Below are 72,089 nucleotides of genomic sequence, written 5' to 3'. Positions count from 1 at the left end.
TTGCAATAATTCCAAAATGACATATAAAAGGTATAAGAATTTATACACTACAAATAAATCATTGACAAGTGCAAAAATACATATATATGCAACAAAAAAGTGCACTAATGCTCCCAAAAACTCTAAACAAATAAAAGCGTATTCCAAGTCATCAGTGCTTTCAAGATTTAGCAGTAAGGAATTCTAGTTTGCCCAAAAAGACATCCCAATCCAGCAGCTGTATGCACTCAGCCCCCACTCACACCTGCATGCCCTCCCCCCACACCTATACGCACTCAGCCCCTGCTCACTCCTGTACGCACTCAGCCCCCGCTCACCCCTGTACACACTCAGCCCCCGCTCACACCTGTACGCACTCAGCCCCCGACTCACACCTGTATGCACTCAGCCCCCGCTCACACCTGTACACACTCAGCCCCCACTCACACCTGTACGCACTCAGCCCCCACTCACACCTGTACGCACTCAGCCCCCGCTCACACCTGTACACACTCAGCCCCCACTCACACCTGTACACACTCAGCCCCACTCACACCTGTATGCACTCAGCCCGGCTCACACCTGTACACACTCCGCCCCACTCACACCTGTACGCACTCAACCCCCGCTCACACCTGTACACACTCAGCCCCACTCACACCTGTATGCACTCAGCCCGGCTCACACCTGTACGCACTCAGCCCCCACTCACACCTGTACACACTCAGCCCCTGCTCACACCTGTACACACTCAGCCCCCGCTCACACCTGTACACACTCAGCCCCCACTCACACCTGTACGCACTCAGCCCCCGCTCACACCTGTACGCACTCAGCCCCTGCTCACACCTGTACGCACTCAGCCCCCGCTCACACCTGTACGCACTCAGCCCCCACTCACACCTGCACACACTCAGCCCCCCCCTCACACCTGTACGCACTCAGCCCCCGCTCACACCTGTACGCACTCAGCCCCCACTCACACCTGTACGCACTCAGCCCCCCCTCAAACCTGTACGCACTCAGCCCCCACTCACACCTGTATGCACTCAGCCCCCACTCACACCTGTACACACTCAGCCCCCCTCACACCTGTACGCACTCAGCCCCCCTCACACCTGTACGCACTCAGCCCCCACTCACACCTGTATGCACTCAGCCCCCCCTCAAACCTGTATGCAGTCAGCCCCCACTGTACGCAGCCCCCCCACCTGTACGCAGTCAGCTCCCACTCACACCTGTATGCACCCCCCCTCACAACTGTAAGCACTCAGCCCCCACTCACACCTGTATGCACTCAGCCCCCACTTACACCTGTACACACTCAGCTCCCGCTCACACCTGTACGCACTCAGCCCTCCCTCACACCTGTACGCACTCAGCCCCCACTCACACCTGTATGCACTCAGCCTCCCCTCAAACCTGTACGCAGTCAGCCCCCGTTTACACCTGTACGCACTCAGCCCCCCCTCACACCTGTATGCACTCAGCCCCCCCTCAAACCTGTACGCAGTCAGCCCCCACTGTACGCAGCCCCCCCAGCTGTACACAGTCAGCCCCTACTCACACCTGTATGCACCCCCCCCCACACACCTGTAAGCACTCAGCCCCCACTCACACCAGTACGCACTCCGCCCCCTCACACCAGTACGCACTCAGTCCCCCTCACACCTGTACGCAGTCAGCCCCCCCTCACACCTGTACGCACTCAGCCCCCCTCACACCTGTACGCTCTCAGCCCCCCCTCACACCTGTATGCACTCAGCCCCCCCTCACACCTGTACGCACTCAGCCCCCCTCACACCTGTATGCACTCAGCCCCCCCTCAAACCTGTACGCAGTTGTGGAATTTTTCCTCAGGTACAAAATACCTGTTACCTGTTAGTCAGTGATACCAAATCAGACAATATATAGCTATATATATAATGAGATCAGACAAGACTCAAGATGGCTGGATCATAGTGACCTGATTTATTACAACATTGCTGGAGTTTATATATACTCAAATATGGGTTTGTCATTACAATCTGACGTACAGAAATGGGTTGTTATTAACATCTTTTATCCAATCAAAGTTAACAACTAATTATAGTAAGCATTATGTCAATCTAGATCGTGATTCTCTGTCATAAAGGGAAATTTCTTGGTGACACACAATAAAAGTTCCAAAGGGGCTTTTTAGAAGATATTATTGGCTTTGTGGTCAGCTGTCCAGACAGAGTTGATATTCTGAGAGATAGGGAATTTCCACTGTTTCGTTCATCTGATATATTCTTAGCCTTTGCAAGCTCAGTGACACATGTAAAGAAATCAAAGTAAAATGAGATTAACTCGAAAGACATTTTGTTTAAGATAACTATTCTAAATGCCAGTCAAGGCATCCTGTAAAGGCCAATAAGGTATCCAGAAAATGCGAGATAGGTATGCCACGACATCTCCCCCCTCTTGAGAATTTATTGATCACTAACTACCTATTCCGCTTATCAGATCCCTCCAAGGGAGCAGCCCCTTACGCTTGGAACACTGGCCCAGAGGGCAAACCTCAGTGGGGGGTGTCCGAGTCTTGGTAAGGTTCTGAGGCGGAGATTACTTCATACATGGGGGTTTGAGGTGACAGATTTCTCATTACAGCATCCTCAGCATCATCAATCACTTCTCATTTCCGTATAGAGTTGAAATAGGTTGTCTCCTTGGCCTTGGTAACCTTATCAACCAAGCACATAATTATTTTAATTCAACAGATAACTAGAGATCATAATTATCATAAACATCAATATAAATACACCACTTTCATTATTTTAGGAGATAAAGCAAAACCTCCAAAAGACTGTGTTCATTAAGATGGGCGGACACTATTGGAAATAAAGAGGTTGTGGTACCTGTTCCTGTGACACACTGAGAAAGTAAACTATGGGCCTTATTGCCCCAGACACAATAGATTCCCAACCCTGAATGTGACCACCCTGGGGTGAAAATGGGTATTAATAACTTTTCTGCATAATACCCCAGTTTCTGTCTGAACAACAGAAACCTGAGGGCTTCTCCTAGGTGAGAAATGTCCATATTGTCATTCAATATGGCTCATATTTTGTTTAACAGTTTCATTTCTGTAATGCATGCAAGTTTCATTTCATGGGCTGTTCACAGTCAGCTGCAGGCAGGATATGTTTATCAGTGCTTGTGAACAGTCCACCCTCCCTACATCAGTTTTATTTCCATAGAACTCTATACACACTGTAGGATTCTTGAAACCTGCGACTTTTGGGGGAATTAACATGTCCTTTTGTGCACTGGTAATGTTTCTATAGGATTTTGAAAACTCTGTCTGATTTAGATCCTCTAATGCAAGTGGGTTTACTAGCACAGGTATAGTCTGGGACTCTGGGTGTAATTGTGGACATATCTAGCACCCTGAGTACCCTGACTTCCTGGCTACCTGGTATTTAAACTTAACAGTACATTGGGCCTTAGGTTGTCTGTCTCTTTTATTGTCCTGCCCCTTCATTATACCCAACATTTCCATACATATCAAAAATTTAAAGAAAATCATTGTACCACCTTTTTTCAATGACTGGCGTGAATCCATGTATCCCTTCTACCTTGAGGGATGTTGGTGTAACCAATCGCACTCTTAGTAGCCTTACTTTATGACTTAGTATCCTCATTTGGATCTGGTAGGAATGAAAACACACTATTATGCATTTTTGTCAATTGCTTTTAAAGCGCTGCAACACATCTAGTGAGATCTGAGTGTGCAGCTTGCAATTTCTGTGGTAAATAGAGACCTGCTTCAGGTACCCACACCTCTCTTGGGAGTGTTCCTGACAAAGGAAAAAAAACGTAAAACAATCTACCTGTTTCTGCTATTATTTTACTCAACTTGTTTTTTTTTTACCATACAACCTTTTGTACCTTTCCGCTACTCTGTGAGTGATATGGAGTGTAAAAGGCTTTCTCTATATTTAGTGTGGGTAGGATCTCTTGTAGAACCCTTTCTTTAAAGTGAGTACCCCTGTCACTTTCCATAGTTTCTGGGATTCTATACCTGCACATTACCTGGGGCAAAAGCCTTTTTCCTGTGGTTTGTACTTTACCCCTAGAGACTGGCCAGGCCTTAGGCCATCCTGAAAAATGTCTATACAAAACTAAAACATGTGCATAGGGACCAGACTGTGGGAAATCAATGTAATCTATTTGAACTCCTTGGAAAGGACAGTCTGACTTAGGTGGTGCTTTTATGGGGTGCTTACAGCCCTACCAACATTGTACCTAGCACAGGTAAGACAAGAAGCAGTATATTTTGCAGCTACTCCAGGAAAACCTGGTGCTAACCAGTGTTGTATTACCAAGGTGGTCATTAGAGTCTTTGAGATATGACACGATCCGTGAGCTGCGGCTGCCACCCTCGGGTATGGGGCCTGAGATCAGACAGAAATGCTCCTCCATCCTCCAGCAACCAGTTACATCCTGTGTTGCACCTTTCTTCCGCCACTTCTCACGCTCCAGTGAGGGGGCTTTTTCTGCAATGATATCAAGATTGCCATACTTACAGGAGTTGGTTGCTTTCCTAGGAGTGTCAGTACCCGGATAGGGACCTGTTCCAGTGCAGCCTTCTTCGCTGCTCTGTCGGCCCTTGCGTTTCCTGCAGCTTCTTCTGTGTCCTCTCTTGCATGTGCCTTGGTTTTTTAATAAATGGCCACCTTGGTGAAACACTGGAAGACTAAGAACAGTCTCTATTATATGTGCATGCTTTTTCTTGGCTTATCAGCTGAGGTCAAAAAGCTACAAGCTTTCAAAAATATGACCAAAATCATGTCAATGTGAATGTTAACTCTTTAAAATTCACAGGCCTTTGCCAAAACCATCAGCTGCTTGTGCTTAGAACTTTAGATTTAATGCCTCTGCATTCTTTTTGTTTATTTATTGCTGTTACTACTGCATACCCAGTTACAGGCTTACCCTCCTCTGTTTACAAACATGATACATCTACATAAAGGGTCTCATCAGGGCTCCAGAGAAGAGCCTTTTTGGCAGGGCTCAACAATTCAGATTCTGCCATCATCAGCTCAAAAACAGTCATGGGGGGATATTTAACAAACATTTTTTCCCCTCCCCCTCTAATGCCTGCTCCTGTACTGGAAGTAAACTGGCTTAAAAACATTGCACCTGTTTTATCCAGAAGCTCTTTTGCAGGCTGTGGCCCGCACACAGCTTGAGGATCCTTTTATCACTGGGTCAAGCTGGCAAGAGACATATGCTACATACTGGATTAATGGGCACTTCATCTGAAACTGAACACTGAAATTTTAACTCAACACAAACATTACTTTTTTTTTTTTTTTTTTTAAATGACTTCCCCTTTTCCTTTGAAGCCAGGCAGGAAACCGCTCTCACCCCTGTTACTGTTATTCAGCAAACCTTTGGGACTGCTTCTGATGGGACATGCGGACACAGGTTAGCTGTATACCTTATTTCCTGTCTATCTTCTGGGGGAGAGGGGTTGGCTGCAATTCTTTGCTCTAATGTCCTGTCTTTACACTATTTGTAGTAGGTCACTTTTTATACACCCATAATGACAGGAAGTAATGTACTTTTATCTTTCAAACAAATATCCTCTTAAACTTTGTCCCAAATTTCAAAAATCTTATCAGAGGTTCCCCTTTGGTTACGGAGGATGCCCCTGAAATACCACTTAATATACCATAATAATTTAAAACGTTATTCTATTTTAAAACTTTTGGCTCAGTGCCAATAGGGTTCAATGGTCATGTTAATTGCGGTAACCCTTAATGTCTAAACAAAGATTCCTGGTTTAAAGGGCAACATATTATTTTTCATCTTAGTTTAATTTAATACAGAATAACCCCAAAAATATCATATGCCGTTCATTTATCATATAAAGAAACAATCTTTTCCTCCGTGCTACAAACTCCCAGCTTATAAACTACTTCTAAACTACTAAACTTTCAGAATTAAAGGGCAATGAGCATCCTTACATTCTACTATTGAATACAAGATTGCTGTGCTTTCTCATGAAACAATTCAACACATTATTGTTTATACTTGTTTCAACTCATTTATCATAATACTCATTCAACTTCATACTCTCCTGCTTCTATATTTCTGCAACTGATTTTAAGTTTGTTCTTGCCAAATCTGTTTCATACACTTTACAAAAATCTGTCATATCCTATCTTATCTTATCCTACAACTAGGATTATTAGCTGTCCAACTACAGAACACTTTAATTGGCTGTGTAGCCCAAAGACTATGCTCCCAGAGCATTTAATCTTAGAATGCAAACTCCCTCGTCTGCCCCATTTATCTGGTAACCCTGTTACCCATACACTCTAAGGCCATGGTCCTAATGACCTTTCCCATCGACCCCTGGTCGGTATCTACGGAAACCCAGTTTCCCATTTCACTGTTATCCAAGAAATAGAATAACTACCTATAACTCCCAAGTACCCTGACCTGGACTTCGGCCCTCTTAGCCGATGCACAATATCAGGTTAACTCCCAACTACCCTGACCTGGACTTCGACCCTTAGCCGATACACAATATCAGGTTAACTTCTAACTACCCTGACCTGGACTTCGGCCCTTAGCCGATACACAATATCAGGTTAACTCCCAACTACCCTGACCTGGACTTCGGCCCTTAGCCGATACACAATATCAGGTTAACTTCTAACTACCCTGACCTGGACTTCGGCCCTTAGCCGATACACAATATCAGGTTAACTTCTAACTACCCTGACCTGGACTTCGGCCCTTAGCCGATACACAATATCAGGTTAACTCCCAACTACCCTGACCTGGACTTCGGCCCTTAGCCGATACACAATATCAGGTTAACTCCCAACTACCCTGACCTGGACTTCGGCCCTTAGCCGATACACAATATCAGGATAACTTCTAACTACCCTGACCTGGACTTCGGCCCTTAGCCGATACACAATATCAGGTTAACTTCTAACTACCCTGACCTGGACTTCGGCCCTTAGCCGATACACAATATCAGGTTAACTCCCAACTACCCTGTCCTGGACTTCGGCCCTTAGCCGATACACAATATCAGGATAACTTCTAACTTAAAATCAGCCTATTACCATATGCATATGTTTACATATATACTATAACATAGAGATAGAAACCTTTACATGTATATGAAATGTCAGGCTAAAACAGTCATATACATTCAATGCTTGCTACGTCTCAAATGGACACTCCGAAATGAGACCGCTTTACCAGAACACAACTGGGGGTCACGTTCCTGCGTGTCCAAGACACCCACAGCGGTGAGGGTTGACCCAACCTCACCTTTCGCAACAAATGTTAGTAGCAATATACACCGACTAAGAGTTTAGGTTCTTTAAGAGGGTATTACGTCAAAAATAAAACAGAGTTACCTGGACGTCATTGGATGGACTGAAAAATATTGTAAGCAGACAATGGGCTTACCTGGCCAGATATTTTCAGTGTATCCAATGCAGTCCAGATGTCTCACTCCGTCCGCAGATGACGTCACCTCTCCTGGCTGGCTCGCCAAATTGTTGTGGAATTTTTCCTCAGGTACAAAATACCTGTTACCTGTTAGTCAGTGATACCAAATCAGACAATATATAGCTATATATATAATGAGATCAGACAAGACTCAAGATGGCTGAATCATAGTGACCTGATTTATTACAACATTGCTGGAGTTTATATATACTCAAATATGGGTTTGTCATTACAATCTGACGTACAGAAATGGGTTGTTATTAACATCTTTTATCCAATCAAAGTTAACAACTAATTATAGTAAGCATTATGTCAATCTAGATCGTGATTCTCTGTCATAAAGGGAAATTTCTTGGTGACACACAATAAAAGTTCCAAAGGGGCTTTTTAGAAGATATTATTGGCTTTGTGGTCAGCTGTCCAGACAGAGTTGATATTCTGAGAGATAGGGAATTTCCACTGTTTCGTTCATCTGATATATTCTTAGCCTTTGCAAGCTCAGTGACACATGTAAAGAAATCAAAGTAAAATGAGATTAACTCGAAAGACATTTTGTTTAAGATAACCATTCTAAATGCCAGTCAAGGCATCCTGTAAAGGCCAATAAGGTATCCAGAAAATGCGAGATAGGTATGCCACGACAGCCCCCACTATACGCAGCCCCCCCACCTGTACGCAGTCAGCTCCCACTCACACCTGTATGCACCCCCCTCACAACTGTAAGCACTCAGCCCCCACTCACACCTGTATGCACTCAGCCCCCACTCACACCTGTACACACTCAGCTCCCGCTCACACCTGTACGCACTCAGCCCCCCCTCACACCTGTACGCACTCAGCCCCCACTCACACCTGTATGCACTCAGCCCCCCTCAAACCTGTACGCAGTCAGCCCCCACTGTACGCAGCCCCCCCACCTGTACGCAGTCAGCTCCCACTCACACCTGTATGCACCCCCCCTCACAAACCTGTACGCAGTCAGCCCCCACTCACACCTGTATGCACTCCCCCCCCACACACCTGTAAGCACTCAGCCCCCACTCACACCAGTACGCACTCCGCCCCCTCACACCAGTACGCACTCAGTCCCCCTCACACCTGTACGCACTCAGCCCCCCCTCACACCTGTACGCACTCAGCCCCCCTCACACCTGTACGCTCTCAGCCCCCCCTCACACCTGTACGCAGTCAGCCCCCCCTCAAACCTGTACGCAGTCAGCCCCCGCTCACACCTGTACGCACTCAGCCCCCCTCACACCTGTACGCACTCAGCCCCCCTCACACCTGTACGCACTCAGCCCCCCCTCAAACCTGTACGCAGTCAGCCCCCGCTCACACCTGTACGCACTCAGCCCCCCCCCCTCACACCTGTATGCACTCAGCCCCCCCCAAACCTGTACGCAGTCAGCCCCCACTCACACCTGTATGCACTCAGCCCCCCCTCAAACCTGTACGCAGTCAGCCCCCACTGTACGCAGCCCCCCCACCTGTATGCAGTCAGCCCCCACACACCTGTAAGCACTCAGCCCCCACTCACACCAGTACGCACTCCGCCCCCTCACACCAGTACGCACTCAGTCCCCCTCACACCTGTACGCACTCAGCCCCCCCTCACACCTGTACGCACTCAGCCCACCTCACACCTGTACGCTCTCAGCCCCCCCTCACACCTGTACGCACTCAGCCCCCCCTCAAACCTGTACGCAGTCAGCCCCCGCTCACACCTGTACGCACTCAGCCCCCCTCACACCTGTACGCACTCAGCCCCCCCTCACACCTGTACGCAGTCAGCCCCCCCTCAAACCTGTACGCAGTCAGCCCCCGCTCACACCTGTACGCACTCAGCCCCCCCCCCCTCACACCTGTATGCACTCAGCCCCCCCCAAACCTGTACGCAGTCAGCCCCCACTCACACCTGTATGCACTCAGCCCCCCCTCAAACCTGTACGCAGTCAGCCCCCACTGTACGCAGCCCCCCCACCTGTACGCAGTCAGCCCCCACACACCTGTAAGCACTCAGCCCCCACTCACACCAGTACGCACTCCGCCCCCTCACACCAGTACGCACTCAGTCCCCCTCACACCTGTACGCAGTCAGCCCCCCCTCACACCTGTACGCACTCAGCCCCCCTCACACCTGTATGCTCTCAGCTCCCCCTCACACCTGTACGCACTCAGCCCCCCCTCACACCTGTACGCACTCAGTCCCCCTCACACCTGTATGCACTCAGCCCCCCCTCAAACCTGTACGCAGTCAGCCCCCGTTCACACCTGTACGCAGTCAGCCCCCACTCACACCTGTATGCACTCAGCCCCCCCTCAAACCTGTACGCAGTCAGCCCCCACTGTACGCAGCCCCCCCACCTGTACGCAGTCAGCCCCCACACACCTGTAAGCACTCAGCCCCCACTCACACCAGTACGCACTCCGCCCCCTCACACCAGTATGCACTCAGTCCCCCTCACACCTGTACGCAGTCAGCCCCCCCTCACACCTGTACGCACTCAGCCCCCTTCACACCTGTATGCTCTCAGCTCCCCCTCACACCTGTACACACTCAGCCCCCCCTCACACCTGTACGCACTCAGTCCCCCTCACACCTGTATGCACTCAGCCCCCCCCCAAACCTGTACGCAGTCAGCCCACTGTACGCAGCCCCCCCACCTGTACGCAGTCAGCCCCCACTCACACCTGTATGCACTCCCCCCCCACACACCTGTAAGCACTCAGCCCCCACTCACACCAGTACGCACTCCGCCCCCTCACACCAGTATGCACTCAGTCCCCCTCACACCTGTACGCACTCAGCCCCCCCTCACACCTGTACGCACTCAGCCCCCCTCACACCTGTACGCTCTCAGCCCCCCCTCACACCTGTATGCACTCAGCCCCCCCTCAAACCTGTACGCAGTCAGCCCCCGCTCACACCTGTACGCACTCAGCCCCCCTCACACCTGTACGCACTCAGCCCCCCCTCACACCTGTAGGCACTCAGCCCCCCCTCAAACCTGTACGCAGTCAGCCCCCGCTCACACCTGTACGCACTCAGCCCCCCCTCACACCTGTATGCACTCAGCCCCCCCCAAACCTGTACGCAGTTAGCCCCCACTCACACCTGTATGCACTCCCCCCCCCACACACCTGTAAGCACTCAGCCCCCACTCACACCAGTACGCACTCCGCCCCCTCACACCAGTACGCACTCAGTCCCCCTCACACCTGTACGCACTCAGCCCCCCCTCACACCTGTACGCACTCAGCCCCCCTCACACCTGTACGCTCTCAGCCCCCCCTCACACCTGTACGCACTCAGCCCCCCTCAAACCTGTACGCAGTCAGCCCCCGCTCACACCTGTACGCTCTCAGCCCCCCTCACACCTGTACGCACTCAGCCCCCCCTCACACCTGTACGCACTCAGCCCCCCCTCAAACCTGTACGCAGTCAGCCCCCGCTCACACCTTTACGCACTCAGCCCCCCCCTCACACCTGTATGCACTCAGCCCCCCCCAAACCTGTACGCAGTCAGCCCCCACTCACACCTGTATGCACTCAGCCCCCCCTCAAACCTGTACGCAGTCAGCCCCCACTGTACGCAGCCCCCCCACCTGTACGCAGTCAGCCCCCCCACACACCTGTATGCACTCCCCCCCCACACACCTGTAAGCACTCAGCCCCCACTCACACCAGTACGCACTCCGCCCCCTCACACCAGTATGCACTCAGTACCCCTCACACCTGTACGCACTCAGCCCCCCCTCACACCTGTATGCACCCCCCCTCACAACTGTAAGCACTCAGCCCCCACTCACACCTGTATGCACTCAGCCCCCACTCACACCTGTACACAATCAGCTCCCGCTCACACCTGTACGCACTCAGCCCTCCCTCACACCTGTATGCACTCAGCCCCCACTCACACCTGTATGCACTCAGCCCCCCCTCAAACCTGTACGCAGTCAGCCCCCGCTCACACCTGTACGCACTCAGCCCCCCCTCACACCTGAATGCACTCAGCCCCCCCCAAACCTGTACGCAGTCAGCCCCCACTCACACCTGTATGCACTCAGCCCCCCCTCAAACCTGTACGCAGTCAGCCCCCACTGTACGCAGCCCCCCCCCCCCCACCTGTACGCAGTCAGCCCCCACTCACACCTGTATGCACTCCCCCCCCCACACACCTGTAAGCACTCAGCCCCCACTCACACCAGTACGCACTCCGCCCCCTCACACCAGTACGCACTTAGTCCCCCCTCACACCTGTACGCTCTCAGCCCCCCCTCACACCTGTGCGCACTCAGCCCCCCCTCACACCTGTACGCACTCAGCCCCCCTCACACCTGTATGCACTCAGCCCCCCCTCAAACCTGTATGCAGTCAGCCCCCACTGTACGCAGTCCCCCCACCTGTACGCAGTCAGCTCCCACTCACACCTGTATGCACCCCCCCTCACAACTGTAAGCACTCAGCCCCCACTCACACCTGTATGCACTCAGCCCCCACTCACACCTGTATGCACTCAGCCCCCCTCACACCTGTACACACTCAGCTCCTGCTCACACTTGTACGCACTCAGCCCCCCCTCACACCTGTACGCACTCAGCCCCCACTCACACCTGTATGCACTCAGCCCCCCCTCAAACCTGTACGCAGTCAGCCCCCACTGTACGCAGCCCCCCCACCTGTACGCAGTCAGCTCCCACTCACACCTGTATGCACCCCCCCTCACAACTGTAAGAACTCAGCCCCCACTCACACCTGTATGCACTCAGCTCCCGCTCACACCTGTACGCACTCAGCCCTCCCTCACACCTGTACGCACTCAGCCCCCACTCACACCTGTATGCACTCAGCCCCCCCTCAAACCTGTACGCAGTCAGCCCCCGCTCACACCTGTACGCACTCAGCCCCCCTCACACCTGTATGCACTCAGCCCCCCCCCAAACCTGTACGCAGTCAGCCCCCCCTCACACCTGTATGCACTCAGCCCCCCCTCAAACCCGTACGCAGTCAGCCCCCACTGTACGTAGCCCCCCCACCTGTACGCAGTCAGCCCCCACACACCTGTAAGCACTCAGCCCCCACTCACACCAGTACGCACTCCGCCCCCTCACACCAGTACGCACTCAGTCCCCCTCACACCTGTACGCAGTCAGCCCCCCCTCACACCTGTACGCACTCAGCCCCCCTCACACCTGTACGCTCTCAGCTCCCCCTCACACCTGTACGCACTCAGCCCCCCCTCACACCTGTACGCACTCAGTCCCCCTCACACCTGTATGCACTCAGCCCCCCCTCAAACCTGTATGCAGTCAGCCCCCGTTCACACCTGTACGCACTCAGCCCCCCCTCACACCTGTATGCACTCAGCCCCCCCAAACCTGTACGCAGTCAGCCCCCACTGTACGCAGCCCCCCCACCTGTACGCAGTCAGCCCCCACTCACACCTGTATGCACTCCCCCCCCACACACCTGTAAGCACTCAGCCCCCACTCACACCAGTACGCACTCTGCCCCCTCACACCAGTACGCACTCAGTCCCCCTCACACCTGTACGCACTCAGCCCCCCCTCACACCTGTACGCACTCAGCCCCCCTCACACCTGTACGCTCTCAGCCCCCCCTCACACCTGTATGCACTCAGCCCCCCCTCAAACCTGTACGCAGTCAGCCCCCGCTCACACCTGTACGCACTCAGCCCCCCTCACACCTGTATGCACTCAGCCCCCCCTCACACCTGTAGGCACTCAGCCCCCCCTCAAACCTGTACGCAGTCAGCCCCCGCTCACACCTGTACGCACTCAGCCCCCCCTCACACCTGTATGCACTCAGCCCCCCCCAAACCTGTACGCAGTCAGCCCCCACTCACACCTGTATACACTCCCCCCCCCACACACCTGTAAGCACTCAGCCCCCACTCACACCAGTACGCACTCCGCCCCCTCACACCAGTACGCACTCAGTCCCCCTCACACCTGTACGCACTCAGCCCCCCTCACACCTGTACGCTCTCAGCCCCCCCTCACACCTGTACGCACTCAGCCCCCCCTCAAACCTGTACGCAGTCAGCCCCCGCTCACACCTGTACGCACTCAGCCCCCCTCACACCTGTACGCACTCAGCCCCCCTCACACCTGTACGCACTCAGCCCCCCCTCAAACCTGTACGCAGTCAGCCCCCGCTCACACCTGTACGCACTCAGCCCCCCCTCACACCTGTATGCACTCAGCCCCCCCCCAAACCTGTACGCAGTCAGCCCCCACTCACACCTGTATGCACTCAGCCCCCCCTCAAACCTGTACGCAGTCAGCCCCCACTGTACGCAGCCCCCCCACCTGTACGCAGTCAGCCCCCCCACACACCTGTATGCACTCCCCCCCCCCACACACCTGTAAGCACTCAGCCCCCACTCACACCAGTACGCACTCAGCCCCCCTCACACCTGTACGCACTCAGCCCCCGCTTACACCTGTACGCACTCAGCCCCCCCTCACACCTGTACGCACTCAGCCCCCCTCACACCTGTACGCTCTCAGCCCCCCCTCACACCTGTACGCACTCAGCCCCCCCTCAAACCTGTACGCAGTCAGCCCCCGCTCACACCTGTACGCACTCAGCCCCCCTCACACCTGTACGCACTCAGCCCCCCTCACACCTGTACGCACTCAGCCCCCCCTCAAACCTGTACGCAGTCAGCCCCCGCTCACACCTGTACGCACTCAGCCCCCCCCCTCACACCTGTATGCACTCAGCCCCCCCCAAACCTGTACGCAGTCAGCCCCCACTCACACCTGTATGCACTCAGCCCCCCCTCAAACCTGTACGCAGTCAGCCCCCACTGTACGCAGCCCCCCCACCTGTACGCAGTCAGCCCCCCCACACACCTGTATGCACTCCCCCCCCCCACACACCTGTAAGCACTCAGCCCCCACTCACACCAGTACGCACTCCGCCCCCTCACACCAGTATGCACTCAGTACCCCTCACACCTGTACGCACTCAGCCCCCCCTCACACCTGTACGCACTCAGCCCCCCCTCACACCTGTACGCACTCAGCCCCCCTCACACCTGTACGCACTCAGCCCCCGCTTACACCTGTACGCACTCAGCCCCCACTCACACCTGTACACACTCAGCCCTCGCTCACACCTGTACACACTCAGCCCTCGCTCACACCTGTACACACTCAGCCCCTGCCCACACCTGTACGCACTTAGCCCCCCCTCACACCTGTACGCACTCAGCCCCCACTCACACCTGTATGCACTCAGCCCCCCCTCAAACCTGTACGCAGTCAGACCCCTCTCACACCTGTACACACTCGGCCCCCCCTCACACCTGTATGCACTTAGCCCCCCCTCAAACCTGTACGCAGTCAGCCCCCACTCACACCTGTATGCACTCAGCCCCCCCTCAAACCTGTACGCAGTCAGCCCCCACTGTACGCAGCCCCCCCACCTGTACGCAGACAGCCCCCACTCACACCTGTATGCACTCCCCCCACACACACCTGTAAGCACTCAGCCCCCACTCACACCTGTACGCACTAAGCCCCCCTCACACCAGTACGCACTCAGTCCCCCTCACACCTGTACGCACTCAGCCCCCCCTCACACCTGTACGCACTCAGCCCCCCTCACACCTGTACGCTCTCAGCCCCCCCTCACACCTGTACGCACTCAGCCCCCCCTCACACCTGTACGCACTCAGCCCCCCTCACACCTGTATGCACTCAGCCCCCCTCACACCTGTACGCACTCAGCCCCCACTTACACCTGTACGCACTCAGCCCCCACTCACACCTGTAAACACTCAGCCCTCGCTAACACCTGTACACACTCAGCCGTTTCTTCAGAGAAACCTATCTGGCATCTACCTAACAACTGTACTTTTATTTTCTCCATCAGCCCATCCACCACAGTTATTACCTGTTGTATCTCTTGACCCTTGCCTCTTAGATTGTAAGCTCTAACGAGGGCCCTTTGATTTCTACTGTATAAAAGTGTATTGTATTTGTACTGTCTACCTTCAAGTTGTAAAGTGCTGTGTAAACTGTTGAGGCACTATATAAATCCTATATAATAATAATAATATTTCTTACCCCATTAAGAAATGTATAACCTGCTGCTCCACTCTTGTAACTTATCTACTTTCATGCCCCTGTGGGCTCCAATATGTGGGACGGACCACAAGGGAGCTGAAGGTTAGATTAAGGGAGCACATGAATAATATTAAAAAAAGGATATCGATACCACAGTCTGCCCAACCACTTCAGACTGTGTCACAATAGGGATGGGAGTGTTTTGACGTTCTGTGGTATCGATAAAGTACAGGCCCATTGGGGAGGCAGCAATTTAAAGAAAATGGTTTCTCAAAATGAAACCCAGTTGCTCTATCGGTCGAGTACTCTCAATCCGTCAGGGTTGAATATTGATTTGGACCTAAATTGTTTTTTATCTAATTGGTAATTGTTTTTATTTATATTCCACATTTTTCATCTTGCATTTTTGCTATTATTTTTTTGCTAATATTTTTTATTTTTTTACACTTCGGTACCCACTTTTCACCCTGGTGTTCCACTATTGTTTCTGTCAGCCACTCATTTGTACATGGGCTTACCCCCTTTATATTCCATTCTGGCCTTTTTGCATACGGGTATACACACTCAAACGTCTATCTCACTTATAGGTGATTTACACGTTTTCTATCCTTCCATTCATCTCTTTGGGGTTATCCACTCCCTATGAGGTGTTCCTATGATATGCTCAGTACTATTTAACTTCTTTGGATTGGTATCTTTGTGACCTCACCCTAAGCTCACCCTTGTAGCATTCTACCAATATCTCACTAATTTATATACTTACTATATTTACCTATATAGTTTCTGCCATTTTTTTAGATACTTACTCTTAGTGAGTGAAGGGTTGAGATCCTTTATTGAAGAGCCATTTTGTGCACTTTTGATTCTACATGCCTGTTTGATCCATGCGGGCTTCTCTCCCTCAGCTCCCGGGTTGGACATATCCCCGGGTTGGATGACCTGTTACCCTTGACACTGTATATAACTGACATATTACTGTAAGTCATATTCTGATTAGTTTGAGATCTTGTACCTATCAGTTATATACTGTTGTTCATGTATGTACATTTTTTCTAGATGCCTAAATTGTGCCTACTCCTGATGAAGTGAAAGTTGTTCACGATACGCGTTGAGTTCAATACAGGCAATTTTACTATATATGCAACCAACTGCTTCACGACCGTATTAACATAATATTACCTTACCATGATAATATTGTATTACTGTTCCTTACATTATATCTGTATGATCCATGCTCATGTTTACCCCCATGTTATGGGTTGCAGATTTAATAATATTGGCTATATATTTGCGAGTCCGTGGACTCTTACCTTTGGTCCACGGACTTTAAATAAATCCATTATTTTACCATACATTTGTTTCTTTATCTTTTTGTTATATCATCATACATTTGCTAGTCACACCTCACACAAAGTCCCAATTTTATGTGTGTCTTCTCATTTTATTTTTATACTTTCCTATCTGTTTACTAATTCTAGTGGCATGAGGATTAGAAATAAATTCAATGTTGATTGGAAGAGTGAAGTTCCACTTTAAAAAGTACAAATGACTGGTAGACAGGAGACATCTTTGACCTAACCATTAGTCGGGAAAGGAGTAGATCTAGGAGACAGGGACCACGATCGACAACATGTTCAAATGGTGATAGAACCCCTAGTGACATAGATGAAGAGATGAGCTAGAAATCCATGACTTTGTTAGAACAAGAGGGGCCTGGACGTATGTTAGAGAGTTCCAAGAATCTACAGTAGCAACGACAGCACAGGAAAAAGGAAAGGGAAAAATAAAGAACAACGGAACTATAGACAGAAAAACAAGAGCAGGGAATCAGAAGTAAACATAGAGAACGTAGATGAAACCTTGGCCTTAGACAGGAAAGTTATAAACCTATCTGACTTTTCATTGGCCCCCAGACATATCCAATTACTTCAAAGAGGGATGTCCTTCTCCCTGACAAGTAATATGGACGAATTTACTGCCTATAAGGACATAACCCTCGTTCTGTTGAAAGTTTTTTTTTTAAGATCATAATATGATCAAATTGATATACCCCAATTAGAAGACCCAAAGGTAGGGGACGAAGATAGAGTAGCATTGGAAGCTTTGGTTTCTCATCTAGAAGAAAATGAAGGAACAGAGGAACAAAACACCATCTCCAGAAGAAAGGCTGACCTAAAGATTAAATCAATAAAGATGCCACCACTTCGAAAGATTAAATGGTTAAGCCTGTTTCTTGACATGGTTCAAATATTTTTAAAACTATAGACTGGACTTTAAAGGACCAAGATAACCTCCCTCATGAAGAACGGCAAGCCCTACAAGAGCTTAGAAAAGCAAAAAATATAATTAAGAGGCGTGATAAAGGAGGAAACATTGTACTCATAAATGAAACAACCTAGAAAAATGAAGTGAAACGACAACTGAGCAATAGCACCACTTATAGACAACTAGATCAAGGCTTGAGAAGAGCATGCATGCCCCTATGTGGTATAGCGCATTCTCCGAAACGCATTGCATTCTGGTTCTGAGCCCTGCCCAATGTCATCCCACTCCTGGCCGCCCACGACGCTGCGTTCCACCTGCTTCAGGAAGGACTTTGGCCGGCTTTCTCCTTCACATGGGGACTCCTGTCACATTCCAACTGGCGGTACAGCAGCTCCTGCGGGCTGCTCCAAATCACTTCCTGGATTTACACTTATTAATGTGCCTGTTTTGTTTACCTATTTATTGTAAGTAGCCCTGTTGTTGGGTTTGTTAAAAATACATCATCTTACTGCACTTAGAGGTGCTTCTCTGCTCTTGTTTTTGTCTGTGTATATCCAGAGTCTACTAAACTCCACCAAGAAGCCTGCCCTAGTGCCTTGGACATTTTTGGACTCACTATGGACTTTTACCTTATAACTAAACTTCTTGTATATTAGGTAATATGACCTAGTCTCTGTGTCTATAACCTTTCCTTGATGGTAATTTAACTAAAATCCTATGGATGGGACATTTGAGAAGTCTTATCAAAAATTGACAACCTGAAAATAGAGGGTGGCCTGTGGTTGGTTGGAATTGATGTAGAATCCCTCTACACTTCGATTTCATACCACTGTGGATTACAAGCAGTCAAATTCATTCTGGACTATCATTATCCAGATATGGGCCCACAAAATTAGCTAATATTTTCAAGCAAATACTATCAGCAAATTAGAGGTACTTCCATGGGTGCACCGTGGGCTCCAGCCTACGTGTGCCTCCATCTTGGATTGTGGGGATGCAGTTGACGTCTACACCTTACCAATGTACCTTGGCCATGTTCATACCTGGCGAAGGTACATTGATAACATCTTCCTACTGTGGAAAGGTGATATAGATAGACTACATCTCTTCATAGAACATCTAAACCTAAATGATCATAATATTCGCCTCACAAATTTCTTCGATAAAAAAACACAGATCACTTTTTTGGATCTATTGAGCTCTATTGAGGATGGCTCCTTAGTAACGCAAACTTTTCATTAAAAAAAACTGCGGCAAATACCCTACTCTAGGCTGATAGCCACCATCCAGAATGGCTTAAGAATGGAATCAGTGGGCCAATTCCTCCGCATTAAGCAGAACTATGTTAAACAGAGTGACTATAGGAAAGAAGAAAAATAACTTTATTCTAGATTTTGAGAATGCAGGTATTCACACAGGCAACTAGGTCGGGCTAAACATAGAGCAGCAAACTGTGATAGGGAGGGATCTCCTCCAAAAAAGAGATCTGAAAAAGGGAACTGATACCCCTGGTCTAGTCAGATTGATCACCTCCTTTGGGACCCAATGGGGAAAAAATGAGAGACATACTTTAAAAGCACTGTCCTCATGAATAGCCCAGGATTAGCTAGACAGGTTGGAGAGACTCTACGCGTCCCTTAATTAGGGATAGACCGATTATCGGCAAGGCCGATTTATTGGGGGCCGATATGCACTTTCCCCGATATATCGGTATCGGCCCCGGAACTGGCCGATATTGCCAATATTTTTGTGACGTCATTCTGCCTTCTTAGGCCTTCTTCGCCTTGGACAGCCTCGTCTAGAGTCGGGAATAGTCTCGCGGGAGTGTATCACAGCCATACACCCACCCACAGCAGCCTGGGGCCAGCCAGCCACCCACATCCACAGGCCCTGTACCAGCCAGCCAGCCTCAGGCACTGTACCAGCGAGCCAGCCAGCTACCCATAGGCCCTGTACCAGCCAGCCACCCACAGGCCCTGTACCAGCCAGCCATCAACCCACCCACCCACAGGCCCTGTACCAGCCAGCCACCCACAGCCCCTGTGCCAGCCACCCACCCACCACAGGGTGCCAGCCAGCCACCCACCCACCAACAGACAGTGTGCCAGACAGCCAGCCACCCACTGTCCCTGTACCATCCAGCCACAGGCACTGTACCAGCCAGCCGCCCACAGGCCCTGTACCTGCCATCCAGCCACCCACAGGCCCTGTGCCAGCCACCCACCTACCACAGGGTGCCAGCCAGCCACCCACCACAGGGTGCCAGCCAGCCATCCACCACAGGGTGCCAGCCAGCCAGCCATCCACCACAGGGTGCCAGACACCCAGCCACCCACCACAGGGTGCCAACCAGCCAGCCACCCACCACAGGGTGCCAACAAGCCAGCCATTAAGCATTAAACAAAAATGAACATGTTCAGTACCAGATTTGTGTCAAAAATTGTCTTTATTTTTCAAAACTTTAAATGTACAAAATATCGGCCCATATCAGCCGATACTGATACGTTGTGACCAAAATATCGGTATCGGCCCTGAAAAAATCATATCGGTTTATCCCTACTCTTGATACATTCCAAATTCACAAGGACATCTAATAATGATTGGCTATCAAAAAGCTCAAGGAGAAAAGGGATGTTCCCCTGTGGGAAGTGCCAAATGTGTCCATATGTTAACCGGACAAATGTATTTATGAACTCCAAAAATAAAAAAAATGTATAAAAGACCTAATTTATTGCTCTACCTCCCAGGTGATATACTGTACATGCTCTTGTGTCCGTGTGAAAAAAATGTATATTGGAAAACAAAAAGACAGCTTAGAATCTGGGTGAGTGAGCATATGAGGGAAACTAAAGAAAAGAACCCTGAAAAGCCCTTAGCTAAACACTTTCGAATGGTTCATGGGGGCAAGTTGGATAATATGAAAATTAAAGGCATTTTTGTCCTCAAACTATCACCTAGTAGGGGAAACTTTAATATGGTATTGCTCAGAAAAGAGAAATGGTGGATATACAAATTGAAGTCACTTGTCCTCTAGGGGCTGAACACCGAGATGAACCTTCAGGTGTTTCTAGAGGAACAAGGCAATATATGGTATTATGTGGTCTCTTACAGGCTGTCTCACATCCTGGTCTTGATAGAGGCAGGGCATCAGGTAATTGGAACTATTAATGTGAATCAAGCAAAACATATTTATCATTAGAATGTTCCATCAGGTTGGAAAATGTTTCCTCTATTATTTAAATAGTCAGGTAGGGACTATGGAGTCCAATTGTGGTCTCTTAAATACAATGAATGGGGATATTTTGTGTCTATGATTTTTATATTGAGACAGACGGTGTCACTTTAAGATAATATGGTAATAGACATCTCTGTTTGCTGAACCTACACAATATAAGGAGGTCAACAGACAGATGCATGTTGTCCTGACGAAGCTATGCTTTGACGTTGCATAATATGCGCCATGTGGCGTCCTGGATCTATGCCCCCTGATCCCTAATCCAGTGGTGGAATTACACATATGTAACGGATGGCAGTTACTGAAACCTGGTGACATAGTAGATCCGGAGCTAGAGATCACTGAGTGCAATGAGCTGAGAGCTGAACAATTACAGAATCGGGAACATTGATCTACGGGTGCGGTAAGACCTGCCTACAGCATATGGACTACTACTAAACTAATGATTAGTGAGGTATGCTAGCCCTCTCCCCATGTGGACTTCAGACATTGGGCTGGGGTGGTTATAGGATGCAGTGACATCTTGCCACAGGACATCACTGGTGTGTGTATGATCAGTCGGTAAATTACCGAATTGTACGTCTGAGCTTGAAATCTGCTAAACACTTGCCATTGACCTACCACACACCTTCGTTCGCTATTGGCTCCCTCCCCTGTGTGACAGCACATCGGTGGCCTGTCCAGCAGGCTACCGTTACATCTTATTTGATGTATATATTAAGGGTGCAATAATGGACATCCTGTACCACAGCAATTGAACCACCTTATATTTCATAAGACTTGGTTCACACCTATATGTTTTTTTCATTTTGCAAAAATGCACTACAGTCCATTTAACCTAGTTTCCTATTGGACATGTTCACATCTATGCTTTTTTCAGCTGCTGTTTTTGGAAAGGAAAATGGACTTTTTTAAACTCAAAATTATGTTTTTTTCAATAGACTTGAATTGAGAAACTGCAGAAAAGCATGTAGTGAGTTTTTTGCCACGATTTTGCAGCGATTTGCAATTTTTAATCTGCCCAGCAAAAAATTGGCCAAAAAAACCCCAAAAAAAACAAAAGCATAAAATATGCAAAATGCATAAAAAAATGTGAGAAAAATGCATGTGCAAAAAAACGTACCACAAAAAGGCGGAAACGGATCAAAAGCAAGCTGCATAGGTGTGAACCGAGCCTTAATGGAAGCCATTAATGAATGACTGCAATAGCTGGCTCGCACATACAGTATCTCACAAAAGTGAGTACACCCCTCACATTTTTGTATATATTACATTACAATGTAAAGTAGTGAGTGTACAGCTTGTATAACAGTGTACATATGCTGTCCCCTCAAAATAACTCAACACACAGCCATTAATGTCTAAACCGCTGGCAACAAAAGTGAGTACACCCCTAAGTTAAAATGACCAAATTGGGCCCAATTAGCCTTTTTCCCTCCCCGGTGTCATGTGACTTGTTAGTGTTAGGTCTCAGGTGTGAATGGGGAGCAGGTGTGTTAAATTTGGTTTTATCATTCTCACTGGTCACTGGAAGTTCAACATGGCACCTCATGGCAAAGAACTCTCTGAGGATCTAACAAACAGAATTGTTGCTTTACATAAAGATGGCCTAGGCTAAAAGAAGTTTGCCTAGACCCTGAAACTGAGCTGCAGCACCGTGGCCAAGACCATACAGCAGTTTAACAGGACAGGTTCCACTCAGCATACATGAGGAAATTGGTCGCACACCACCAGGAGAGTCTGTGAAGAAGTCCTTTATTGTACATACAGAGGTACAAGGTAACGCAGGATGGATATGGTAGACGAGTTTCACACGAATTCCACGTGCTTGTTCACTACTACTGGTCGTGAACAAGCGCATGGAATTCGTGTGAAACGCGTCTACCATATCCATCCTGCTGTACCTTGTACCTCTGTATGTACAATAAAGAACTTCTTCACTGAATTTTCTGGTGGTGTGCAACCAATTTCTTCATGTATGCTGTTTGCGGTGGCAAGCCCAGGTTCAGCACCCCCCTTGGATTTAAGATACAGGCTTCCCTGAGCGGTGTTATTCCTCTCTACATTTCAGGTTCCACTCAAAACAGGCTCGCCATGGTCGACCAAAGAAGTTTAGTGCACATGCTCAGAGTCATATCCAGAGGTTGTCTTTTGGAAATAGACGTTTGAGTGCTGCCAGGATTGCTGCAGAGGTTTAAGGAGTGGGGGGGTCAGCCTGTCAGTGCTCAGACCAAACGCCGCAAACTGCATCAAATTGGTCTGCATGGCTGTCATCCCAGAAGGAAGCCTCTTCTAAGCAAAAATGCACAGAAAAACCCGAAAACAGTTTGCTGAAGACAAGCAGACTAAAGCTGGATACACACTATCCAACTTTTGTGGTTAGATTTACCTTTTCTATGTAGTGCAAGGGCCTGCCAGATTGCATACAAATTGAAATTGTTTAGGTTTGACCTCATATTATATGTTTTTGGTAAGTCTAAAGGAAAAAGTCTTCAGAAAATCTTATAGTGTGTATGGCCCATAAGGACATGGATTACTGGAACCATGTCCTGTGGTCTGATGAGACCGAGATAAATGTATTTGGTTCAGATGTAGGATTGATGGGCCTTTCAGTGTACATAATGAAGATCAGATTATTTGTGCTTTCTTTTAAGTTCACCCAACAAGTGGCTGCACTGTTGCATTGTGAGCAGGAAGTTGCCCGCTTAGCGAGGGCTTTGCATTCAGTGAGGAAATAGGACGTGTCGAGCCAGCGATCTCCTGAACTCACAGTGCAGCTGGGCAGTCGCTCGGCCCAGGACTCAGCAGCTAGAGGAGATCATTGTACTACCCGTGCCTGCTACCATAATTTTCAGCTTCCATGGGGGATCCTACAGTTATGGCACATACATGCTTTGCCTGGAATATATGGAACTTATCATTAGGACAATCATGAGAATTCATAAAGACTGGCACAGGTGGATTTTGCAAAAATGTCTCTCATGCAAGTGGTGAAGAATGCATCGAATTCATGGACCTGTCTAGAACTTGTATTTGAATCTGTCTCATTGGCTCCCATGCACAGCTGCACCAGATTTTGCACTCTCCAGTTTTAGTAAATCAACTCCATAGTAAAAGTGACCTGTTATAATGCTTTTGGCACCGCTCAAAGTAGAGGTGAAAGTATATCCCTGTGTCCCAGAGCATGGGGTGCAGGCTTATCCTGATACCAATCCAGAGGGCAAGTGCTGTAAATGTAAAAAGGAAAGGATTGCCGATACTCCCAACCATACATCCTGATGCATTTTGCACCTTCCACCGGGGCTTAGTCATAGGGGACCCGCTCCTTATCAATTATTCACCTGGGCTGGTCGGGAATAGCAGCAAACCTTTCCCCTTTACAATGTAAAAGGGACGCATTCTAGAACTACCTGAATTTGGTGCACAAGTCGATGTCGTAACCAAAAGTGTCGCACATGCTTCATGAATGTGGCGCATGACATTAACAGGAGGGATTGACGCCAGAAAAGCGGTGCAGCAGCTTTATTGAATTCCCCCAATATGTCTTCAGTAAATGTGGAAATATGAAAGTAAAGTTAAGGCCCGTCCGATCGGCCGATTATCGGCTTGTTCGTATGATGCTTTCGACAACCGACTGCGACTTTTCGGCCGAACAAAATCTGGTGTGCAGGCTATAAAATTTTTGTTGGCCAATAACAGAACGGCCGATTGTTCGTCAGTCAGTACAGATTTCGGCAGACAAAAATGTGATGATCAAGACTGGGCATGCTCAGTGAAGAAAAAACACACGAAAAGTAGACCAGAACATGACATCACTTCTGAAGTTGGTTGTTGTTGGCCGACAAAATTCGTGTGCAGTCTAGAGCACATTTCAACCAACACAACAACACTGGACAAAAGACGGCCGATCGGTCAGCCAACAATCGGTGCGTGTGTACGGGCCTTTGGTTCAGAGGAATTATTTTCCTTGTAAAACTTCTAGTGAAACATACAGTAAATTGCCATTGGTTTATGAGTAATAATTACTGAGATACAGAATAATTATGGAATGAAGTGACCATTTTATAATCAATCAAGCAGTGAAAATTATAGGATTACAAGGGGGTGGGGAGGGTGCATGTAATGATATATAGTACCAAATACTACACAACTTATTGGAGCAAGAAGTCACATTTCCAGGGACTCAACCCCTTCTTTATCTTGCTCCCCTACAATTTTTAAATCTATAGGCTCGATGTATAGATTTGTATAAATCAACGTAATGTTAAGTTACCAAAAATGTAGAACAGAGCAAAAAAAAGAAGCCAAACCAGGCCTGTCTTAATTGAACCCTAAGCCGCTCGCTCTAATCTCTGGGATGTGGTCAAAACTTGAATTGTTACTTTAAACACGTTGTGAGCCGGCTTCGGCAGACTTTGCACACATTTTAAAGTAATGTGGAAGCTTGGGGAATCCTGCTCACACCTTGCTTTAAGTAACAGTCAGCACCATTATGGTATATGTGAACAGCTCCAAACTGGAGCGAAGTGCCTAAAAAAAAAAAAAAAAAAAAAAAAAAAAAAAAACCCGACTTGAAGTTTTATGAAAGCTATTAGAATTCTTACTGTACTTACTGCACTTATACACACTGAAGCCCGTGCACAGAGGACTATTAGTGTGCTGTGCAGAAAATCAGCAGCCCAGGTGCTAATCCAATGCTGCTCCTTAAGGGCCGGGCCTCATCTATCTGCAATTTCGGCACTTGCTGGACCTGCTGTCAGAGCTACTTTAAATTGGTGCTGTGACTGACAGGTGTCTACAGTGTCTTTTTAGTATAGTACCTTGTCTTAAGGGATTAACGTTTTAACCTGCGAAACATGATTATTGCAGGCAGCACAAATTTTTTCAGTACGTTTTAAAAATGTTTTATTGCACTATCCCTCTGTTATTCACGTATGTTGACCCTCATGGCTAAATGAATGATATTTTGATGGCATATGTATTTTTTTACTGTTTAAAATGAAGGAGGTGTGCAAGGTTATGCTTTTTTTGATATTATGACCATGCAGAGTAGATGCACATGGAAGCTTAAAGGCTGTGTTCATCTTTAAAAAGAAAAAAATAAATGAATGCACATATTTTTGTAGTTAAGCAATGCCCATTTATTTATTTATTTTTTTTACTGTGGCACCTGCAATGCATAGCACTTGCGATTAGTAGATCGTGGGTGCAATGCCAGGCTCCTGCAGACTCCTAATCAGCTTTCTCCCTTTACCTCCCGTATGGGCAGACAGTAAAGCCCCGTACACAGAGGCTAAATGTTGGGAGACTTTTGGCTCCTGTATACCAGCCGCTCCGTCAGAAGCTGCCCGTATGGCCAGCTTCTGTCAGACGAGCGTGCTGGAAAACCAGCAGCCGGCTGGCTCCTGATCAGCGCTCTCAGCCAATGGCTGAGAGTGCTGACCCGAGGGTTCTGATGGGGGGGGCTGCCTCTTTGCCAGAACAAAACAGCTCAGCGGGGGAGATCACTGTACTAATGTCTGACCGTTAGTACAGTGGCTCAGACCGGAGCTGTGAGTTTTTTTTTTCGTTCAACCCACTGGGGTGTACCAGGTGGTGTGGTGTTTACCAGGCTTTGCTGAAGAGCAAGAAGATTAATGAACTATGAGAACGCTCACCAGTGCTCTCGCAGTTTGTTGAGAGCTACAAAAGGTCTGCTGCAATGGAAGGCAGTAGTTGTAGTTTTTTTATTCACGGAACTCTGAATGAATGACACGGCAGCGTGGGCAGTGACCTGTGCAGCCATGTTCTTTTTTAATTGCAACAGCGGGTGTGGGAAGAAAATTCTCCACTGGCTGTCACAGCGGGGAATCGGAGGGGCACAGGCAAGTGATAACATATCTATCATTGTAACTTTTTTTTTAAGTTCTGTAGTACTTTGTTCCATGTTGCGAAGTGTTTTCTAACCTTATTTATGAAGGCCCCTTGACCCCATCATCTAGGGAAAGGGAGCCTTGACTGCTGGAAGCTTGGAAGCTATGCGGGCGTCGTGATAAACGGGGAGTTTAGGTGGATTTGACAGGATTTGCCACTAAGACACGAGGTGATGGGGTGGAGCCTGAACTCTAGAAAAGGGGCTACGCAAGGGCACGTCCCACCACTCTAAGGAGTTTCTGACGTCACAAGAGTTGCCCACCCACCCGCCCGTTGAGAAGTTGTCACAGCTTTATTGGCGGTTTTACCTTGCCAGCGATGGATATTGTTACAGTTGATAAGTTCAATAAAGCTGTGGCCTTGCCCTAATTCCAACTTAAACAAGTCTGTGTGTCTTTTCTGGGGGGCAAGGTCTTGTGTTGGTAATACCTGGTCAGAATATGCCTAAGCTTATCAGCAGTCATGAGCTCTGACCTGCTCCCTTCCTGTCATGGTCGTTCTGACAATAGCTCTAAGGGTCCTTTCACACGGGGCGGTCCGTATGTCCGTTTTTCATCCCATCCGATTGCGGATGAAAAACGGACATAATGCATGTCAATGGGATGGCGGATGTCCGCTGATGACCATCCGCTGACATCCGATTTGCGTCCTTTCCGATCAGTTCCATTTTTTGGAACGGAAGAGAACCCTATTTTTATAGGAACGGACGCAAAAACGGATGTCAGCGGTGTCATCCGCTGACATCTGCAATCTCATTGACATACATTATCTCAGTTTATCATCCGCAAACGGATGGGATGATAAACGGACATACGGAACAGACACTCCAGAGTGTCATCCGTGTCAGTGTAAAAAAAAAAAAAAAGGGCCTGAGCTGAGAAAAATACGGTCTGCCCCGTGTGAAAGGAGACAATCGATTCATAAATGCAGCTTGTCTCGGCTGTGATCACTTTACAGAGATAAGCAATGGCAAGAAGAATGCAGAGGCTGGTGGCACATCCCCCTTCCTTCTGCATTTCTTTTGCTTGTCTTAGTAAAGAGGCGACTTCTGAATCAGCAGGCTCCTTCATAGCTCTGATCGGCAGGGGAGTGGCAGGTCAGACCCCATACCTAGGGTTAGAAAGCACTTAAAATTATGGGAGAAAGTATTGCACATACTTATCCCCATAGGGGACAAAAAAGTAAAAAAAAAAAAAAAGAAAAAAAAGAAAGATCAAGGCGGATGTCACATGGGTGATCATGTGACAGGAATGCTAACAGACCATGTATCTTTTTATGTGAAGAACCTACCTTGATCGCTGGACCAGCCAACTGTCACTCTGTGGTGCTTTGCAGCAATTTTCAGCAAATTTACAGTATAACTCGGTGACAGCTGAGTTTTTGCAACTTAACTTCTATGCCAATATAAAAAAAATGGACTTAGCATCTACTGCATTTCCTTGAGGGACAAGCAATAGGCTTAGGGCTGCATTGGGTTACTATCGCTGGAATGGGTCATTCCATGATAAGTAAATCTCCACAACTGTTGTACTTGGGTATTCAGTATATCTGCAGCCATTTAACTTCATGGATCTCTATTTTTTTTGCCGACTTTAGCTAGGTAACGATCTTGTGCACATTCACTGACCACTAAGCTCTATTAGCCCCTCCAGGGAGAAGTTCCCAGTTCTCCCTGTTGACCAGTTTCTACCATGTTGTCCAGAATCACAGAAGCAAGGTTTTGACAGACTTGTTTTTTCTCCTAGGCTGATATCTCTTTAAAACATTTAAATTTTTCTCCTTGCAACACATCCAAAAAACAAAAAGCAGAGACAGGTAAATAGCTTTTTGCTTTACACATTACTAAGTGTCGTGTTTTGCCTTGATGTTTTAACCGCTGTGCCATGATAATGGCTTGATACAAGACATGAATACATTAAACCTGTTTTAAAAAAGGCTTTTATTGCCTTCCTGCACTTAGAATAAACATACCAATAAATTATATTAGTGAAAAGAATAGCAACAGTTTTACTCCAATACATTATATCACAGTATTTAAATACATATATACAAACAGAGCTTGGAGTATAAATATAAAATGCACACATTGTGCTGGCTGGCAGTTCTCTGATCAGAAATGATTAACTCCTCCACATTGTGACCTCATTAGTCCTTCTATTCCGTCAGAATGGCTTTTCCTACAGAGCATTCCTTTCATACCACAGATAGCATGGCGGATGAGTAAGTAGGCGAGGTGATTTCCCTGGCAGAGTTTCAGTGCCATTGTTCATCTTCCCAGATACTGGTGAGTCCCTCTGAAGGAATCTGTTCCCGAAAGCAAGGCCTTTCATTTCAGTGCATGAGTCTTTGTCTACTGAAAAGTCTTCTTCAGTTAAACGGGCGGCCATTGTTGCGTGGTCTAATCACCAGCCCAGGCAGGAAAAGTCTTTTGGGGTGCTGAGGTGTTCCCTCTACAACTGTCTGCATTCTGTTCGGGGGAAAAAGGTGACATTTCAGATCATCATTCCTCATAGACAATTGTACTGATGTGTTCTACATTGCACCAGAATTTTTGTAATAAACACCAGTGCCCTACCTGAAGTTGCTTTGGGTTCTGCGAGACGGAGCTGGTGGTGAATTCTTCCCGGCAAGTTTAGAGAGTAAATCCTTCACTTTAAACCATTGATTTGATTCTGCCTGTTTAGAACAAGAGAGAAAAGCAGGATTAGCATGTGGAAATACAAATACAGAGAAATTTAAATAAAAAAAAATAAAATCCATTGGTTTGGTGAGCACAGATGGATTGTGGTCTCCTGCACTGAGGATTCAGCACACTCTACGTGGTTTTGTGCAGGTTACCTGCACTTTGCTATAGATGGGCACTTTTGGTGAGTTTTCTGAAAGCACACAAAGTCCTGCATGCAGGAATTTGTGCGCTTTCAAAGAAAATGCACCAAAACCGCTCGATGTATTAGAAGTCTATAGCAAAGCCCAAGTAACCCGCACAAAACCAGCAGGTACACTGCGCTGGGTTGCCTTACCAGTGTGTATTTGCCCACTGCAAATGTGAATGGCCCTTATGGAAACAAATGAGCAAAAACAGTCTGCATTGCCTGCCAAAAAAATGTCTGTGTTGCCTGCAACAAGCACCCCCAGCTTTGTATTGGTCGGAGGATGAATGCACTGGTTTGGTCTATATGTATCTGCTACTTTTTTCTTTGGTCCAGCATGGATTATACATTTATCCTCCAGTGTGACTGGTTTATATTGAGGACTAGCTCAAGGCAAGTTACGTCCATCTCAGCTGATAGGGAACAACAAGTTTCTCTACATTGTCATCATTTGTCTTTACAAGTGCACTTCATTAGCTATTTGCATCTCTTTAATAACTGCCTCTGGCACTTTTTGTTCCTCTTGTTTTCTTTGCTAATAGAACACAAAGAACGGCTTATAGTATTGTGTACTTCATACAAATTAAAAAATATATTGCTTGGAGAGTATTGGGTTTATTGAATTTCTAGACTGGTATTTAAAGGTACAACAATGGCTCTTGTCTACAGAAGCCCCAAACCCAGTTATTATGTGAAGCACAAGCCTCAAAGTAAAATTTAATGTATCGTCCCAGACTGAGCCAAATCCTCCTCCATTTGCATTTCATATGCCCCCCCCCCCCCGGCGCCTCGGCTTACAGTGGGAGGGTTTTAGTGACAGAGGAAGTGTTGCCAATTCAGAAAGCAGAGGACAGACTTGTGATTTGGCAGTGGCAATGCCCCCTGCAACATTTTCTCATCTCAAGGTATATTTTTAAAATCATGCACAATCTACATGAAAGTGGCAACTCTGCTCTGACTCCAGGAACAGTGTAGCAATGTTGACACCCCATCACAGGAAGGTGGACTTCACTGGCAGACTCAAAAAAGGTACTTGTGGGACAAAAAAAAAAAATTGTAGCTGCAGATTGACTTATAATTAAGTGCTACATCATATATTTTTTAATTGGAAGCCATAATTCCACTTTAAGGAGTTAATGCCACAAAACTGATATCTCGATTATAGGTGGAATCCAGTGGGCTAAGTCATCCACTGGCTTTTTATATATCATGGAAACCCCAGCAGCATGATCTCTCTACCACAGTTCTTAGCTCTATATAATGAAGGACTGAGTACATAGAATCAGTCACATCACTCGCTGTTCCCCAAAGTAGCTTATACATGCTTCACCACTAAAACCATTTATTAAAATATTAAAAGATGTACAGAATACTCACAAGACTAGTGTGATAATACACACATCAAATTATATATACAATCTCCAAGGTAGCCAAGGTCCCATATGTAGCAAATAGGCATGCAGATGGTCACATGGGGCTGCCTATTTGCTACATATGGGACCTTGGCTACCTTGTGGTTTTAGTGGTGATGCACTAGGTCGGTGCGCCCTCTTTTCTTTTTTTGTCTTTTCTCCCAGTTGGTTCTGGATACCAGGGGTGGACTGACAACTCATGGGGCCCCCGGGCAATCAGAGATCATGGGGCCCCCTGTGTCTACACTCAAGCCACACAAAGCCCCACCTACAAATTGCAGCTCAGCCACATAGAGTGGGCATTTAAATATCTACCACAGCATAGCCTGCATGGAAGTTCCTGGCTTCTTTCTGTAGTATGTAGCCTCTCATGGGGCCCCCTACTGACCCTGGGCCCTCGGGCAGTGCCCTAATCCCCGAATGGTCAGTCCGCCCCTGCTGGATACCCTTGATCCTGAGGGGGCAGCAAGACCAGTAGCTTTTTTACCACTTGAGTTTGAAGTGCACCTCTCTCTTCCCTCGTCAGATTCTACTTGAGCGCAGGAGATTTGCTTTAGCTTATACATGCCCCTAACACATACAGACCCAATGCAGATAGGGTCTCAGGTGAGATTCAATCCTATAACCCATAGCTGCAAGCCAAAGGAAACCCTTGTATAGGTATTGCAGCTGTGTAATCCTGGCTTGAGCATGGAGATCTTATCGCACAGTACCCAGAGGATATTATGCCTTGAGCGCTAAGCATTAAAACATTCTTGATAATTTCATGAGCTTTATTTCAAATATATTGCTGGCATGTGCGGCAGTATCTGCCGAGCCACTTCTACTTACTTTGTAGTTCTGATGTGTCCTTCGTCTTTCCGTTTCCTGTAGGTTTGGTACGCTCCCATATTGTGGGTCCATTTTGTTGGTTTCTTTCAGGTTAGTCTCTATAAATGACAAAAGAAGTCTTGGAATTTCAATCAGCTCATTAAATGTAGCCTCCTGGCTTACACTCTTCCAATTCCAGCTATACAGGTTTCCTGAATAGCCTATTAGGAGCCTGCTATGGGTGTCCACATACATATTCAAGTTTAATTTGTGCACTTTTCATGCAACAGGACAATGAAGTGCTGCTAGATACTTATTAACAAAATTCTGGTAGTCACCGGTAAAGTACAAATAACATTGGTGTTAAATTTGTATCCCTCTTATATCCGGTGTATCTATACAATTAAGATCAACAAACCTCAAAAGATCATATATGAGATATGATAATCATCTTCAAACCAACTAATGTTATGCTCATCAGCACGTTTGTAGGCCACTGACACTGTCTACAGCTCTGTAACAGAAAACTGGCAACAGAAATACAGGGTGTATGCAGAAAACTGACATTGCACCTACAATACACTGATTGTGGGTGCAATGCTCGGCAGGCTCCTGTGAAAAATATAATAAATGTACATTTTTTTCCTGCAAAAATGTGTGCATTTATTTAATTTTTTTCAAAAAGGTTTACTTATCCTTTAAATTAGTGCCGATACCGATATTTTGGTCATCGCATACCGGTCTCGGCCGATATTTTCTGACATTTAAAAAAAATGTTTTTTTTTTTTTATTTTTATTTTTATTTTTTTACAGGTATTCTTGTGGAGGGATCTGGGGATCTAAAAGACCCCAAACCCCTCCTCTGCACTTAAAAGCATTCAAAATGCTTTTTGGCTGTTTTGAATGCTGTAATTTTTCTAATTTGGCGCCGAGTACCCGGAAGTGATGTCATGATATCACTTCCGGATTTTTACGTGGAGACCCGATCAGAGCCGAATGTGGCTTTGATCGGGTCTTCGGTGGCCGTGCAGGTAGGATGCCCGGGTCTCCTGGTGTGATGGGAGACCCAGGCGAGCCGTGGAAGGAGGCGGGGGTTGATGTCCCCTCCCACTCCTTGTAATGACAGCCAATCGGCTTCTCAGCTGCATTGTTTGTCATTACAAGACAGCCGACTGTCGGCTATGGATGCCGGTACCGGGGTGATGCCTCTAGCTGCAGGCATCACTTTGGTACAGCACTTTCCCGAAATATCGGCACCATCAGTAACCTCAGGGGCCGATTCCGATATATCGGAGAAAGTGCAAATCGGCCCTCGATATATCGGCTTTGCGGATAATCGGTTAATCCCTACTTTAAATACACAATTTTTGTCCAACTAAATGGTGGCGGCAAGACCAATCACTGCTCAACCTTCAGCTGACCCAGCAGGCATCAACCAAAATTTAAGTAGTGTATGGCCAGCTTACATCTGAACAAAGCTCATAGGAGCTGATTTCGCAAAACTGGAGAGTGCAAAATCTGGTGCAGCTGTGCATGGTAACCAACTAGCTTCTAACTTCAGCTTGTTCAATTAAAGAGGTTGTAAACTCGTTCAAAAATTTTTTTTTTTTTTTACAACCTGCAAGAGAAAGACATAATGAGCTAGTATGCATCGCATACTAGCTCATTATAAAAATACTTACCTTAGAACGAGCCCCCGCCGTGCCGCTCTCTTACCTGTATGATGAGCGACATGTTCAGTCGCCCGTCTTCCGGGATCGCGGCATCCGGCCATCTGATTGGCCGGAGCCGCGGTGACGTCACTCCTGCGCGCGGGAGCCGACGGTCACGGCACGGGGCTCTGAAGGAACGGCACGATCAGCCGTTCCTTCAGAGCGCATGCGCCAGTGACGTCACTGGCTGCATTAAAGGTAAATATCTCCTAAACCGTACATGTTTAGGAGATATTTACAGTACCTATAGGTAAGCCTCATCATAGGCTTACCTATAGGTACAACTTCCTGAGGAGGGTTTACTTCCTCTTTAAGCTTTGACAAAAAAAAGAAACCTAGAAACGAATTTCTCTGCAGAGCTGCATCTGATTGCAATCTTCCATTTTAGTAAATCAACCCCATACTGTCATGACGAGGGCAATAATGGTTACCATGGACAGTTCATTGTGACCTTCAAGAAAGTGCAAAAAACTGTATACTGTACATTATTTATTTTTCTTCAAATATTTATTTATTTTCAAAAATTCAACATAAAACATGTTGAATTTTTATGTCAAATTTTTGAAAATGAATAAATATTTGAAAAAAAATCTGTTTTTTTTTTCTTTTTTAATGAATTTAGAGTTCTTTAAGTAAATGTTAATGAAAGACCGCTATTATTATGGTGGTAATAGTATGAGCACGGTTCATCTTCACACTAAAAGAAAGCTCAAACTTCAATTACAAAATACAGAAAAAAATTATCTTTCTAACTAATTGAATGATTTAGTCCTAGAAGAGTAATAATAAGATATAGCAACATCATTTCAAGAGTCGTTAAATCATTTTGAATGTGTAGGGTAGAATAGGATTGATTGCTGAGGGCAAGACTTCTCCTTCCACCTCTTTAGCTCCTCTATTACAGTGTAGATTAACCCTTACCTGGCTGTCTGTCCAAACTGAGCATGAACCCGGCATGGGAGCTGGACCTCTTTCTGTAGTGTTGTGGTTGCCAGGTTGCCCCATGGGGAAGGGCGTTATCTGTCCTGTCTGGTTCCAAGTCTCTGGAGTCCCGAGAGCTACCACAGACACATGAGTCCAGAAACAGCACCTATACAAAGAAACCGGCCACAAATCAGCACTTTGAAACTGACACCAACATCAATCAATCAATGGTCAGGCATGTGAAAGTTTGCTTTTCAGTTATATAGACTATTCTGTGGCCGCAGTAAATTACACCAGGCATTCTGTCAAATAGCCTCTAAGTGACATCTCCTAGGTGGATTAGCCCAGAGGTCTAGGTGGAGGGGTGAGGGGCAAGCTGTGTGCAGATATATCATTGTACAATTACTTTATGTACCTGCAGGCTACTGGATGACAAGCTAAGGTATACGGCTAATGGACAAGGGTCATCACTCATCAGCTGATTGTACTGTTAGATGCAGTCTGGTATCCCTGTACACTGATACCTTGCTCTGCAGTCTGTCTTCCAGTGTTCTCTTCTGATGTTGAAGATTCTGATTCCTTTGCTGCAGTTCTGCAATTTGCTCCAGCATGTGACAAAGATTTTCCAGATACCGAAGACCATCACCTGGAAGGTTTAGGGCGTCCTGGTCCTAAAATTGATAAGAAACAATATCAAAGAATGAGGAATTGACTTGAATGGGCAGCACCGTGGCAGTGGCGGAGCCAGAGGGCTAGCTGGGGTGGCAATTGCCACCCCAGCTAGTCCTCACTGCATTGATGGGGGGCACGCTGGTCACTGCATTGAATGGGGGCACACTGTAGTAATTCTGCATTGAATGGGGGCACACTGTAGTAACTCTGCATTGAATGGGGGCACACTGTAGTAATTCTGCATTGAATGGGGGCACACTGTAGTAACTCTGCATTGAATGGGGGCACACTGTAGTAACTCTGCACTACTAAAAATGCGCGACAAAGAGGATCGTCCGCAAAAAAATATCGCAATATATTGACCCCCCAAAATAATACCTTGCCACCCCTTTGCCACCCCCGTTTTAAAAGTCTAGCTCCACCACTGCACAGTGGATTGGTGGCTAGCACTTCTGCCTTGCATCACTACGGTCTCCAGTTCAAATCCCAAAGAGAATGCTACCTGCAGGAGGTTTACAAGTTCTCAGTGCGCTTCTGTGGTTTTTTTTTTCCAGTTTCCAACCACACTCCAAAGACATGCTGGTAGGTAAATTGGCTCTAGTAAATACATGTGAGATAGTGATTGTAAGCTCCTCAAAGGCAGGGACTAATGTGAATGTACAACACGTGAAGTGCTGTGTACATTGTCAATGCTATATAAATACTGGTGATAAATGTGCTTACTATAACCGTCACTAGAGTATATTGTATATATGAAAGTCTGTTAACTCTAACATGTACATGGTTTTACCTGCAGCACAACCCACTGTGCAATTTGCAGCGGAGTTGCATAGGTACAGTAGTCATAAGTGTATTTTTTTTTCTTTTTTTTTTTTAGGGGATTAAGGAGTAGAGCACCAAGCCAGAAAGTGGATTTCCATGAAAATAAATCTCCTTTAGCATAAAAATGCTTTTCTGTGATGTACTAGCTTGTGTGATGTATGAAGGTGTCACTCATTTTACATACCTCGTTTTCTAGACTGCAGCGAACTGGGCTTCCTGCTTCATAGCCAACAGATTTCCCTCTACGCTGTTCTTTTAGTGAGCCCGGATACTGCCTGATACATCTTGCTGCTCTATTTTGGATGGCCTCCCGGCTACTGCTCCTCTGCTTCCTGCTTCGGAGAATGGCCTGTTCCAGTTTATGTGGCACACTTACATCCTTATTAGGCTGTTTGTTCATATAATATTCCAATGGGTGTAGATCCCTAGGTGAATGCATATTAAAGCTTCTGGGGCTTTCTGAAGAAGGATGTTCCACTGAGGTTGCTTCTTGAGAATGTTGAAAATGATCTGGTTGTCCTAAGGGAGGGCTTTTCAGGTCCTGAGACTCCTCAGGGGCGGGGTTTTCCAAACTCTCAGGATCCTCTGAGGTAGAGCTCTCTACACTTCCACATTCATCCGGATTATAGCTGCTCTCAGATCCATAGGGGGAAGGTGGTGGCAGCTCCACCCCCGAATCTTCTGATACTGATTTCTCCAAACGATTACGTATCACAGTGTATTCACCATTTCCCCCTTGATTAGCTGATGATTTGGGATAGAGGGGACCTCTAGAAATGCTGCAACTGGATGAAGGATCCATGAGACGCCGATAAACCGCAGTACTTCCCAGCAGTACACAACCCTCTGATCGTTCTGTAATTGTGGAAGAAAGACAGTGTTAAAAAACCTTGTGCCAACTACACCGTGAAAGAAATCAGACCATTTTCCAGAGAACAGATTGAAAAGTGTTAGAGTGGAATTATCAGACAGCTGTCACATCACCAGTTTTAGCATCATGGCACAAGTTCTGTTGCCCATGTACCTCAATAAACACCAATAAAATATGGTCTTACTGTTTACTGACAGATGTATGTGTTTGATGGTGCTTTCTAAATGCATTTTGCTGTACTTTGTGTATTTAAAGAGTAACTCCACTATTTTTGAGAACAAAAAAACCCCTCTGGATGATCTATGTGCAAGGATTTTAACAAACTTTGTTGCAGATTCCTACCTTTTGTTATTCTGAAGAAATGTTTGGCCATGTTGTAAGTGAATCTAATGGGAGTAGTTTCATAATTATCAATCAGCTGCTGCACCTGCAGGGCTCTAATGAGGAAAAATGCAGGGCCTGCATCCCTTTAAATGTTAATTTCTATTGGCAGTACCTCACCAACTATGACATTTCTGTTTCAGGGGATGCCTGAAATCTGACTTGTAACTTAGTGCAGACTTCTGGGAAAATCAATGAGCCAATCACACAAGCAGGAAATTATGTTTCTGGGGGACATTCTGTGTACAGAACACCTTCAGGTAGCCATATTGCATTGCACTTTACAGAAAATGACAGCGGCTGCAGATTGAAAAGGAAAGATAATTTTTAATAACTTTCAGTTACAATATGACTTATGTAGCAATTGTATACGCTATATTATTTTTTATTTATTTGCTATTTTTTCCAATGATAGTGGAGTTACTCTGCAACTATTCTCAGCATTTATTAATAACTCACAAAGTCAATAATGACAATGAATCCTCACAAACCCAAATCTAATGACCATTTTTTACTGAATCCCTGCAATAATGTGCAGCTTGGATACTGCACATTAGATCCTATGGTTGCTAGCACAACAGACATCTACAATGCAACCGTTGCTCACCGCAGTCTGTCAACCCTCAAAATGGTTTTCAGGTCTCAGGAAATACATCCTAAAATGATTAACCACTTGCAGACCGTATACTGTAGATATAGGGAGGTAAGGCAGCTCTCCTGCGCAGGATCGCGTACTAGGTACTTGATCCTGCATTTCCAGGCTTGAGGCACGCACGCACGTGCCGCCGTCAGCCCACTAATTGACAGGTACTGCGGACTCAATGACCGCCGACACCTGCCAATGCTTTGGTACAAAAGGCAGATTGCCGTTCTGTCACTACAGAAGACATGGATCCTGTGTCTCTACTAAGCATGCCTTCTCCTAGTACAAGTACAAGCAGTAGTCAAGCACTGGTCAGGCACACATTCAACCCTTTGATCACCCCTTCCCTGCCAGTGTCATTAGTACTGTGACAGTGCCTATTTTTTAGCACTGAATACTGTATTAGGGTCACTGGTCACTGATCACTGCAATATCGCTGTCTCACAAAAAAGTCACTAATTGCTGCTTTTACTAGTAAAAAGAATTTTAAAAAATAAATAAAAATATCCCATAGTTTGTAGAAGCTATAACCAATCAATATATGATTATTGGGATTTTTACCAAAAATATGTAGTAGAATACATATTGGTCTAAATTGATGAAGAAAACATTTTTTTTATTGGATGTGTTTTATAGCAGAAAGTAAAAAATATTGTTTTTTAAAAAAAATTGTCGGATTTTTTTGTTTATAGCACAAAATATAAAAACCGCAGAGGTGATCAAATACCACCAAAAGGAAGCTCTATTTGTGGAAGGAAAAAAGGACATACAGTAAACCCCCGCTCCATCGCGGTTCAGTTTTTGCGGTCCCGGTATATTGCGTTTTTTTTGTAATGTTATTTTACCATATAAATCATTAAAAATGAAATATTTTTGTGTTTTCCGTAGCTCTTGCTATGTCTCTCAGTATCTTTTGTGTGTTTAAATGAGTTTCTATTGTTTTAAAAGTGTGTTTAACCACTTGCCGACTGCCTAACGCCGATCTACGTCGGCAGTCAGCCCCTCACAGGCAAAGTGACGTAGGGCTACGTCACTAGCTTGTGAGGGTCTAGGGAGCGAGCGCGCGCCCCCGGAGGCGCGCTCCCGCTCCCGCGTGGTCACGGACCCCCCCGCGCGTGTGACCAGCGGACCCGATGTCCGCCGGTCACTCGGCGATCGGCGGGGGAGAGGGAGAATGTCAGGCAGCTTGTGTAAACAAGCCACCTGTCATTCTCCTCGCTGTAAAGACACTGATCAAACGGATCTAGTATGTAGATCCGTTGATCAGTGTCCTTACAGCTCAAGCCACAGCCAATCACAGTAGAAAGCACGCCCCTAGGGATACACACAGCCCCTCCCTTCCAAATAAAGTTAACCCCTTCACAACCAGTGTATTTTTACAGTAACAGTGCATATGTATAGCACTGATTACTGTAGAAATGTCACTGGTAACCCCAAAAGTGTCACAAATGTCAGTCAAGGGTCCGATCTGTCCGCCCCAATGTCGCAAAAAAAATCGCAGATCGCCGCCATTACGCGTTAAAAAAAAAACAACAAAAATGACAAAAATCTTTCCCTTTGTTAGTAAACGCGATAACTTTTGCGCAAACCAATCAAAATACGCTTTTTGCGATTTTTTTTACCAAACATATGTAGCATAAAACAAATTGGCCGAAAATTTTAAAAAATTTTTGATTTTTACATTTTTTTTGGGGAATTTCATATAAAAAAATGTGAAAAATATTGTTATTTTTGCAAAATTGATGCTCTTTTTTTGTTTATAGCGCGTGATCAAAAAATCGCACAGGTGATCAAATACCACCAAAAGAAAGCTCTGTTTGTGGGAAAAAAAGGACGTCAAATTCGTTTAGGTACAGCGTCGCACGACCGCGCAATTGTCCGTTAAAGTCACGCAGTGCCGAATCGCAAAATACCCCCTGGTCAGGAAGGGGGTAAAATCTTCCGGGGCTTAAGTGGTTAAAGACCTTAAAATGCTTTTACACGTACAGTGACAGTAAAAAAAAACATGCCTACAATGCATTTTAATAGGGTTTTTCTATTTCGCGGATTTTCACTTTTCGCAGCTGGGTCCGAAACGTAACCCCCGCAATGGAGGGGGGTTTACTGTACATTATATTTGGGTACAGTGCCGCATTACCACGCAATTGTCAGTTGAAGTAATGCAGTGCCGTATCGCAAAAAAATGCCTGGTCGTGAAGGGGGGTAAACCTTCCAGGTTAAATTATTATTTCTACAGCTAACTGTACATAGCGTGATTAATACATTGAAGAAATAACTATAAGGGCTCTTTCACACGGGCGCTCCGTATGTCCGCAAATCATCCTATTTTTTTGCGGATGATTTGCGGACATAATGTAAGTCTATGGCATTGCGGATGTCAGCAGAATACCATCCGCTGACATCCGATTTTCCTCCTGTCAGTTCTGTTCCGTTTTTTGGAACTGAAAAAATCCTATTTTTGTTCCGTTCAAAAAACGGAAAGGAAGGAAAATCGGATGTCAGCGGTGTCATCCGCTGACATCCGCAATCCCCATAGACTTACATTAGGTCCGCATATCATCCGCAAACGGATGGGATGATATGCGAACATACGGAGCGGATGACAGAAATGTCATCCGCTCCGTGAAAAAAAAAAAAAAAAAGTCCCGCAGCGGACCTTTCACACGGTGAGCCCGTGTGAAAGAGCCCTTAGGGCTCTTTCACACGGGCTCTTTCACACGGTCCGCCTCCGTAGGCGGATCCGTGTTGCTCAGCGGGGATCGATCCGCGATCCCTGCTGAGCCGGCGGATGACAGCTCCGTCTCCGCTTGCAGAGCGGAGAGGGAGGTGTCTCAGCCCCCGCTGCCCTCTATGTGGGATCGGATGAGAGCGGACCGTTTGTCCGCTCTCATCAGATCCGATCCGATTACTGAACGGATGGAAAAATAGGGTTTCCATCCGTCCAGATTTCAAGCACAGGATCGGATGCGGATGGCAGCGGGTGTCAGCGGAGGTGTCTCCGCTGACACATAGAGCTGCATGGAGGATCCGATCAGATCCGCCTAAAAAACTGACAGGCGGATCTGATCGGATCGCCCGTGTGAAAGAGCCCTTAATGAAAAAAAGAATTTGGGGTGTCGGGAGTATTTGACATCCAAGGTTGATCATTTCTAACAACCCCGTGTTCTATATTATGAAGTTAAAAATTAACCAAATAGAATGATATTAATAGAAAAAAGCAGACAATGAAACTTGTAATGTCCTCATATCAGTGGTCAATGGAGAAACCCTCCCCTCTTTAGGTTGGTGGTCAGGAGTTTGTGTACCCTGATAGTCAGAAAATAAAAACCCCTTTATTAGTGGTCAGCAGAGAAGGGCCTCTTACAATTATGGCAGTAGGAAATAGACCACTTACATTGGTAAACAGTTGTCTTTACATTGGTGGTTAGTGAAGAAACCCATAGGAACTTCTGGAAGAACCCTAGAGGTACACAGAATCCTGGTTGAGAAAGGCTGGTGTACAGAATGGAACTCCAGTGTTCAAGTGTCTTGCAATAAGACAGCATGATCATCAATGACTCCATGCTCTTAAACAATAGATTTTGACAGTTCTATGTTTAGATTTCATTGTATACATCATTTCAATGCGCTGTAGGAATCCCAAGCAGTATGAATACTCGATCAATGATTATGGAGTGGAAAAGAATTACAAATGTATGTGTTAATTACTGATAGCAAATTCTTGGCATAGCTGGCCATAGATATTAGAAGGTGGAGGAAGACATTTGGCTTCCCAACTATTTCTGCCTTCTCCGATACTCAAACAGAAATACATTTGTAAACCTCTTCCTAACCGTTGGGTACCTCTATACCGGTGGTTCTCAACCAGGGTTCCTCCAGAGGTTGCGACAGATTCCTTGAGCAATGAGCAATTCTGCCTCTCAGATAAGTTCCCCAGACAGACACCATTGATCTTTTTAATTATCTGGAAGAAGGTAATTCTTCAAGTCCACAAGTGTAAGAAGCATTCACCCCATTGACCATCACACTAATGTATCATGAGTTGTAAATATAGTCATTTTTAGCAGGGGTTCCCTGAGACCTGAAAATTATTTCAAGGGTTCCTCTGTGTTGAAAAGGTTGGGAAAGGCTGCTCTATACATATACAGGTGGATTTTCCATTAGATCTTGTGACCCACAAGCTGTGCTGTCCATACAGTATGTAAGAAAGAAAATACAGCCAATCCTAGCAAATAGTCATTTCCACCAAGACTCCCTAAAGGCCCATTCACACTTGTGTGTTGTGGCAATGTACAGTAAAACCCATGCGTTAACGCACATTACCACAGTGCGTGACAATGCAACTGCTCTATTTACGGTACCATTCATTTTCAATGGCACCTCACTGCATTGTACAGTAGAACTCAATGCACCACAATGCATATTTCATGACTGATTTCTTAATACATTGTGGTGTTGGCTGCCTATTCATTATGAATGGGCTACGTTAATGCAATGCACATCAATGCATACCATAACATGTGTCATCATAAAGATATCCCCATTGCACACCTGATCAGAACCCGCTCATATATGGGGTGCTGACACAACCATTGGAAGGTGCCATGTGGCATTATAGAAGAAAATAAAATCACCACTGCACCTCCTTTTGAGATAACATTCCTTAACCTGCATGCAATAACGCACCACAAAGGAATGCTAAGTGTGCATGAGCTCTGAACAATCTCTGGATTTATACTATGTGTCATTGATGTGAATAGAATTAAAAAATCAATTCATCAATGTGAAATGTAATGGACATAATATGACTATTCTATGGCTAGGTATAACAATTAAAGAAGATATAAAGATATTATATGCACTCTATCATGGTGTCACCCTGTATGTACTGTATATAAATAGAATGATGCTCTCATTAAAATGGTGCAATCTAGCAAATGTCAGCAATCTTCTGCTATTCTTATCCAGGTGATCATTTCATTTTCAAACAGTCAGAGATGTCTCCCTGTACAATTACATCCAATCACAAAAAATCGGGAAAGAGGGGACTATGTGCGACAAACTGCAGCTGCCTATTCAAGAGATGGGGAACAATGATCCCTACTCCCTACTACTACTACTGCAGGCAAGGAGACCGTCTGCTGACTGTGCGATCAAACAATGCCTACACACCTAACCAATTAAAAGCAATGTGATCCAGAACAATCAATGGAAGAAGCATTCGCCTTGTATTTGTAGCATAGATCAGTATACAGCGGTATATATATATATATATATATATATATATATATATATATATATATATATATATCTAGGTATATATGGGGTGCAGTCACTTACCCCCGGTGATGTGTATGGACAGCGCTCAATCTTCCAGCATCTGCTCTCCTGTACGATCTGCTCTCACACTGACCTCCGCCTGTCCAATCCCAGCTCTACCTGCTCAGTCCCACCTGCGCTGTGACCCCGCCCTCTCCATTCCTTATATGGCAGCTCTTCACCTGCTGCATTCCTCCAATCCCAGCTCTACCTGCTCAGTCCCACCTGCGCTGTGACCCCGCCCTCTCCATTCCTTATATGGCAGCTCTTCACCTGCTGCATTCCTCCAATCCCAGCTCTACCTGCTCAGTCCCACCTGCGCTGTGACCCCGCCCTCTCCATTCCTTATATGGCAGCTCTTCACCTGCTGCATTCCTCCAATCCCAGCTCTACCTGCTCAGTCCTACCTGCGCTGTGACCCCGCCCTCTCCATTCCTTATATGGCAGCTCTTCACCTGCCGCATTCCTCCTGTGCTGACACAGAGCAGCCTCTGTGTCGGGATAGCGGAATCCTGAGAGACCGGCCCGACCGCATTCCTCCTCCCATCTGATAGCACCGGTCACATCATCCACTGGACACAATGTAGCGCACGCTGACCTCTCCATCCACATGGATGGGGTACACCATCAGCCGCATGCATGGTATTTCATCCAAGATTAGCTCTAAGCAAGAGCATGATCACCGTACTTCTGATGCTTCTTATGTCTGCATCTGACCGTTTCTCAGACTTCACATTTCATCATAGTCCTTCATACACCTGCATCTGACCTTTGTTTCCCAGACTTTACCATCCTCATCATAAGTCCTTCATACACCTGCATCTGACCTTTGTTTCTCAGACTTCACAATCCTCATCATAGTCCTTCATACACCTGCATCTGACCTTTGTTTCCCAGACTTTACCATCCTCATCATCGTTCTTCATACACCTGCATCTGCCCCTTTTTTCTACACATCACCATCCTCATCATAGTCCTTCATACACCTGCATCTGACCCTTGTTTCCAGACATCACCATCCTCATCATAGTCCTTCATACACCTGCATCTGACCCTTGTTTCCAGACATTATCATTCTCATTATAGTCCTTCATACACCTGCATCTGACCCTTGTTTCCAGACATCACCATCCTCATAATAGTCCTTCATACACCTGCATCTGACCTTTGTTTCCCAGACTTTACCATCCTCATCATAGTCCTTCATACACCTGCATCTGACCCTTTTTTCTACACATCACCATCCTCATCATAATCCTTCATACACCTGAATCTGACCTTTGTTTCACTAAACATTACCATCCTTATCATACTCCTTCATACACCTGCATCATCACCATCCTCATCATAGTCCTTCATGCACCTGCATCTGACCCTTGTTTCCAGACGTAACATCACCATCCTCATCATAGTCCTTCATACACCTGCATCATCGCCATCCTCATCATAGTCCTTCATACACCTGCATCATCACCATCCTCATCATAGTCCTTCATACACCTGCATCATCGCCATCCTCATCATAGTCCTTCATATACCTGCATCTGACCTTTGTTTCCCAGACTTTACCATCCTCATAATAGTCCTTCATACATCTACATCTGACCCTTGTTTCCTAGACATCACCATCCTCATATTTGTGCTTCATACTCCTGCATGTGACCCTTCTTTCCTGGCTATCATTATACTCCCCATACTGCGTCATACACCTGCATCTGACACTTGCTCACCTCACCAGACATGACCATACTTCTGATACTTCATACACCTGCATCTGACACTTGCTCACCAGACACGATCATTCTCATGGTGTTACATACACCTTCATCCAACACTTCCTTTCCTTTCCCAACATAAGCTTGTGGGTCTACTGCAGCAGCTGGGGTACTACAAGTCCCAACATTTCCTGCTAGATTCAAACTTGCGGCTATACCAGACAAACAGTTCAATGCCCTATGTTTTGGTTCTTGTCATAGCTGGTCATAATTCTCTGACCATTCTTTTAATTCTTATATTTCTTTTCATATTCTGATCAATTAACAGTTTTCACTTGGCTTGCACTAGCAGCTTTCAATTAACCCAAAGAGAAAAGCCTATGAATGGGATGGAAAAGTGATTGGATTGATGCAGGAAAACTGGCCATTTGTTGCATTGAAGTTATTTCAGATGAATAAAACTGATGTCATATGGCCTCCGTAGGTGGATTATAAGCACTACAAAGTGCTGCAGGTATCAGAGTTGCTCTATGCCAGTGATGGTGAACCATCTTGGCACCCCAGATGTTTTGGAACTACATTTCCCATGATGCTCAACTACACTGCAGAGTGCATGAGCATCATGGGAAATGTAGTTCCAAAACATCTGGGGTGCCAAGGTTCGCCATCACTGCTCTATGGCAATTTTTCTTAACCTTTTTAATATGGAGGAACCCTAGAAATAACGTTCAGATCTCAGAAAAGCACAGCTAATAATTACTTTAACTGCAGCTTTGTGTGCATTAGCATGATGACCAGTGGGAAGAGTTCTTATACTGATGGTCAGAGGAAAGAAACCTCCTTACAGATAGCTAAAAAAAATCATTGGCATCAGTGAGTGCATATCTGAGAGGCTGGAGGAACTCAGGGAACCCCTAGCATCCTCTTGAGGAACCCCAAAAAAGGCTGGCCTATGGTGACTGCAAGTAGCAGCATGCCCTGGAAGAATGTAGCGCGTCTGTAATGGCACATTGCCATCATTCTGTAACGCGTCCTTTGGCAGAAATCCTACTCGGCAAATGTTTTTTTTTTTTTTCAACCAGCTAACAGTCTAAAGCTGGATACACACTATACAACTTTTGTTGTAAGATTTCCTTTAGATTTAAGCCTCGTACACACGCAACGATTGTTGGCCGTGAATTTTCGGCCAACGTCCGATCGGCCGATTGTCGGCTTGTTAGTATGATGCTTCCGACAACCTACTCCGACTTTTCGGCCAAACAAAATCTGGTGTGCAGGCTATAAAATTTTTGTTGGCCGTCAACAGAACGGCCGATTTTCCGTTAGTCAGTACAGATTTCGGCAGACAAAAATCTGCTGAGCAAGACTGGGCATGCTCAGAGAAGAAAAAACACACGGAAAGTAAACCAGCACATGACATCACTTCTGAAGTTGGTTTTTGTTGGCCGAGAAAATTCGTGTGCAGTCTAGAGCACATTTCAACCAACACAACAACACGGGACAAAAGTCGGCTGATCGGTCGGCCAACAATCGTTGCGTGTGTACGAGGCATTACCTTCAACTATGTAGTGCAGGGGAATGCCTGTTTGCATACAAATTGAAAGTGTTTAGATTTGACCTCCTATTTATATGGTTTTGGTAAATTTAAAGGAAAAAAATCTAAAGAGAATTGTGTAGTGTGTATCCAGCTTTACTATTGCAATTTTGGGACTCTCTTTCCAAATGCTTATACTTAAAAAAAAAAAAAAAAAACTGATCATAAATTCAAAATATAAATCATAATAGTAGATTATAAATTCCAATCGGGTACATGCCATGTTTAAAACACCCTTGTCACTAGACCAGTGTCAACCTTTTTTCAGTTGCGGCACCCTTTAAAATTCTGCACAATCTCGAGTCACCCCATTCCAAAAATGTAAAAAAAAAACGAAAAACCTAAAGTAATAGTTTTGCATAACGCAGCAACATGATCCATACACATGGGCCATCCAACATTAGAAGTGATTTATTCCTCCACAATTGCAAACTGGTACTGACTAGTATTCTAGTGTTTCTCTTCTCCTTCAGTGTCTCTTCTTCTACTTGCCAATGTGACCCCAGTGCTGGTGGAGAGGGGAAGAGTAAACAAGAATGCTATGGAAGCACCTGTCGTTCTCCTTATCAACCAGTAATGTAATTGGTTGTCAAGATGCCAGTGGCCTGACCTGCATGGTGCCAAGGGTTGTAATACTGCAAAGTTAAAACCTGTGGCAATTTGTTGCAATTTATAGGCATTTTGCCAAGGCAACCCTGAAGAACCCAGAAGACACACCAGGGTGAAAAAGGCTGCACTAGACATAGAACCTGTGTTGACAGACTCTGGGCTTGTGTCAAACGCATTCGATCAGTCTGAGCTGCTTCTGAGATATATATATATTTTATATACATTTTTATTACAGGCATGTATATAACGCCTTTAGTTTATGCAGCGCTTTATGTACAGTACATTCACATCAGTCTCTGTTCTCATGGAACTTACAATCTAAGGTCTATCTCACATACATACAGTATATACTAGGGCCAAGATAATGTAGAAAAGGAGCCAATTAAAATTAAATAATAAGCATGTTATACTTTATGTTATACTTTATCTTTTCTGTGCAAAAGTATTGCTAAAGCAGTCCCTTACCTCCTCTTCTGGAGTCCCCGCTGATGCTCTCTGCTCCTCTCTCTCTACGCGTGCCCCCATAGAAAGCTGTGTTCTAAGGAGGCACAAGTGCGGGGAGTGATCCCGAATCGGGCTGTGTGCATCCATAGACACAAACAGCGCAGCTCAGTCCAGCTACCCTGACCCCTCTCTGCTCACAGGATTTTACTGACTCCACTGCTGCTTATGTCTGCCTATGCTGTGTCCTATGAGGGCAGAGTCCTTTGAGAGCAGGGAAAGAGGAGTCACCGTACACAGGCACAGCACTGGATCAAGTTAGGTAAGCATTGGAGCGGATGGGAGTGCAATACAATAACTGGGACATTTTTTACCTTAAAATTGTTGTAAACCCACTTTGTTGACATTTACCTATAGGTAAGGCTATATTAAGGTGCTAGAAATATCTCCTAAACTTGCACCGTTTAGGAGATATTTACAGTGCATGCAGCCGATGACGTCATCAGGGCATGCGCTCTGAAGGAACGGCCACCAGTGCCGTTCCTTCAGAGCCCAGTGCCGTGTAATCGCGCCTCCGGCCAATCAGATGGCCGGAGGTCGCGATCGAGCAAGCAGGAGGGCCGAACATGTCGGCCATCCTGTCGGCACTGTGGGGGCTTCGTTTTTAGATAAGTACTTCATAATGAGCTAGTATGCGATGCATACTGGCTCATTATGTCTTTGTCATTACAGTTTTTTTTTTTTCACATTTTTTGTCAGAGGGTTTACTTCCTCTTTAATGCAGGAAGTGCATTAGGGTAAAAAATGTTTTGCCTTTAGAACCATTTTGACCTACCATTTAGAATGAATTTACAGGCGCACTTGACCCCTTCTGACCTGCATTTAAGAGGGTTTTCCATTCTAATGCCTGGTACACATGGGCCGAATATCAGTCGGTATCGGCTAGTGCCCTGTTGGGTTGAATGAAAAAAAAAAAAAGGATAGATGTGCTTTTTTGCCTAACAGTGCGAGAAAATCAGCTGGAGGCAGAGTTGTATAAAGTACTCGAAAACCCATACTTGAGTAAAAGTTCAAGTGCTCGATCAAAAAGTGACTTGAGTAGAAGTACTAAAGTATTCAACATTTTTTGTACTTAAGTATTGCAAGTAGTTTTTTTAAATTTTGCTACTCAAGTACTGAAAGTAAAAGTACCAGTAGTTTTGAAAAAATAAATTGCTACTCAAGTACTGAAAGTAAAAGTACAAGTACTGTGTTATGTAGTTATTAAAGAAAGAAGTCAAAAGTTTGAACATCATATTGATTTTTATAATTTCAAATGCAGCTTTTATTTATACATACAGTAGCATTTATTTTTGTATGCGCTGATAATACACATGTTTTGAGCTTCATGAAACCTGCCATCTACTGTTTTGGCAGTGGTAATTTTATAATTGTAACGAGTAACTATGCAGCACAAGAAAAAAATATCAGAGTAGAAGTATTGAAATCATTGAAAAAAATGTAGTGAAGTAAAAGTGGAAGTAGGAGAAAAAAATTCTACTCTAGGAAAGTACAGATTATCTGCAAATGGCTGCAACTAGCTTTGATTGCTGGCAGTCTTTCATTGCTTTCAATGGGGCTGCGTCCCACAGCTGATCTCCGGGACCTCCTGCTGGTTTTCACACTTCTACACACTGTCGGGCAAAACACAGGCATGAATGCAGCCTAACAGGCTTGTATGGCAATGCAGAACCCATCTGGAAACAAAAACCCGCAGACAGTCTGTAGAACTGTCTGTAGCGGTGCCGTCCCAGTCTGCTCCAGAATGGCTGCCTGGGGGCCTCTGAGAGCTGTGAAAGTCGCATTATGCAGCTTCCTGGTTCCTGGGGGGGTGGACTGGTCAATGACCATTCCACAAGTTAGAATTTGCATACTATGGGGTCCATGTAATACTATACTGTAAAGGCACTACAGCACTGATGCCTAATATGCAATCAGAAAACCGGATGAAAAATACCACTTCCGAAGCGATCGTACGATAATCTGATTATTCATACACAGCTTTCGAGAGCCGATCATGACAGTTCATGCTATACTATCCAAAGGGACAAACACAAATGTTTTTCTCGTACGATACCAGAACAAACAGGTTTTAATTAACCATTTCAGCCCCGGAAGGGTTTTACCCCCTTCCTGACCAGGCTCTATTTTGCGATACGGCACTGCGTTACTTTAACGGACAATTGCGCGGTTGTGCGACGCTGTACCAAAATAAAATGTATGTCCTTTTTTTCCCACAAACAGAGCTTTCTTTTGGTGGTATTTGATCACCTGTGCGATTTTTATTTTTTGGGCTATAAACAAAAAAATAGCGACAATTTTGAAAAAAAAAAACAATATTTTTCACATTCTGCTATATGACATTCTCATAAAAAATATATAAAAATCTAAATTTTTTAACATTTTAGGTCAATTTGTCTTCTGCTACATATTTTTGGTAAAAAATTGCAATAAGCGTATTTTGATGTTTGGCGCAAAAGTTATTGCATACACTAACTACGGGAAAGATTTATGTCATTTTTATTGTCTTATTTTACTAGTAGTAATGGCGACGATCTGCGATTTCTTGCTTGACTGCGACATTGCGGCAGACAGATCTGACCCCTGACTAACATTTTTGACACTTTTGGGGGTGCCAGTGACATTAGTTCAGTAATCAGTGCTAAAAATATGCACTGTTACTGTAATAATGACACTGGCAGGGAAGGGGTTAACATTATGGGTGATCAAGGGGCTAAATGTGACCCTAGGGGAGTGATTCTAACCGTGGGGGGCGGGCGTGGCTTCTGAAATGACCTTAGAGACATGTGATCCTATATAGAAGGATCACATGGGCTCTATTGGCGCTTTTCCACTGCATGGAACCGTACCGGTTCGGCACGCTTTTGTGCTTTTCCACTGCGGTACCGCATGGTATAGGGTCGGAACGGTTCGGTACGGTACGGTATAGGTTTGCTTTTTCCACTGTGTGGAACCGAACGGTACGGTACGGTACGGCTCTGAAAAAACAGTACCTACTCGATTGTGGTTCCAACAGGTACCAAACTGGTACCATATCCCACAATCCTTTGCATGCAGTCACTACTAGCCACTGATTGGTCAGAGAATCCCACCCACCCCGTTGTTATCCCACCCACTTAACTTTAGTACTACTTTAGTGGAAAAGCAAACCCATACCGTACCGAACCGTTCCGACACTATACCATGCGGTACCGCAGTGGAAAAGCAAACCGGGCCAAGCAGGGCCGAGTAGAGCTGAGCCGGTACTAGCCGGTACTTGCAGTGGAAAAGTGCCAATGTGATCATTCCAGAGAGAAGAACGGTCAGCTGTGTTTACAACAGCTGACCGTTCTTCTCTTTCAGCGGGGAACGATCGCGGGTGTCAGGCGGCAATTGGAGCCGCCTGCCCGCTGCATCGGCTTCCCCACTGACGAGGGGGGGTAGGAGCGCGCCGCTGGTGGCGCGCGCTCGTCCCTTAGCCTCCCAAGAGCAAGCGCCGTACGGTTATGGCGATTTGCCTGGGAGTGGCTGCCTGCTGCAGTACATCTGCGGCCGTAAACTGGTTAAGAAGAACAATATTTGCCCAACAAAAAAAAAAAATCGGAAAAGAAAGAATACCTTATAATACAACACATTACATCACTTCTGAAGTTGTATTTTATTGTACGAGAATATTGTAACCTATTGGTTTTCAGTATGAGACTAGCATGCAAAAAAACCGACTATCATTCGTCTGATATTGTCATGATGCGTACGAGGCTGAGTTACCATCCTTGCATTTGTAAGGTTCATTTCACAGCTTACACCTAGTGACAGGTGTACTTTAATGTGTTCTCATCACAGGTTTTGTTAACATCTCATTTAGAGAATCATCAATGTCATGTGAGCAGGGATGTCCAGAGTTTTACATACCTCTGTATGTATCATGCTTTAACACATCACTTACACAATACAGAATATGTCATAGTACCAATATAAAGGGCGGAGTTTGCTCTCCTCTAACCTCTGTATCACCCATATGATGCTATGCTTCATGGACTAAGAAACTCTTTCTGGAATTTATCAGACTGCAAAGTCACATTCCAGAGACATGAATAATGCTCCAGGATGTGAGCGAAGTATTTCTACACATAGTGATGGCACTTTACTGGCTCAGTGCAGCAGGAACGGACGCGTGGACAAAACTCTCTATACCATAGTTGCCAAACATTTAAAAAAGATTTCCAGGGACACTTTGCAGCACAGCTATCAATTACTTACCACACCCACTTCCCAGAAGCTCCGCCCAGTCTGAATAATTATTCTCTTTAAAGCGGAGTTCCACCCTGGTTATACATTTTTTTATAAAAATACCCCGGGGACAGTCAGGGCTAGCACAATCCACAATGGCTAGCCTCTGATCTGTCCCGGGTTGCACTTACCTTTCAGGAGAAATACTTACCTTGAAAATGTCTTGTCCAGCGCTGCCATCTCAGGTGTGGGCAGCTTGAAGCCAGCGCGATCCTCTTCTGCGTCCTCTTCCGTCTTCTTCGGTCCCACGATGCACTGCACCGGCCCCGACGTCACTTCCGGGTCGCACGCGTCATCCCTCCACAGCTTCTGGGCATACCCAGAAGCTGTTTAGAAGGGAATGACGCGCGTGACCCGGAACTGACGTCGGGGCCGGTGCAGGCGAAATGATTCCTGGGAGCGATGACGTTCAGCTCCCAGGAATCATTGCAAAAGCCAGGAAGTGACGAATCGCCGTGGCCGCCGAGGGGAGGAAGAAGGAAGTAAGGTGAGTATATTTTCTCTAAAAGGTAAGTATAAAAAAAAAAAAACATTGCGATTATCCATTTGTTTTTCAGGTGACCCGGAGCGAGAAGATGGAGGTAAGTATAAATTTCGGGTGGAACTCCGCTTTAAAAAGGGAATTTTTTTTGTCTAAAAACATTTATTGAAAGTGTTTCGGTACAAAACATACAATGCATAATAAAAAATGCCTGTAAAGCATTGCAGTGATCAGCAGATTGCTGGTGCCATGCAGGTCTCCTGCAGATCTGTCAGTTTATCTGCGTGCCGCACTTCCCATATGGGCAGGCGGACACAGGAAGAAATCAATGAACTACCACGGCACTCCACAGCGCCGTGGTAAATCATTGAGAACTACAAGTTGACAGCCGCAAAGGAAGTCGGGGCTTGTAGTTTATTAACACACACAGAGCTGTGTGAATGAATGGCACGGCTGTGTGGGCGGAAGAGCTGCAGCATTGGGAACGTGTTACATGGGCCACCCTAAAGATGGGTGGCACATGTAACATGTTCCCAAAGGTGAACTTATCCTTTAATGCATTCTTTACATGTGCCCCCAGTCTTTTTATGGGGACACTTGCTGAAGAGGAGGGGCCAGGAGTGTTGGCGGGGGACCCCAAATGAGAAGGATCGGGGCTGATCTGTGCAAAACTATTACACAGAGCAGGTATAACAAACAAGCATGTTTGTTATAAAAAGAAGCTTTAATATCACTTTAAAGTTCAAGAATAGCAAAGTACAGGTTGAGAAAAGAAGGAAATTATTATCATTATGCAGGATTTGTACAGCGCCAACAGCTTGTGCAGCACGGAAAATGATGTGATGAATTGAAAAATTACTAGCAATGGCTGCTCATTTAAGGGTTAATTTCAGATTAGTAACAAGAATCCAAGAATCGGGTAAAAACCCGCTAGTACACATAGAATTTTCCAGATGGTTTCAAAGTTGGCAACCAACTGCTAATTGTTCTCTTTTCTCCACCAAAAACTTGACAAGCCACCCTATAGCTAATGAAAACTACAAATTTTTAATGCAATATTACCTAACATTCAACATAATTGCAAAATATGTCCCTGATGGTTCTTCAAGTTGCCTCAGGGGCTGTTGACCCCCCCCCCCCCCCACAGATTTATGCTACATATTTGGTGGACCTATTAATACAGGTACTTATATGGTGCTGTCAATTTATGCAGCATTGTACATATACATTGTACGTTCACATGAGTCCCTGCCATGAAGGAGCTTACAATCTGAGGTCCCTAACTCACACTCATACATACACATTCTAGGGCCAACTACCTTTTAAGCATGTCTTTGGAGTGAGGGAGGAAACCCACGCAGGCACAGGGATAAATTGCAAACTGCAGGCAGTTTGGTATTCGAACCTACAACCCAAGTTCTGCTGGGCAGAAGTGCCAACCACTTAGCCCCTGTGATGCCCATCTTAGAGTGTACAAATTGTGGATTTATATTTAAAATTTTCTTAGAAACCATCTGCACGGCAAACTTCCATGACAAAAAACTGACCCAGTAGTCATACAAAAATAAAACATTGTTCTCCAAAGGTCCCTCAAACTATATTATCCCTAAATATGGCACAGCCTAAGACGTAAGAAGACGTTACCTCTTCACGCCTCGCCTATCACATGAAAACGTAAACTCTAAGCAAAGTATTTTTGGCTAGAGTGGTGATAGGAAAGAATCCTTGTCCAGTATTTCTTGCAATCCGTGTCCCGGTTTGGGAGACTTAAGCCCTGTACACACGCAACGATTATCGGCCGACCGATCGGCCGTCTTTTGTCCAGAGTTGTGTTTTGTTGGTTGAAATGTGCTCTAGACTGCACACGAATTTTTTCGGCCAACAAAAACCAACTTCAGAAGTGATGTCATGTGTTGGTTTACTTTCCGTGTGTTTTTTCTTCTCTGAGCATGCCCAGTCTTGCTCATCAGATTTTTGTCTGCCGAAATCTGTACTGACTGACGGAAAATCGGCCGTTGTGTTGACGGCCAACAAAAATTTTATAGCCTGCACACCAGATTTTGTTCGGCCGAAAAGTCGGAGTCAGTTGTCAGAAGCATCATACTAACAAGCCGACAATCGGCCGATCGGACGTTGGCCGAAAATTCACGGCCAACAATCTTGCGTGTGTACGAGGCATAATTCTCTCTATCTGTCCTGGTGACAGCTGTCACGGAGTCTGAAAATGTGGGAAAATCCAGAATGTTTGAGGTGTCACCAGAACAGAAAACAAAGGGAACCCTTCTAATGGGGATGCTTGTTTTGGTGTAAACTAACAGAGATTTCCCTTTATTTTTTTATTGTACATATAACGGGAAGCGAGGAGCTGGACACAGATAACAAAAGGGCTCTAACCATTTCCTACTCAAATTTGGCTTTGATATACTCTAAAACTTATACTTAATGAAACCTCCTAATCCTTACCATGACACTAATCCAACCCAGATCTGTCAACACCAAAAGAATGCAGTTCCATGTTCACCAGTCACAGGGCCAATGTCTCCTCTGAAAACTCCTGATCCATGGGGTTGTGTGTGAAATCCTCAATCATAGGAGCCATGAAGGAAAGTGATCCTATCTAAATGGGATATCTATGCGAGGTGGGTCTAGTGGCAGAAAGCATGTAAGCACTCAGATCTGGTTTTATGTCTGCTAATGGGCTGTAGACTAGCCTTTCAAGTATAGCAGAGAGGCAATCTGCCAACCTATTAGTGGTTGACTAGACACAAGCTACTACTGCCTTGTGGAGACGGGTGTGGAAAGAAACTTTTATCTATGACAGACATGTTACAGAACATATATATAGAACCAAACCAAAAAGAATGTGATCAGGCAGACATGTTTGTCTCCATCTGATGTTCCAAGTATCTGATAAATCCCAGACATGGACAGAATTTCCCTCAGATTAGAGCCAGGCAGAGATACTCAATACCATGTGTCAAACACAAGGCCTGGGGGCCAAATCCGGCCCCTCAGGCCATTTCATGTGGCCCCCCTACCTCTCCTGAGCAGAGAGGGGAACAGAACTCTTGCTACAGATCCTGCTCCGCTCTGGGCAGCCACAGCACCCCTCGTCTCCTCTCTACCCCCCCCCCCGTTCTCACCATTCAGCAGACTCCGACAGCTGAATCCAGCCCTACTCTGGTCCTCCTCCAGACCTTGCACTTTCTTCTTCTCAGCTATGCCCTTGCTTCTTCCTGGCAGCAGCACAAGGCAAGGGGTTGCACTGTGATGTAAGGGAGGATGGGGGTTTCCTGACTTCTGATGGTGGGGTGGCTCTTGGCATCTGATATAAGGGGGGTGCTATGGACATCTAGTATTACAGATACAACTGGCCCCTTGAGGGCAACCATAATCTGATTATTACCTCTTGTATCTCTTGACCCTCTTTCTTAGATTGTAAGCTCTAACGAGCAAGGCCCTCTGATTCCTACTGTATTAAAGTGTATTGTAGTTGTACTGTTCACCCTCGAGTTGTAAAGTGCTGGGTAAACTGTCGGCACTATATAAATTCTGTATAATAATAATAATGCTGATGGGGCCCGCAATGAAAGTGAGTATGACACCCCTTCTCAATACAGTTACTACATCAGAATATGGTGGATTTTCCTAGCAAGCTCTCCTGGCTTCCTTTATGCCGGTTCACACTTGTGCGATTGTGAACGGGTGCTATTGCAATGCGAATTTGCAGTGCGAGTTTACCTTGCGTTTTTCAATAGTACCAGCGCGATTGTAATGAAAAACCGATTGCGTTGATTATGTTAATTAAGCTCAGGAGGGGTGGAGCTGAGGGGAAAACTAAAACAAAAAATAAGAATTCGCACATAAGAATTCGCACATATCTGAACTGATAATGCGAGTCCAGACCAATTTACATTGATGTCTATAGAGACTAAATTTGCAACGCAGCGCTGTAAACTCGCACAAGACCCTTTTCATCATCGCATTATATTCGCATCTGAATCGCAACGCATAGATGTGAACAAACGTCGCGAATACAATGTATTTTGGGAATACATGCGAAACTAGACTTTTCATAATGCATCGCATTCGCAGTAAAATCGCACAAGTGTTAACCGGCACTTACACAATACTAGCATTTCTTACATAATTGCAATAACTTCCCAGATATGTGAAATATGATTTTTTTCCATGTTCAAGTTAAACAAAAATAGGTGCAACGTCCTTTATTTGGGTCTTTTTTGTGTTATTTAGATTTCCTTACCTAAAATAGAAAAGTAAAAATCAAAAGTTTTAGTTTCCTCTTCACATAAGACCATGTATGGGTTATCCAATCCATCTTCTTGCCTTCAGCTTGCAGATTGGTTTGGCTGTCTGTTATAAAGGCCAACTTCAATGGGTACAGACGAGGGAGGAATTGGCTGGAAGCCCTGAGTTGAGATACTCAGACATCAATCAGAGTGGGATTTGCAGTCAGTGACCCATGCTGGGCACTATTTATCATTATGATCCCTGTTCAGATCCGCAATCACAGCATTGTCTTCTAACACTAACTTTCTTTGTGGCTGTGAAATATCGTAACCAAAAGCCAAAAAGGAAATGTGCAAAGACATGTCACAATAAACCATGTCCTTTAGGAACACCCACCTATCACTATGCCCACTGCCCACCAATCAATGAGGAATGCTGGTGGTGATCCTAATGCAATTAATGTTGGATCTTTAATTGGGAGGCCTTGCTGCTAGAGTACCAAAGATTCAAAAGAACCACTTGTTCTGGACCTGAAGAGGCGCCAACATCTCTAGAACATCCAATCCAAGGGTCTACCTGGCTCATGAGAGAAAATGGAGGTGTTCCCATAAAAAATCATCTAATCATGTTCTTTCTTATCCAAAGCTGTATTTTTAAAATATTTTTTCTTCCTTCTTGGAGTATTGTCAGGTGTATAATCACAAACATTAAGAGCCGGTTCACATACAGGCGACCCGACTTGGCGCACCGCGACCTCGGAGCGGCATGCACGGACTTCATATCATTGAAGTCAATGCAGGTCGCTCCAGGTTGCCCCAAAGTAGCTCAGGACCCTTTTTCTAAGTCGGAGCAACTTGTGTCGCTCCTATTAGAACGGGTCCTGTGCTAATCAATGGCAGGCGACCCACCGTGACTTGTCAGGCGCCCCAGTGTGAACCGGCTCTTAAGGTGCAAATATACACTCTGGTTGGAGGAGTCTCTTAGAAACGTCCTTTTTTGTGATTGGCTTTTAGGTAGGCAGACATCTGTTCACGTATATAAATAGGTATATTCTACATGTACCAAAATGTTAATTTCCAATTTTTTTGTCATAAAGATTTCTAAGTAAATATTGAGACAACACATGTCAGACTCTAGCATATTTACCCATACTTTTGAAAACGTCATCTATGACGAAACGGCGTTAGGTCACGGCGTGCTGACGTCATTTCCGAAAGCGTCAGACGAGTGCGGAAGTGCATAGCCGTCCGGCCGCCGGCTTTTACAAACGTTCTGCTATCTCCATATATATGTGAGTTTGTTACTTTTTATCTGAATACATTTTTGTACGTTATTACGCTATGGCGGTTCTTTCCTTTTATGTTTTATTGCATTGGGGCCTGTGATTATTGAGCTTCTGTGGCGATTACACTACCCATCCTACACCAGGATATTTGTGGTCAACTAGTTACAACCTTTACATCTGCTCCGCATCTGTGGGGATCCCAATATCCATCCATCCCAGGCTATTTATTAAGTCCATTCTGGTAAGGGGCTCATATTGATGTCGTTGTACCTGCTTGCCTGGTGGAATGTTATTGGTTTGATTTCATGTGCGATGTGAACTCAGTCTGGTAAGGGACTGACAGATCGGTGGCGGATTTATTTATTATATTTGCCATCTCCCTGTGTGGTAAGGAGCACTTCCAAGTGTCCTCCCTGGTTTGGGTCTATCCTTATTTTGTGTACCCAGTTTTTAGTTCTGGTAAGCAGCATTCATGTTGGTGGTGGATTCCTCTTCTTTTTCCTCACAATTTTTCCTCACAATTCTTCATAATTTTAGATTTTTTCACATTTTTGTGTTTGAGTCACTGGTGATTTTTTGTCACATCACATTATCAATATATGTTTGTGGGATTTTACGCTATGGCGTTCTTCTCTTTTTTTTCCATGATTCCACGTATTCAAAATTTTGGGAGGTCAATCACGGACATCTGCTAACAAGTCATTAAGATTTCTGATTTGGATTTTGGCTTCTGACACATTGTGTTCCGGTAAGCGCATTACCAAAGGGATTTTGGATTGACATCTTTTTTTTAATTTTTCATTAATATATGGGCTAATATGGAAATTCACTTTGTTTTTTATTATTGAATTAGTTCACCTATCATCAGGTGTTTGGATATTTACATAGTTTTTTATCACGTAGCGCGACTTGTCTATTTACATATTTACCCATGAGCCTGGTAGATATACAGTACAGGTGATGCCTGTACCAGAGGAAGATGGGAAGTTTTGGCATGGAAAGGGCAGAAAACATCCAACTGGTCCTTTATTGGTAGGAACAAATTTCTATAAACTAATGAAAGTGTACCAACAAAGTGCCATGTAAGCCTTCTGATTGGTGGGCATAGTGAAAGGTGGGTGTTCCTATAGAACAGGGGTGGGGAACCTTTTTTCTGCCAAGGGCCATTTGGGTATTTATAAAATCATTCGGGGGTCGTACAAAATTATAAACTTAAAAATGTGCCTGTTATATTTGGTCAAAAATTTGGCTGCAACTGTTTCTCTGTAGTGAGGTGTGTGATGTTAGCTGGTATTGATGATGTTGTTATTCGCAACTGCTTTTCCAGGTTTGCGTCAATCAGTCTGGAGCGCAGTCGACTTTGTGGTGGTAAGTTTTGAAAAAAACTGCTGGCGGGTAATGCTGGTGGGTATAGCTGGCTGGTACTGCTGGTGGGTACAGCTGGCTGGTACTACTGTGGGTACGGCTGGTACTGCTGGCTTGTACTGTGCTGTGGGTACTGCTGGCTCAGGCTGGTACTGCTGTGGGTATTGCTGATTCAGGCTGGTACTGTGCTGTAGGTACTGCCTTGGGTACTGCTGGCTCAGGCTGGTACTGTGCTGTGGGTACTGCTGGCTAGTACTGCTGGCTGGTACTGCTGGTTCTGGCTGGTACTGCTGGTTCTGGCTGGTACTGCTGTGTGTGCTGCTGGCGGGAAATGCTGGCTAGCAGTGGCGCCACGCTGGAGGAAGAGGCGATGTTTCCTGTATTGGTCACAGGCGGAGTGCATTTGATATCACTCTGCCTGTGACTCACTCAGACTGTCAGAACGGAGCCGGAACTATACAGGAAGCATTGGCTCCGTTCTGACAGATCAGCTGAGAGACACACTCAGCTGCACGGGGGGCCGGACCAAATGACTTCGAGGGCCGCATACGGCCCCCGGGACGTAGGTTCCCCACCCCTGCTATGGAACATAGTTTATTGATTTTTACATCTTTTTTTTCAACTCTTGTGTTTGGCCACATGACATCTCAGAGCCACAAAGGAAGCCAATGCTGTGATTGCAAATCTGAACCAGGATCGGGAACCTATATAATACCCAGCATGTGTCACTGACGGGCACACACCTTCTGAATGGTGAATTATCTCAACTCAGGGCTGCTGGCCAAATCCCCCCTCATCTTTTTCCATTCAGTTTGACCTTTATAACAGATAGCTAAAGCACCCTGCAAACTGTAGACAAGAAGACTAATTGGACAGTCCAGTCTCTTCATACATGGCCTTGCGTGCAAAGAAATAGGACATTTTCAATATTTTCCCATTTTTGTTTTCCATTTTAGGTATGGAAAACGAAATAACGCAAAAAATAAATCTACATGAAGGATGTGACACCTGTTTTTATTTAACTATAACTCAAACATGGAAAAAAAATCTATTTGTGAAAATATTTCAGTTATGTATGAAATGCTTGTATCAAGGAAGCCAGAATAGCTTGCTATAAATTCCACCATATTCTGATACTATACTGGGTACCTTTGCCCGGATCTGTAATTTTGTTTATGTCTGGGATTGATCAGATATTTGGAACATCAGATGGAGACAAATATGTTGTCTGTCTGATACTAGATCTATCTTTTATAACTTCTTCCTTGTTTTACCTTCAACGAACCTTTATTTCCACACCCGTCTCTACAAAGCAGTAACTTGTGTCCAGCCATCCACTTGTAGGCTGGCAGTTTGCCTCTCAGCAATACTTGAAAGGCTAGTCTACAGTGTCTGTAAGGGAACAGTGTCTGTAATGCAAAAAGTCCATTAGTAGCCATAAAAGCAGATCTAAGTGTTTGCTGCACTCTGCATTATGACAGCCGCCAAACCTACCTAGATATAAAATTTAGGTAGGGTCACTTGCCTTTATGGCTCCATATAATTGAGGGTTTTACTTTGCAACTGTGATAGAATAGATTTAGCTTTGCAGATCTCACTCATTGTCGTGGGATTTAAATTGCCCAACTCTCCCACGAAATAGCATTACGGCAGTAATGTTTTATTTTACCTTTTTTTTGGTCAAAGCTTTACTTCTGAGAATTTTTTTAAACCTTTATGGGGGGGGGGGGGGGTATTGGGAACTGGCAGTAGAGTGGCTGAAGGTCACAGGAGGTCCGCTTAAAACTGGCCATACATGCAAGGACCTGAAGTGAACTTTCAAGCTGGGTTTTCACACTAATGCGTATTATATGCGGGTTTCCCTGCATCCAATTTGCATGACAGGAGAGTGTGACCGGCTCTCAATCTCAATGGAGCCGGTTCACACAGCTCCGTGGTGGCTGCAGTTCGCATTGGAAAAGGGTCCTGTGCGTCTTTGGCTCTGTTTCAGGTACAAATTCAGGCAAACATTTGGACCTGATTCGCACCTGAATCATTTTACAGGGATTATTATTATTATACAGGATTTATATATCGCCAACAGTTTGCGCAGCGCTTTACAATGTTAGGGAAGACAATACGGTTACAATACAGTTCAAAACAGGAGGAACTAGAGGGTCCTGCTCGTTAGAGCTTACAATCTAGAAGGGAGGGTCAAGTGAAACAAAAGGCAATAACCGTGGGGGATTGGTTGATGGAGAAAATAGAGGTACATTTGTTAGGGGTTGGTAGGATAGGCTTCTCTGAAAAGGAGGGTTTTCAGAGATCGCCTAAAAGCTAATAGAGTGGGAGATAATCGGACAGATAAGGGTAAGGAGTTCCATAGGATTGGAGAGGCTCTGGAAAAGTCCTGGAGGCGAGCATGGGAGGAGGTGACAAGGGAGCTACAGAGCAGGAGGTTTTGAGAGGAATGAAGAGAGCGATTAGGTTGGTATTTTGAGACGAGGCTGGTGATGTAGCTGGGGGCTAAGCTGTGGATTTCTTTGTAAGATGTTGTAAGTATTTTGAATTTCATTCATTGGGTGAGCGGAAGCCAGTGGAGGGCTTGACAGAGAGGAGCAGCGGACACTGAGCGGTTGGTAAGGTGGCTGAGTCTGACGGCAGCATTCATGATGGATTGAAGGGGGATAGCCTGTGTAGAGGTAAGCCAACGAGAAGGGAGTTGCAGTAGTCGAGGCGCGAGATAACCAGAGAGTGAACTAGGAGCTTTGTTGTGTCTTTGGTTAGAAAGGGGCGTATTTTGGAGATGTTGCTGTGACCCACGACCGCATTAGTGTGAACCCACCCTTAAACGCCTACATGATTTGTTCAAGCATAGCATAGCCTATAGTGCATAGCTAATATCCAAGTCCCAGTGGGAGATACACCCTTCCATTAATGCCTATGTGGTCATAATAGGGGTTGTCATATTGTCCTCTTTGTGCTTCAGAGACTGATAGCAGATTAGACAAGAACTCCAACCCACTCGATCTTTAGCAGCAATGACACCAGTGTTCTGATACACTGCTGCTCAATACACCCTACACTGTTCCTCACTTGACCTTCCAGGTCATACACCCATATCTGTCCCTTTGCCATTAGCCAGGGAAAGCGCAATGAGAAAGCAATAAGTGCAATGATTCACAGCAGGCAAATTTCACCTTTTAATGGGACCTTCACTATATTTAAGACATGATATCATCCTAACCCGTTACTCTCTGTATTATACATTAGCAAGTACCCTCTTCAGCAGGTCCTCGCTCCCACTTTCTCATTATATCACATGTCCCAGAGGACTTTAGGACAGTCTCTGCAAGTCGTTGGATCTCATGTGTGCGCAGTACGGAGCAAGCAGTGAGTGATCAAGAAGTCACAGCCAGCTCCTGAATCCAAGATGGCGGCGTGGGAACCAAAACAGCCTCAAAGACTTTGGGATCTAGGAAGGCTGTGCTTTTTTCCCAAATAAATATTTCTGATCGCTTGCTATAAATTACTGCACTGTGCAGCTTGCGGGGTTTTTTTTTTTTTTTTTTTAAAGCCCGTAGCGTGTGAAACACACTCAAAAGACTCCACCCGGTGCATAAAAAAGTGCACACACACAAAGTGAGAACACAAAAAAGCACAGGGTGTGCGAAAACGTATGGTCTTCCCTCCGAAGAGGTAGGACCCGAAACCTCGATCCCCCGGGGCGCAAGACTCCTGACAGGGATTTAAGGTACTTGTGGTCAGTCGGCCGAAACCAAACTGTGCAGCTTGCTGTTTGCCTTACTGAATATAACCTTCACCTTTTTACCTATGCACCAGATTCATAGACAACCCTAAGAACAGAGCAAACTTCCTGACAGCTATTCCAGAAACTACAAAACTCTGGACCTCATTTTGAGAGAACTTTGATAAGAGAACTGTCTGAGTTGCTCTTAATTTACCAGTGCAGGTATTAATTTGACCTCATTAGGTATATCTGCCAAACGGATAGTTCTGTGGTAACTGACTCAATAAAACATGCAATTAGTGCCTGAACATTAGATTAAGACGTCCCTGCACATCTCATCCTCGCCTACATGAAACTTTGTCAGTACAAGCTAATTATAAGATTAAAACCACAATTACAGATTGCAGTAACACCTTCCTCGAAACACATCTATGCAGATGAAAATGAACTGCCTTCACAATAACAACATTGTAATACAATGGGGTCCATCACACCTCTTTACATTCAGATACCATATGCATGACCCAGAAGACTATGTAGTAAACATAATACCTAGTGTATGCAAACTATACAAACTATTACTACCATTAAGATATGACTATATTACAAATTTAAACTCAACTGAAATCCCAGATTTACTGTAGATCAGCCTTTCTCAATCTTTTTACCCCAGAGGAACCCTTAAAAAAAATGTCTGGTCTTGTGGCACCCTTACTAAAACCAATTCATTGGGAGTCTATGGTTACATAGCCCCTTACATTGGTGGTCAGTAGGTAAAATGCAGTCTATACAGATGTAGTCAGATAGCCAAAGACATCATGGTAGGTTAATTGGCTCCTGTCTAAATTGGCCCTAGTATGTGTGTGTTAGGAATCTTAGATTGTAAGCTCCTTGAGGGAAGGGACTCATGTGAATGTATACAGGCGGTCCAAGGTTAAAAACATCCGACTTACAAACGACTTCTACTTACAGAGGGAGACAACAGGAAGTGAGGAGAAATCTCCCCCTAGGAAGGAAAATTCACTCCTGTAAGAGTCCTCATGGGAAAACGATGTCTCCACTGAAGCTTTATCACCAATCCTGGTTTCTACAACATCCAACAATCCAATTGTCATGGGGACAGAAAGTGAGGTGAAATCTTCTGAACAGGGGTAGAGACAGCAAAACAAATGTTACCGGGGTGTTAACCCTTCCCTATGTTATCCAAAAAAACTTAAAAATATTATTTTGGCTGGAGCTAAACTTAAAAAATTTACCTGTTCCGACTTACAAACAAATTCGACTTAAAGACAAACCTACAGACCACATATCTTGTTTGTAACCCGGGGACCGCCTGTAATAAATATGTAAAGCACTGTGTAAATAGATGGAACTATAGAAGTACCTGTAATAAAATAAATAAGTGCAAAGTTGCCATAACACTATTTCTGTGAGGCTATTACAGTCATACGTGAAGTCAGTGTGATGTGATGTTACAAAAAGTCTTCAAATATTTAATTTTCTCTTTAATTTTTGTCTCACAGTATATACACAAAGCAAAAACCCATTTGGATTATACTAAAAACTTGCATCAATTGTACAGGTGGCAAAGAACAGCGCCCCACAGTGGTGGAGTTATGCATAACCCAGTGACCAGCACAAATTAACAAGAGAAAAAGTGGATTTTCAGTACTTTAGAGATTACATTAGTAGAAAACTTATGTTGTTTTTTGATGATTAGACAATGACTGAGATATATCTTAAAATTATAGTCAATTTGATTGTAGCCTTTAATTGGCACCTAATGTTATTTTCCTTTATCTTTCACCCTACAATGAACATTCCTCATTGTGATTGTTCCTCTCACAGGACTGCATAGTTTATGTATTATTTCTCTGATGGGTTTATAGCAGGCCTACATTTTCAGGGAGATTAATGTAAAGATATATAGCTAGCCTTTTACGAGAACTCATTTCACTTCCTTATTAGTTTTTTTTTTACTTGTCAAGTTACAAGTAAATAATGATGACAAAGAAGTATCAAAACAAAACGCTAAATTTAATATGAAACCAATTAAAAAAAAAAAGCACAGATCAGCCATTGGTAAAAAAATAAATCACAGGGCAGCCATGTTTAAAAACCATAGGTAATCAACCAGATATCAGTGTTTGGAGTAATAAGTAATATATCCAAATGAAAGTTGAATTCTGATTGGTTGCATGTTTCTCTTTGCATCATAATATAAAACAGAACTAAAAAACAGCTTAAAATGTATGAAAGCAGGGAGTCGCATAAAAACAATTGCAGGCTCAGTTCGGTGACATTTCTCTACAAGCCTTAAATGTATACTGTATACATGGGGATGTATGAAAACATATCAACCTATGATTCCGGGCTGTTAGTGTTGTCCTCTGAAAATACCAGTTACCTGGTGCTTTTTTGGGCTATATTATTCAGAATCAGTTTAAAAGAAACTATTGAGTTAGCACGACAGTCAGAAAGAGAAGTCAGGATTGGCATCCTTCATATTTGCTCAGTACACATACATAAGCGATAAAAATAAAAAACTTTTTTTACTTTTAATGGAAAGCTGCACCAACAAAACACATAAGCTGATATTATTGACTTTTCCTCCTAAAATACTAATTGTCTGGCTTTTTTGCTAATAAATGTCCTCAGGACTGACCTTGAACAAATATGTAAATCAGGAGTTGAGTCTTCACTCTGTCTTTGCAGTATAAGGCCTCTTTCACATGAACAATCCCATCAGATTCGCCTGTCAGTTTTTTAGGTGGATCTGATCGGATCCCCCATGCATCCCTATGGGGCAGCTGGTGTCAGCGGAGACATGTCCGCTGACACCCGCTGCCATCTGCACCCGATTCTGTCCGTGAAATCCGGACAGATGGAAACCCTATTTTCCATCCATTCAGGGGATCAGATCGGATGGGATCGGATGAGAGCAGACAGGCAGTCCGCTCTAATCCAATTCCCCATAGAGATGCATGGGGCTCTGACACCTCCCTCTCCGCACACAGAGCAGAGAGGGATCTGTCACCTGCCTGCTCAGCGGGGATCAGTATATCGATCCCCCGCTGAGCAGCAGGCTCCTTTCACAAGATCAGCCTCCGTCGGCAGGACTCTGTGCTGCTCAGCGGGTGATCGATACACTGATCCCCGCTGAGCAGGCAGGTGACAGATCCCTCTCTGCTCTGTGTGCGGAGAGGGAGGTGTTAGAGCCCCGCTGTCCTCTCATCTGATCCCATCCGATCCAGTCCCCTGGACGGATGGAAAATAGGGTTTCCATCCATCCAGATTTCACGGACAGGATCGGATGCGGATGGCAGTGGGTGTCAGCGGACATGTCTCCGCTGACATCCGCTGCCCCATAGGGATGCATGGAGGATCCGATCAGATCCGCCTAAAAAACTGACAGGCGGATCTGATCGGATCGATCATGTGAAAGGCCTAAGGGTAGCTGCCTGTATAAATCAATGACAGGCTGCAGCTGTACACAGGTAATCCAAACATTTACTTGTGGGACAGATGAGCATCTCTGAGCGCAAACTGTCATCATCCAGGGGCTCACATCTGTCCTTATTTGTAAGTAAATGCTTGGATGTGGAGTTACCAGTGTACAGCCCCAGCCTGTCATTGATTTTTTACATGCAGTTGTATGCAAACACCTATCGCTTCCAGTGCAGGGATACGCTCATTTTTCAAAGTATGGTAATAGCTCCCAACTGTCCCTGATTTCCATGGACTGTCCCCGATTTGGAACAAATTCCCTCTGTCCCTCTTTCCTCTTCTTCATTTGTCCCTGATTTTGGTCTGATCTATATAGCGGTATATAAAAAATTAATTTTTATCTTTCAAAAAGGGTTTCCCACTGATAAACCTTTCATCCAATTTCTAAATTGCTGCATTTGTAAATTTTAAAAGCCAGAAAAAGGAATAGTAGTGGTAAAAATAAAAGCACTTGGGGGCATAACTAATTATTTTTTGTTGTATAATTCTCCTTTAAGGGAGCATGGCAGGGGGTGCGTCCTATCCCTTCATACTGTATTTTTTGCTAATAGGCGTCCCTCGTTCCCATTGGGAGGTATGTTTGGTGGTAAAAAATGCCCAATAATGCAAAATGTTTTTTATGCCATTGTGGCATTATAGTATGAGCTACCACGGAATTGGATTTTCTGTTGATTCAATAAAGCTTCATATATCACTTGGGCTAGTTTAGACTAGCTTTAGCCCAGTGAAGAGTGATCCATGGTGGATCCCTCTTCAGAGGGCATTTGACAAGAAGCAAAGAGGTGTTATGTTGCCTCCTAACTGCCTTTTTAACTCCCAAAATCCCTCTACACTGCTCTGAAACCATGTGGATTGCATGCATTTGCAGGACAGATGGATTGTGGATTCATTCAGGGAAATGGGTTGCGGTCAGCAGGTGGTACTTCCCACTAAGCGCGACAGCAAGGATCATTTTTTCCTGGCTCACCTGTGTATTTTTACAACCCTCAACCACAAGTGTAAATAGGCCTTAAAGTTAACTAGTCCAAACCTTTTTGAGACATTGCTTTTACTTTTTCTATCTATATACCAATGCTCAGTAACCAGCAGTGGAATATAATAGGTTTCAGCTCTTTCTATTTAATTCTCTGACTCCCTAGGGGAGCTCCTGACGTTGGTCTATGTCTGAATTACTAAAAAAATCCAAATCCTTAGTGAAAATAGCATTACACTGTAAAGGCCTGTACACACGTAGCGATTGTCGGCCGTAAATATTCGGCCGCCGAACGAACGGCCGATTGTTTGCCAGTCAGTACAGAATTCGGCCGACAAACAGCAGATTAGCAAGACTGGTCATGCTCAGAAAAGAAAAAACACACGGAAAGTTAACCATCACATGACATCACTTCTGCAGTCGGCTGTTGTTGGCCGACAAAATTCGTGTGCAGTCTTTAGCACTTTTCAGCCGACAGGACAGCACCGGACAAAAGACGGCCGATCGTTCGGCCGATATTCGGTACGTGTGTACGGGGCTTAAATCTGGACCCTGCAGGCTCAGAGGAAGCACACTTCTTGATCCAATTCAAGAACTGCTACAAAAGTTTCTGCGCACAGGAAATCTGTAGGATCAATAAATCAAGTGCAATGTTTTCCTGACAACATCTTGGATATTATCAGTAAAAATTCCTGTTGGTTACCTTCACTCCATAGCGCCCCAAGGTTGAGCTTCCTGTGGCGGCCCAGCATCTTGCTGCGATAGATGTACAGACTGATAGCTCCGCTGGCAAGAATCCTCCTTGTCCTTCAGTATGTGAGAAAGACTGTTCAGCAATGTGGGAGTGAGTGTGGGATAGTCAGATAAAAGCCCCTCTGTGTGTCTCTGGGAGGGGTCATCCATGTCAGCTGGCTGGAGATGGGAGGTATTGAAGGGGGGTATTTAGGCTATTAATGAGCTTTTATGTCTTTGGAAAAACTCTTTTGTCTCTTCTCACACTGCCAGTTGAAAAAAAAAAAAAAGAAAGACTCAGGCCTGGAAAAGGTGTGACGTCACGGTCTGCTACTGTTCCCACAGGCCAGACCTAAAGAGCTCACACTCTAATATAGACATAATACAGCGAGGTGTTAGGTCATAAACAGATGTAGAGGTACATAACGGTGAGGTGTCAGGTCAGTGTCACACCGTCTCTTACTGCTGTCATAGGCTGGGCCTTACTAGGCCTACATTGAAGACCAATGTGACATTAAAGGCAACTGTTCCCATATACCTGACTTGTTCTAGCGTTGACACTTTGACACCAGCATGGTGCAGGAAATCTTTAGTGTCACTCTGTGCTGGTGGTCCTACAAGTGAACCCAAGTATTAATGCTTTACCAGAGTGATGCTCAACTGACCCACATATGACTCTGTGTGGCCAATCCTCACTTTTGGTGGTTCAGTATCCATTGTCCCCTTACACCAGCCATTCTCATCCAGGGTTCATTGGAATCCTAGAGTTCCTATAGAGGTTGCTATGAGTTTATTGACATGTGGCAGATTGACTTCCCATTTGATGGTGCCTGCATAGTTCCAGGAACCAATGTCACTTGGCCGAGCCAGTTACATGACTCCAATTATCTATATGTCTGTAAGGATGGTATTCTTCCAACTGGCCACAAATGTAAGGGGGATATTTCTCATTCACCCTTGATGAATGGATTTCAGCAGGGGTTCTCTGAGACCTGAACATTATTACAATGGGTTCCCTTAAGGCCCGTACACACTTGACGGAAATCTGACGAAATATCCTCTGATTCTTCTCTCTCTTGATCAGCGTTCATTACCGTTTTTAGTTGACAGTGCATAAATGTTCACGAAATTTCTCGTCCGATTTTTTGTTTTTTTTGCGCCATTTGTTCCTAGACTTCCGGGTCGACAGCAACTTCAGATCATGCGCGGTCTTTCGTATCCGATTTTTCATGGACGTACTGCATACACATTAAACGTAAATTGGTCGTCTGGGGACGGACGATAAAAATTTTGGTGTTTGTCCCTCCATTTTTTTTTGTTGCAAATGTCGGCATCGGCTGCTGAAAGTTGTGTACACACTAGCCGAAAATCGTACGATTTTACCTCGGACGGGAATTTTCGGCAGATTTTCTATTCCTGTGTACCCCACTTTAGGGAAAAAAGGTTGAGAAAGGATGCCTTACACAAGAAAGCAGAAGAGAATGAAGTGATGCTACTGCTACTAATTTATTTATGTACTTATATAGTGCCGACAATTTACTGAGTGCTTTACATATACATTGCACATTCACATTAGTCCCTGCCCTCAAGGAGCTTACAATCTAAGGTTCCCTAACTCACATTCATACATACACCTACTAGGGTCAATTTAGACAGGAGCCAAGATATACCATCATATCTATGGAGTGTGGGAGTAAACAGGATTACCCGGAGGAAAACCCACCCTGGCACAATATTTAACTACCTCAATACTGGGCACTTAAACCCCCTTCCTTCCCAGACCAATTTTCAGCTTTTAGCGCTGTTGCATTTTGAATGACAATTGCGCGGTCATGCAACACTGTACCTAATCCAAATTTATGTCATTTTTTCCCCACAAATAGAGCTTTCTTTTGGTGGTATTTGATCACCACCAGGTTTTTTCTTTTTTGGTGCACAAATAAAAAAAGACCGCAAAGTTTGAAAAAAAAAAAGTTTTTTTTGTTTAGGTTATAAAATTTTGTAAATAAATACGTTTTTTTCCTGCACTGATGAGCACTGATGACGCCGCACTGACACAGGCACTGATGAGGAGACACTGATGGGGTGGCACTGATATGCAGCACTGATGGGCACTGATAGGTAGCACTGATATGCAGCACTGATGGGCACTGATATGTGGCACTGATATGCAGCATTGGTGGGCACTGATAGGCAGCGCTGATGGACATTGATAGGCAGCACTGATGGGGACTGATCAGCGGCACTGATGGGCACTGATGGGCACTGATAGGTGGCACTGATCGGCACTGATGGGGGGCACTGATGGGCACTGATAGGCAGCACTGGTGGGCAATAATGGGCACTGGTGGGCGGCACTGATAGATGGCAATAACGAGCACTGGTGGGCAGCACTGATAGATGGCATTGGTAGGCAGCACTGATAGGGGGGCACCACTGGCAGGCACTATGAGCCCTGTTTGCCATCCCTGGTGGCCATGGTGGGCATCCCTGGTGGTCATGGGTGGGCATCCCTGGTGGCTCTAGTGGCACCCCCTCCCTCCAGGGCTGCACTGGTAATCAATCATCTGATTACCAGCACAGACCCCCCCTGTGATCAGTGAGTAATTAGAAATACTCACTGATCCCCCCGGCTGCAGCACCGATCATCCCTCTTCTCCTCACTGACAGGATCTGTCAGGAGGAGAAGAGATTGAAGCTGTTACAACGGCTGTATTGACATTACATGACGGCTGTGATTGGACACAGCCATCATGTGATCAGGAGGGCCAATCACAGGGCCCTCCTGCCGCATCTTGTCGCTCTGTGTCCTAGGGACACAGGCACATCGAGATCGCGCCACTGCGCGTGCCCGCGGCGGCGCAATCTCTCTCCTTCTGAAGGACGTTCCGGAACGTCCGATCAGAAGGACGAGACTCCCACCCGGCCTTATATGTACAATAGCCCGGGTGGGAGGTGGTTAATAATATTAATATTTCTATCATAACCTACTATTATGATTTATTCTACCAGTTGTGGACACAAAGACCAAAGGGCCCCTGTGCAAGACCAACTTTTGATCTCGCCTCCATTTAACTACTGGTCAGGCAAAATCATTTATTTACCATAGATGATATGAATTCACAGCAAAATTGGCTAGATCTACAGAACAGTAAGAGGGGTCCAAGAACCTATCTGACCCATATATATATTGTAAAAAAGGCCCCTAAGGGGCCATTCACACTTCTCAGTTATAGTACACTGTGGTAATGCATGCTAAAGGGCAATATATGCAGGGCTTTTTTTCAGCGGGAACGCGGGGGAACACAGTTCCGGAACCTCCAGTCTGAATGTATGCAATGACAAAGGGGTGCTGGGGCCAGTGGGGTGAGCTAAAGGGCCTATTGATGCTGGCTGCTATGGGATCTATTGTTGCTGGGGTGAATCTATTGTTGCTGGTGGGCTTTTTTTGCAGTGGAGGATTTATTGTTGCTTGGGGGAACTATTGTTGCTGGGGGGCTATTGTTGTTGGGGGGAGGAGCCTATTGTTGCAGGGGAGGATATATTGGGGGGGCGATTGTTGCAGGGGAGGATTTATTGTTGCTGGGGGGCTATTGTTGTTGGGGGTCTATTGTTGCTGATTGCAGCGGATCTATTTTACTGT

The 72,089-nt window shown here is 45.3% G+C and overlaps 1 protein-coding gene across 1 annotated transcript; it reads right to left on the bottom strand.

Moving 5' to 3' along the window:
* Positions 1–28,639: 28,639 nt before the first annotated feature.
* On the bottom strand, positions 28,640–68,541 carry LOC309554362 (uncharacterized protein C8orf58 homolog). The gene is made up of 7 exons (XM_082256027.1): positions 68,418–68,541; positions 36,405–37,075; positions 35,251–35,397; positions 34,724–34,892; positions 32,112–32,209; positions 29,574–29,674; positions 28,640–29,465 (listed from the first exon to the last, which is right to left on the bottom strand). The coding sequence occupies exons 1-7, from the start codon at positions 68,464–68,466 to the stop codon at positions 29,366–29,368; spliced, it is 1,335 nt and encodes a 444-aa protein (XP_082112153.1). The 5' UTR covers positions 68,467–68,541; the 3' UTR covers positions 28,640–29,365.
* Between the last annotated feature and the right edge of the window lie 3,548 nt (positions 68,542–72,089).

The sequence above is a fragment of the Pelophylax lessonae genome, assembly GCF_965119305.1.
Source record: "Pelophylax lessonae genome assembly, chromosome: 4".
NCBI lineage: Eukaryota > Metazoa > Chordata > Amphibia > Anura > Ranidae > Pelophylax > Pelophylax lessonae.
The sequence above is the reverse complement of the archived record's forward strand: the minus strand, read 5'-3'. Positions and strand labels throughout refer to the sequence as shown.

What these genes read in the sequence shown, in the direction of transcription:
- LOC309554362 (XM_082256027.1), bottom strand. Translation starts at nt 68,466, where the DNA reads ATGCTGGGCCGCCACAGGAAGCTCAACCTTGGGGCGCTATGGAGTGAA. An exon ending in CAGTTTGGACAGACAGCCAG is followed by an intron (nt 32,210 to 34,723) that starts GTAAGGGTTAAT and finishes TGTCATTTATAG; the next exon opens with AGACTAACCTGAAAGAAACC. An exon ending in AGAACCCAAAGCAACTTCAG is followed by an intron (nt 29,466 to 29,573) that starts GTAGGGCACTGG and finishes TCCCCCGAACAG; the next exon opens with AATGCAGACAGTTGTAGAGG.